Source organism: Peromyscus californicus, unplaced genomic scaffold (genome assembly GCF_007827085.1).
Source record: "Peromyscus californicus insignis strain IS unplaced genomic scaffold, ASM782708v3 Scaffold_1__1_contigs__length_55948999, whole genome shotgun sequence".
Lineage (NCBI taxonomy): Eukaryota > Metazoa > Chordata > Mammalia > Rodentia > Cricetidae > Peromyscus > Peromyscus californicus.
The window spans coordinates 52638199-52710287 of record NW_026294492.1 but is presented as its reverse complement, the minus strand read 5'-3'; the positions used below and the strand labels follow the sequence as shown (position 1 = coordinate 52710287).

The window sequence follows — 72089 nt, the reverse complement described above, 5'->3', positions numbered from 1 at the left end:
GCTTCAGTTTCAAAAGAATTAGATGGTTCTTTCTCTTTGACACTTTTCACACATCTCTACCTTTGATTACTTCCACTCCCTGCATGCAGCTACTCATGAAAGGTGTCTCAGAGCTTTTTCATTTCAACATCTAGTGGTCTCAAAATGCAACCCAGTCTTCATTTTCATACCTTCTACAATGAACTGTCACAGTCTCCACATTGGATCTTGACTCTGCCAAACAATTGGCTGCAACAGTGCTGAACTGAAAGTACACCGGAAGAATCCATGACCTTTAAATTGTGCATCTTTCCTCTTTTAAGAAAATGTGACACACGGATGATGTGTCAACATGGGGTTCTAGTTCTGGATTGACCCTGCCCCACTGGAACAGATCAGCATTAATTCTGTATGAATTTTTTTTTCTGGGACTAGGACTCTTGTTCCCTTTCCCTTTCCTATTGAAACACTTTACTAGGTGGTACAGTACCCATGCAACACCTTTTCTATATTTCCAAAGAAGAGCCTGTGCCTACTCTTTAATGTCACTAACCTCCAAGAAATTACAGCCTCTGTTCTAGCCATGACTGCCCTCTAACACCACCTAGTACTGTTTTCCTTTCCAAACACACAGGTTTCATTAATATCTGCCCTGATTGTTGCTCCTTTACTCTACTGATGTAGGAACTTAGCAGAGTCACTGTATCTGTGGCACATATTAGAATGAACAACCATTTTTTAAAAGTACTTTTACCTTAAAAAATCCTAATAGAAAGCAGGGATTGTTTTGCAGAATGGACTTTGCAGCCATCCTGTCACTATGATCACAAGATGCCTCAGGCACATCTGAGGCTCTTGTATTATTATGTATTGCACATAATACATAAAAGAGACTAGAGTCATGGATCCATGTGATGCTCACCTTCAGTAGGACATCAAGATTAAGATTACGGACTCTGGTGTGAGGAAATACTTTTTCTAACTTTCAATACACCTTTGTACAGCTGTGTAGTGGTATTTGCTAGGTCCATGACCTTGGGTATTTGGCCTAAAGGGGGTGGTGTTTCCTGCCATTGTATGTGACCTCACAAAAGGACAGGAGAGATGGTTATGGGCTTCCCACTTCCTTTTTCTTTATTAAAAATTTTTTTTTGTTTTTTTTGAGACAGGGTTTCTCTGTGCAGCTTTGTGCCTTTTCTGGAACTCACTTCGCAACCCCGGCTGGCCTCGAACTCACAGAGATCCGCCTGGCTCTGCCTCCCGAGTGCTGGGATTAAAGGCGTGCACCACCACCACCCGGCAAAGGATTTTTTTTTAAGATTTATTTATTTATTATGTATACAATGTTCTGCCTACATGCATGCTTGCAGGCCAGAAGAGGGCGCCAAATCTCATTTCAGGTGGTTGTGAGCCACCATGTGGTTGCTGGGAATTGAACTCAGGACCTCTGGAAGAACAGCCAGTGCTCTTAACCTCTCAGCCATCTCTCCAGCCCCTCTTTTTTTAAATTTTTTATCCTGGTGTGATCAGACACCTGATGGCCTGGGACCTGAACCAGGGTCCTCTGGAACATCAGTCAGTGTTCTTAACCACTAGGCCTTCTGTCTCTTCTCTTAAATTAAGGAACTCACGAACAATGGCAAGAAGCACAGCCTCACTTGGACTGTAGAGCCCAAGGTCATGGGCAAAGCAAAACAACCACACAGCTGTTTGGGGTTCAGTCCATCAGAAGAGGCTAGACCTTTCTGCTGCCACATAGGCCTTAAAATTTCATCTTGGGAGTGCCTTCTTTCTTCAACTGACCCACATTACACAGTATACCTGATATTTGGTGACCAACAATGTGGGGCAAAGAAAGAAGTGTCCAGACACTCCAATACTGGAGGTAACATATGCCAATATTAGTGGGCGAGACTCCAGCACAGGGCAGGAACTTAGAGAATTTAAATTCTCCATCTCAGCAGTGGCAACAATAAATTAGCTCCTGGGACAAAGGTTAAGTCAAGGAAGAAGAATCTTTCCAGGAGAGAAAGAGAATAGAAATGAAATTTAAAAACATACCTTCACAATAGAGAAAGGTGAAGGAAAGGAAATATGAAAAGGAAATTTCGGGATGGAAAAAGGAGAAATGTTTAATCAAGAAAAGAGGATTTTCCTGGTAGAAGAAGGGAAAATGTTGAATAAAGTCCCTATAAAGGAAAAACAAAGAAAAGAAAAAAGCCTCTTCACAGGAGAAACAGGAAAAGAAAAAAAAGGCTTTTTCTGACAATACAAAAATTTAAAGATTTCTGAAACTGAGAGCTACACTTTACCTATCACCTCCTTCAGAGACAGGCTTGGATGGCATCAATGATGCAACCTGAGCAAGCACAGCCAATCAGTGCTTAGAATTTTCTTGTTTGCTTAACTTTGGTTTAAATGCTTGTCTGTTTTTTTCCCCCTCAGAGCGGGAATAACTCAATATTAAAGGTCCCTTTGTAGAAAATGTTTTGTTTTTCCCTAATAATGGATATAACTCATCAATGGTCCCTTCAAGGGAAAAAGCAAAATTGAAAACAAGCCCAACTTTTAGTAAAAAATAATTGCAGATAGGAGATGAAGTATTAAGTCAATGCTGTTTGAATTTCCAACGGTATTAGTCATTCACTGTATGGAGGTTGTTCTCTTCTCTTGTGTATATAAGTATTGTTTGAATGAATGTTTATTTTTCATAATAAATGAACTAAAAATAAAATTCGTGATTTTAAACTATATCATTATAGGGTCTTGTCTGCTTATCATTACTGATAATTTGGCTCTTCTTACTAAGTTTCTGGAAATGCTTGATTAAATCATTTAAAAGTGTAGTACTGTAAACAGAACAGGTTGTTAGCTTATTAAATAATGTGGTTACTAAGTTAAAAATTCATAAAATATAATCTCTTACTGATAGCCTAGAAAAGTTGTTTTTCCACTAAATAAAATACAGAAAAGTTGTTTGTTCCACACTGGTAATAACTGACAAATTGCATTATCTTGTTACTTGGGATGTATTAAAAGGATCTTCTTTTCAAAATTTTATAAAAATACTCTGAAAGTATTGGCTAAAGTTACTGAAAATCCTATAGAGATTGTTTTTAATGCTTTTATAGATGGCTTATGTAAAAAAGACTATGCACATAGAAGTGGTGGTAGAATTCCTCAATTACCTTACTAAAAAAAAATACAGGCACTTGAGCAACTAATACAGGAACAGTTAGATGCTACACACAGTGAGGTGAGTATAAGTCCTTGGAATTCTCCTATATTTGTAATAAAAAGAAATCTGGAAAATGTTAACTGACTTGAGAACTTTAAACAGATTAATTCAACCCATATATCCTTTAAAGCCTTGAAATCCTTTACATTCTTCATTACGTAAAGCATGGCCTATAATAGTTGTTGATTTAAAAGATTGCTTCTTTACTATTTCTTTACAAGAACAGTACAGAGAAAAATTTTGCTTTTATGATCCTACTTATAATAATGCTCAGCCACTAAGTAATTAATTAAAAGATTCTTCCCCAGGGAATGTTAAATAATCCAACTCTATGTCAATATTTTGTAAATCAACCACTAGAAGTGGTTCGTAAACAATTTTCTCAGTCTATTATTTATCATTATATGCATGATACCTTAATTGCTACCTCTGATATTGATATCCTGGAAAAGGTGTTTGCTGAGGTACAAAGATCTTACTTCATTGGGGGTTGCAAACTGCTCCTAAAAATTCAAACAGGGGATTCTCTTAGGTATCTAGGATTTAAATGAGTAAACAAAAATTTCAGCTTCAAAAGGTATAGATTAGAAAAGAGCAATTACACAAACTTAATGATTTTCAGAAATTATTGGGAATACTTGCTGTGGGATGGTCTGTATGTCAATTTGCTCTGATTGGTCAAAAAATAAAACACTGATTGGCCAGTGGCCAGGCAGGAAGTATAGGCGGGACTAACAGAGAGGAGAATTAAGGGAACAGGAAGGGAAAGAGAGACACTGCCAGCCGCCGCCACCATGACAAACAGCATGTGAAGTTGCTGGTAAGCCACGAGCCATGTGGCAAGGTATAGATTTATAGAAATGGATTATTTAAGCTATAAGAACAGTTAGCAAGAAGCCTGCCACAGCCATACAGCTTGTAAGCAATATAAGTCTCTGTGTTTACTTGGTTGGGTCTGAGCAGCTGTGGGACTGGCGGGTGAGAGAGATTTGTCCTGACTGTGGGCCAGGCAGGAAAACTCTAGCTACAAGTGGAGTCCAACGTGGTGGCAAGAGTTTCCACCTAAAGACTGAGAAAAAAGATTCTAAAATGGAGCTAAAAACAGTTCCTAATTGTCTCTCTCAAATGAGCAGCAGCTGCCAGTTTGAGCTACTTGTGGGTTCCTGGCGTGTGTGCTCAACCTGCAGTATGGCGGGAATGAGGCCTCTGCAAGTGGCACATTAAGCTGCGTGGTGGATTTAGCCTTTGCTAGTACAAAACAAAAAAAGAGGTTTCTGGGCTACACGCTGCTTGGATAAAAGCATAAACCCACAATAGCTGCCAGAGCTGGCGGTAAACATACCACTGCCATGTTGGGAAGCTAAGGTGGGCAGAGCTGGGAGCCATAGTGCTGTTTCAGTCTTACAAATGCCGCAGTTTAAAGCAATAGATTCACAATAAGACAGATTCAGATGTAATAGTTTACCATGTGTGTAAAATATACGTAGGCTTGAAAGAGACAAAAAAAGGTGATATATACAGTTATATAAACAAATACATAGTTTAAAAAAATAAAGTCTTTAAAGAGACAGTAAAATTAATATAAAAAATAAGCCACGTAAAGATGAATATTACACAGAGAATCTTGATTGTGTTGTCTTTGGGATTTTTAACTGCAGAAAAACATTTGATTGTAAAAGCTGTTGAGTTATGCCAAAATGTATATTTTAAAGGTACCTTGATTTCAAATTTTGGATATAAGGATATGTTGCTTTGGAAGACAGTCTCTGCTTTTGTTCCCACAGAAAGCCAGAGGCTATGGATTTGTTCCAGATTAAGATACATCAGGTTTGACCAGCCAACACCCCTGAAAGGTCTCCGATGACACCAAGGACCATGTGATCCAACATGCAGAACTGTTTCAAGGCAACTTGCTCAGACCATACACCCTCACGGACTACTCCATAATCCTAAAATTTTCTTTGTGTCCCCATAAGATACAGTGCCCCCCTCCAGCAGGAAGTAGTAAGAGAAGCAATGCCCAAATTCCCAAATATACCAAGCTGGCTTTGGAGATGTGTAAAAGTTAAAACCTTCCTTTTTAAGAAAGAAAAGGGGAAGTGCTGTGGGATGGTCTGTATGTCAATTTGCTCTGATTGGTCAATAAAACACTGATTGGCCAGTGGCCAGGCAGGAAGTATAGGCGGGACTAACAGAGAGGAGAATTAAGGGAACAGGAAGGGAAAGAGAGACACTGCCAGCCACCACCACCATGACAACAGCATGTGAAGTTGCTGGTAAGCCACGAGCCATGTGGCAAGGTATAGATTTATAGAAATGGATTATTTAAGCTATAAGAACAGTTAGCAAGAAGCCTGCCACAGTCATATAGTTTGTAAGCAATATAAGTCTCTGTGTTTACTTGGTTGGGTCTGAGTAGCTGTGGGACTGGCGGGTGAGAGAGATTTGTCCTGACTGTGGGCCAGGCAGGAAAACTCTAGCTACAAATATTAATTGGTTGTGGCCTACTATTGGATTGTCTACTTAAGAATTAAGTACTTTGTTTCAAAAATTGCAAGGTAACTCAGATTTAAATAGTCCAAGGCATTTAACAATTGAGACAGAAAAGGAGCTGACCAAGGTAAAACAAAATATACAGAGTGACTACATAGATGGATTAGATATCACAATTGAGTGTATTTTGGTAATTTTACTTTCTAACCATTCCCCTACTGGCCTTACTATGCAAAGGGAAGATAATATTTTAGAATGGATTATTTTTAGGTCATAAACAGAGTAAAAAGTTAAAAACTTATAGAGAAAAGATTTCTGAATTAATTATAAAAAGAAGAAACAGACTTTATCAATGGTGAGGAATAGATCCAGCTGAGATTGTAGTACCTTACACTCATGTTGAAATTATGCAATTATGAGTAATTAAGGATGGCTGGCAAATATCCTGTAGTAATTATTTAAGAGAAATTAACAAAAAATACCCTAAAAGTAAAAGACTTCAGTTCATAAAAATAACTGAATGGGTTCTTCCCAGCATGGTGAGTCGAGTGCCTATTTCTAGGGCTCTTACATTCTGTGCTGACACAAGTAAATTAGGAATGGCTGGTTATAAAGCAGGAAACATCAGTAAAGTAATTCAAAGTCCATATGCTTCAGTTCAAAAATCAGAGATGCATGCCTTTCTAATGGTTTTATTAGTAAATCTAAATGTAATTATTGATTCTCTGTAGTCAGAAGTTTTCCTGTGTCCCATCTGGCCTATAGCATGCATTAAATGTAGCAAATCAAGTCACAGAGCAGAAAAAAACTGCCTTTCACCTCACTGCTGCCAAGACCCTGTCTAGACTGTGGAGAAGCAGGACACTGAGGAACGGATTTCCTGCTTTGCCAAGACAAGACACCTGCATGTTCCTAGGGAAAGAGTGCTGCTACTGTATCAAGGAATCTGGCCTAGTGGAAACTAATATCCAGTAACTCTAGAAACTGTCTGAAGAACTTCATCACTATGACCAGGGCCCATCTCCATTGCATTCTTTCTGGCAGTCTTCACTCTTCCCACAGCAAGCCCTGTTCACAGGGTCAGTGGTAATAATCTATTTTTTTTCTCCTATCAACTTGCTTTATCCTCTTTCTCCCAGAATGGATTCTTTAGGTTAGATGGTAGTTAATCAGATGCTTCTTCACCCATACCTCCCACTGAGCATGAGCCAACCGACTGTCTATTCCCTCTCCCCACATTGTTGAATGCTAAGAGAAAGTAGCCAGATTTAAACCAGCACCCATATACCCAAAAAGATTGGGATGTTTGGCTGGAACCTCCATTCCTGGCTATCCAAACCCCGTCCTTTCAGAAAAACCACCAAAAAGCCCAGTTCTGCATTCTTGGCAGCTGGAGGCTCCTCCCCCGAAGCTGCCTGTGGACCAATCCCAGCATTATACTTGGGCACAAATAAAAGTCATCACCCTGCACCTACAGTGTATTTAGGCTCCCTCCTTTTGGATCTGCCATGTGATTCCTCTCCTGCTCTCCTGAGATTCACCAGGGAGCTGCTTTGCTCTGCTCATTAAACCTGGATTTATTAAACTGACTTGATAAGACTTATATTACCTTAGCAGCTAAAGATATCCAATAACCATGGATCCAAAACTCATCAATGGGAATTATTTCATTGACTGCTACTGTTGCAACAGCCTGAGTAGTTCTTCATAAAGAAACTTAAATTGCTGAATTTGTTAGTGACTGGCATCAGGTTTCTACAAAACTTTGGGTTCAGCAGAATTAAACAGATGGTGACAGTGTTAGTGAAACAGCAGACACGATGCAAGTTGTGTTACTTTTAGGAGATCAGTTAGAGACTTAAAGGGAACAGATTCAGTTAAAATGTGTTGGTAATGTTAAAATTTAATTGTATTTCACCTACTGTATTAAAGTTTAATGAAAACAAGTATGATTGGGATAAGGTTAAAATGCCATTGTTCAGTCACCCTAATGTTTCTCCAATGATTTATGATTTACAACAAGAAATTAAAGAAACTTTTTCAGTTAAGCTACCTGGCATGTCTGAAATGGATGTCATGGAATGCCTTGCAGATACCATACCTTCATTAAATCCTATGAATCATTTTGATAAGTTTTGTATTCGGGCAATTGTTATACTTGTTTTTGCTATAATAATTTTAACACTTTTCAAATATATTCTGACTTATGTACATGAGACTATCTTCACTGTGCAGCTGCATAACCTTCAACGTAATTAGATCAGCTTAAACCAAAGGGGGAAATGTAGGAATTTAGCAGAGTCACTGTATTTGGGGTAATATTTGAATGAACAACCAGTTCTCAGAAGTACTTTGACCTTCAAGAATCCTTATGGAAAGCAGTGACTGTTTTGCTGAAAGGGCTTTGCAGCCATCCCCTGACTTTGTTCACAAGATGCCTCAAGTACACCTGGGCCTCTTGTATTAAGGGTATTGAACATAGTACATAATAAAGGACTAGAGTCATAGAGGCAAGTGATGCTATCCTTCATTCAGACATGTAAATTAAGATAGTCTATGACTCTTTAATTTAACTTTACTTGTTTTCACAGGATACAGGAAGAATACATGTAGACAATATGCCAAAATACTACACAAAACATCTATCATAATTACTGCTCTGTTGCTGTGAGGAAACACAATGACCAAAGTGACAGTGATAATGCAAGGCTTTTTATGTTTGGACTTGATTACACAGACAGAGTATTAGTCCATTATCATCATGAATGGCAGTATCAAGGTAGGCAAGCATGGTGCTGAGACCAATATCCTGATACAGACAGGCAAGCAAAAAGACACCTTGCTTAGGCTTTTGAAACCTCAAAGCACAGCTACAGTAACACACCTTAACAAACAAAGAAGGTAAAATACCTGGAAGGCAATGCTTGGCTTCCATTGTTACAATTTGTGATAAGACCCATGGATGGACTCAACTTGAGGCCACAGAATTCTTTCCTCTATTACTTTGTTGTATGGAGCCTACATGTCTAAGCCATAGGTACCATCTCCTCCTATATTCATGCTAACTTAATTAAAATGTTCTATTAAAGAACAGGCACAACAGTGCACATTTAAACCTTGAGAAGTGTGGGTCCAACCAGGCCTTGTGTCTGATGGAGGATGGAAGCATCATAGCAGGGAGCTGGGCTATCCTTGCCAACAAAGTATCCCTGTGGTTTGCTGCCTTCTTGCCTATTATGTCAATAGTACATTATGAAAACACAGAATTTATAGAGTAAACAGAAGTTGAATATAAAGTCTAATAATTTATGCTATCAACAACATTAAACTGATGGCAAAATGACATTATGGATGTAAAAAATTATCAAGATCGAACATATAGCACACTAAAGACATCATCTGACTTCAAATGTTCAATTGCAACTACCAACCTGCCCAAGGTTGTGCCACCATCACCACAACCCACTGGTATCTGTTCCCCCAAGACTGACTCCACCACCCAAACCCACACACCTAGTTATCCTCCCATTGACCAGCCCTCAACTGCAAGACTCATAAGCACAGGCACAACCCACACCTGTTGGAAGAACAGAAGAGTAAATGCCTGTTTAACAATACATTCAACAACAGAAAAAGGGCAATATGGCACCACCATAACCCAGTATTCAAACAACAGCAAGACCTGAACCTTCCAACCCAACTGAAGCACAAGAAAATAATCTAAAAAATAACTTTATGAAGATGATAGAGTCCCTTAAAGAGGAAATAAAAAATTCTCTTAAAGAAATCAAGGAGAAGACAAAAACATGGAAGAAATCAATAAATCCCTTAAAGAAAGTCAAGAAAATCAATCAAACAGGTAAAACTGAAATTGAAGCAATAAAGACAACACAAACCAAGGAAATTCTGGCAATGGAAAAATCTGTGTATGTGAACAAGACCTACATCACCAACAGAATACAAGAGATGGAAGAGAGAATCTCAGGTGTTGAAGATACGCTAGGGGAAATAGAATGTTAAATCCAATGAATTCCTAACACAAAACATCCAGGAAATCTGGGACTTCATGAAAAGACGAAACTTAAGAATAATAGGGATAGAAGAAAGAGAAGAATCGTAGCTCAAAGGCACAGAAAACATATTCAAGAAAATCTTAGAAGAAATCTTTTCCAACTTCAAGAAGGACATGCCTATAAAGGTACAAGAAGCTGACAGATAGGTCAGATGGTCCAAATAGGCTGGACCAAAAGAAAAAAGTTCTCTTGCAACATAATAATCAAAACACTAAACATATAGAATAAAGAAAGAATATTAAAAGCAGCAACCAGAAAAGGTGAAGTAACATATAAAGGCAGATCTCTCAGAATTACACCCTACTTCTCAAAGGAGACTCTAAAGCCAGAGGGTCCTGGACGGACATTTTGCAGACAGGAAGAGACCATGGATGCCAACATAGACTACTATTCCCAGCAAAACCTTCCATCACCATAGATGGAGAAAACAAGTATTTCATGACAAAACCAAATTTAAACAATACCTATCCATAAATCCAGCCCTACAGAAAATACTAGAAGGAAAACTCCAACCCAAGGAAGTTAGTTGCCCCCAAGAAAGCAAAGGAAATAGATAACTGCATATCAGCAAAACCCAAAGGAAGGAAACACACACACAGGGACAAACCTATGCAAATACATGCATGCATTCAATGCCACCACCACCACTACCACCACCACCACCTCCAGCACCACCACCACCACCAAAACCAAACCCAAAAAATAACAGGAATTAACAATCACTGGTGATTAATATCTCTAAATATCAATAGATTCAATTCACCCATAAAAAGACACAGGTTAACAGAATGGATATGAAAACAGGATCCATCCTTCTCCTGCACACAAGAAACACACCTCAGCTTAAAAGACAGACACTACCTCAGAGTAAAGGGCTGGGAAAAGCTTTTCTAATCAAATGGACCTAAGAAGCAAACTTGTATAGCTATCCTAATAGCTAACAAAATAGACTTCAAATCAAAAGAAATGGAGGACAGTGAGTATTCATCAAAGGAAAAATCCATCAAGATGAAGTCTTAATTCTGAATATCTATGCCCCAAAACACAAGGGGTCCACATTTGTATAAGAAATATTACTAAAGCTTAAATGACACATCAAAACCCACACATTAATAATGGGAGACTTCAACACCCCAATCTCACCAATAGACAGGTCTGCCAGACAGAAACTTAACAGAAAAACAAGGGAACTAACAGATGCTATGACTCAATTAGACTTAAGACACCTAAAGAACATTTCACCCAAACACAAAAGTATATACCTTCTCAGCAACTCATGGACCTTTCTCGAAAACTGGCCACATACAAAATCTCAACAGATAACAAAAAAATAGATCTTATTGGATCACCCTGGGTTAAAATTAGAGATCAACAACAACACAAACTACAGACAAATTTCAAACTCATGGAAACTTAATAACTCTCAACTGAATTACCAATGGGTCAAGGAAGAAAAAAAGAAATTAAAGACTTCCTAGAATTCAATGAGACTGAATCCACATCATATCCAAACTTATGAGACACTGTGAAAGCAGTGCTAAGAGCAAAGTTTATAGCACTAAGGGCCTACATAAAGAATTTGGAGAAATCTCACACTAATGACTTAAAGCACATCTAAAATTCTAGAACAAAAAGAAGTAAATTCACCCAAGAGAAGTAGATGGGAGGAAATAATCAAACCCTGGGTTGAAATCAATAAAATAGAAACAAAGAGAATAGTACAAAGATCAATGACAGAAAGTTGGTTCTTTGAGAAAATCAACAAGATGGACAAACCCTTTATCCAAACTAACTAAAACAGAGAGAAAATATCTAAATTAACAAAATTAGAAATGAAAATGGGGACATAACAGACACTGAGAAAATCCAGAGCATCTTTAAATCATACTTAAAATACCTGGACTCCACAAAATTCAAAAATCTAAAAGAAATAGACAATTTTCTGGATACGTATAACATACCAAAATTAAATCAAGACCAGATAAATAATTTAAATAGACCTATAACCCCTAAGGAAATGGAAGCAATCATTAAAAGTCTCCCAACCAGAGAAGACCAGGGCCAGATGGTTTCAGTGCAGAATTCTACCAGAATTTCAAAGAAGAGCTAATACCAACATTCCTCAAACTATTCCACAAAATAGAAACAGAAGGAACATTGCCAAATTCTTTTTATGAGATTATAGTTATCATGATATCCAAACCACACAAAGATATAACAAAAAAAGGGAATTACAGACCAATCTCTCTCATGAATAATGATGCAAAAATACTCAATAAAATACTGGCAATCTGAATCCAAGATCATATTAAAAAAATCATCCACCACAATCAAGTAAGCTTCATCTCAGGTGCAGGGATGGTCCAACATATGCAAATCTGTCAGTGTAATCCATCATATAAATAAATTGACAGAAAAGAATCACATGATTATCTCATTAGATGCTGAAAAAAAAATGACAAGATATAACACCCCTTAATAATAAAGGTCTTGGAGAGATCAGGAATACAAGGAACATTCCTAAACATAATAAAAGCAATATACAGCAAGCTGACAGCCAACGTTAAATTAAATGGACATAAACTCAAAGCAATTCCATAAAAATCAGGAACAAGACAAAGTTGTCCACTCTCTCCATATTTATTCAATATAGTATTTGAAGTTATTGGCTAGAGCAATAAGAACAAAAGGTGATTAAGGGGATACAAATTGGAAGGGAAGAAGTAGAACTTTTGCTATTTGCAGATGATATGATAGTGTACATAAGTGACCTCAAAAATACTACCAGGGAACTACTACAGCAGATAAACACCTTCAGTAACATAGCTGGATTCAAGATTAAGTAAAAAAAGAAAATCAGTAGCCCTCCTATATACAAATGATAAATGGGCTGAGAAAGAAATCAGAGAAACAACACCCTTTACAACAGCCACAAATAATATAAAATATCTTGGGGTAACTCTAACCAAACAAGTGAAAGTCCTGTATGAAAAGAACTTTAAGTCTTTGAAGAAAGAAACCGGAGAAGATATCAGAAAATGGAAAGATCTCCCATGCTCATGCATTGGTAGGATTAACATAGTAAAAATGGCAATCTTATCAAAAGAAATCTACAGATTCAATGCAATCACCATCAAAATTCCAACACAATTCTTCACAGACTTCAAAAGAACAATACTCAACTTCATAAGGAAAAAAATACCCAGGATAGCTAACGCAATCCTGTATAATAACGGAACTTCCAGATGTATCACGATCCCTCACTTCAAGCTCTACTATAGAGCTATAGTAATAAAAACAGCATGGTATTGGCATAAAAACAAACACCAAACACGTGGATCAATGGAATCAAATCGAAGACCCTGAGGTAAATCCATACACCTGGGAACACCTAATTTTGAAAGAGAAGCCAAAATTATACAATGGAAAAAAGAAAGCATCTTCAACAAATGGTGCTGGCATAACTGGATGTCAGCATGAAGAAGAATGCAAATAGATCTATTGCCCTGCAAAAAACTCAACTCCAAGTGGATCAAAGACCTCAACATAAACCCAGTTACACTGCAGCTGATAGAAGAGAAAGTGGGAAGTAGTCTTGATCGCATTGGCAGAGGAGACTACTTCCTGAATATAACACCAGTAGTACAGACACTGAGAGCAACAATGAATAGATGGGACCACGTGAAACAGAGATGCCTCTGTAAAGCAAAGGACACTTGTCAATAAGACAAAATGGCAGCCTACAGAATTGGAAAAGATCTTCACCAACCCCACACCAGAGGGCTGATCTCCAAAATATATAAAGAACTCAAGAAACTAGAGACATCAAAATACCAAATAATCCAATGAAAAAATGAGGTACAGATTTAAACAGAGAATTCTCAACAGAAGAATCTCAAATGGCTGAGATCTACTTAAAGAATTGTTCAACATACTTAGGCATCAGGGAGCTGCAAATCAAAATGACTGAGACACCATCTTATATCTGTCAAAATGGCTAAGATAAAAAACACTAATGACAGCCTATGTTGGAGAGAATGTGGAGTAAGGGGACACACTCTTCCATTGCTGCTGGTGGGAGTGCAAACTTCTATAGCCACTTTGGAAACTGGTATAGTGGTTTATTAGAAACCTGTGAATCAATTTACAAGACCCAGCTATACCAATCTTGTGCATATAATCAAAAGATGCTCAATCATACCACAAGGGCATTTGCTCAACTATATTCACAGGAGCATTATTCATAATAGCCAGAACCTGAAACAACCTAGATGCCCCTCAACTGAAATAGAGAAAATGTAGTACATTTACAAAATGGAGTATTACTCAGCTGTAAAAAAAACAATGACAGCATGAAATTTGCAGGCATATGGATAGAACTAGAAAAAAAAAATCGTGACGAGGTAACCCAGACCCAGAACAAAAACAGGCTATGTACTCACTCATAAGTGAATGCTAGCTGTAAAGTAAAGGATAACCAGGTTACAATCCACAGCCCCAGAGCAGCTAGGTAACAAGGAGGACCCAAAGAAAGGGTCAAGATTTCCTTGAGAAGGGGAAATAGAAAGAGATCTTCTGGGTAAACTGAGGGGGGTGGAGGTACAGGAATATGAGGAATCAGGTTGCGTGTGTTGGGGGTGGGATGGATGAGGAGAATAATGAAAGAGATATCTTGATGGGGGTGCATTTTGGGATTAGGGAGAAATCTCATGCCAGGTAATCTCCCAGGAATCCATAGGATGAAACCAGCTAAGACTCCTAGCAATAGTGGATAGGGTGCCTGAACTGGCCTTCTCCTGTAATCAGATTGGTGACTATCTTAATTGTCATCGGAGAGGCTTAATCAAGTAACTGATAGAAGCAAATGAAGAGATCCATGACCAAGCACTGGGCCGAGCTCCAGGACTCCTGTGGAAAAGAGAGAGGAAGGAAATTATGAGTGGTGTGTGTGTGTGTGTGTGTGTGTGTGTGTGTGTGTGTGTGTGAGAGAGAGAGAGAGAGAGAGAGAGAGAGAGAGAGAGAGAGAGAGAGAGAGAGACGACAGAGAGAGAGAGAGAGAGAGAGAGAGAGAGAGAGAGAGAGAGAGAGACAAGGTCATGATGGAGGAACCCACAGAGCCAGCTGACCTAGGCTCCTGGGAGCTCCTTGACTCTGGATAGGTAGCTAGGACCAACCCAGGCCCTCTGCATGTGTGTGACAGTTGTGTAGCTTGGTCTGCTTGTGGGGTTCCCAGCAGTGGGATTAGGACCTGTCCCTGGTGCTTGAGCTGGCTTTTGGGAGCCCATTCTTGATGCTGGGTTGCCTTGCCCAACCTTGATGCAGGGGGAGGAACTTGGTCTGCCTCAATTTGATCTGCATGTTTTGTTGACTCTCATCAGAGGCCTGCCCCTTTCTGAATGGAGACAGAGGAGGAGTGAATGGGGAGAGAGTAGAAGGGAGGTGGGAGTAGGGATTGGGAGGACAGGAGGGATGGGAAACTGGTTGGCATGTAAAATAAATGAAAAAAATAATAAAAAAAAGAAAAGCAAAAGCAAATGAAAGCTAAAAAAGAAGCATGCAATGAACATCATACATTTACTTGAGATATAGAAGGTAATTATTTTCTTATTAACCCATCAGCTTATAATAGTTTATGTAAATATTACATATATGTTATAAATATTGCCAGGTATGGTAGCTTAGGCTTTAATCCTAAATCTCAGGAGGTAGAAGCAGATGGATCTGTGAATACCAGGCCAGCTAAAACTACACTGTGTATATATATGGAGTAGAGTTGACAACAGTCTTTCCTCTAGAGAGACAAGTCTCTTGAATGTAATTTTTGAAGATTAATAGTGTATCATGTTAATTTATTTTTTTCTCATATAGATACTCATAATTGTTTGGATGCTTTTATATTGATAAAAGATTCAACTTTTAAATGTTTGAAAAAGTAAACCTGTGGTTTTAAAATTCCAGAGATTTAATACTTGGATATTTGGTTGGAGAGATGGCTCAGCTGTTAAGAGAACATGCTGCTTTTGCAGGGAACTCAAGATTAATTCCATAACCTATACCAGGCAGAAAAGCTTGACTCAAAAAAATAAAACAGACAGACAAAAAGGTACACAGACATATCTTTCTTTAAGGTTTTTTGAGATGGGCTCTCACTATGCAGCACTAGGTGGCCTAGAAAACACTATGTGCTGTTTCACAAAGAAAAAAGATATCAATAGAACATAAGAGAAAACTTATAAAGATACAATTAATATAGAGTCAATTTTGACTCACCAGTCCAGGAAACTCAGCATGCCTGATCTTACTGACACTCATGACTGGACCACCCTGGCATCTACATGCAAATATATTAATGACACAGAATTTACGCCCTGCACAGAATTAACTGCAGACCGGTCCTACATCTGAATGTTCAGTGCCCAGTGCAGAACTTCTAGAAGACACTAGTGTGACCAGGGCTCTGTGAGTTAACAACCTGCCTTCCACCAGCAGTAACGCAAGTGGCGCGTGCGGGCGCACAGCATGCTGATGTCACAATAAGGAAATATCCAGCCACAGTACCAACATCCCTGTGTTCTGTGTAGCCACAGCCGCAGCCGCCGCATATGGAAGTTACTCAGAGGCTGCAGGACTTCGGAGTTGCAGGAACAACTGGCCGCCGCATCCGCCGGTTCCCACAACCCCGGGACCCCATCCCGGCTCCTCCCCGGGTGGGGACCGCGGCCCCTCGCTCACCATGGCGGATTCCAAGCTCGCCCCGCTCTCCTCACAGCTCCCAGCAGCGGGTCACAGCGCAGCACACGGAACAAGAGAATCTCACTCAGCCTTGGTGCCGCGGAACCTGCAGCATGGAGGACCGGAAATGCCCACCCTATTCTGACTGGGAGGCCCTGATTGGCTAGTGTGTCCTGAGTGACAAGAACAGCTCCCCTAGGGACCGAGTACCGGAGGGACACAGGACACTGGTTCCCAGCCCTGACTTCCACCTCAGGCACAGAGCTGTCCCAGACCGGCTGAGATTGGCTTTGCTGCAAAACTTGGAACTGGACTGTAAGGTCGTCCCTGCACCTTTCCTGCAGTCAGTAGGCACCTCTTCGTCCCGGACACAGGATGTTAGGTCTCAAACCAGGGACAAATGGCTGAGGCGTCTAATTAACATATCCAAGCAAGACATTGTCTGCCAGATTCTCCCTGCATCCCTCAGCCCCTACCAGTTACAGGGTATGACTGGCAAGCCCCGCCCACTGCCCTGAACTTCTCCAGTTCAGAGACTAGGCTGCCCTTACCACCATAATCCAACCATCTTGGTAACCTGGCTTTTCCCCCTCTACCCTTTAGCTTCCTGACCTCTTGGTCTGTCTCTCTCCTCTCCCCTAGCTCCTCTTCTCACATTGATCATACTCATGTCTGCTCTCCCTGCACTCTGCCTTTTATCTAAAAAAATCTTTCTCCTCCAACATACGTAGTAGCAGTCATGTCCTTTCGTTTTTTATTTCTTAGAACCTCCATATTCTTATGTGAAACCTCAGGGCAGGCTATCCCTTCCTGTGGACTGTGCAAGGAAGCCACTCAGGGACCTTCTTTCTGGGCAGGTGAAAAGATATTTCGCTCCTTTCCCATCCCTGTTATGCTCCTAGGCCTGTGTCCCCAGCACCTGAAACGCTGACTACAAGAAATCCGGGCTGACTCACTGATGGAGGCTTCCGCAGGTCCTGCAATCTCAGGAGAAAGTCCCTGAACTCAGGTGTTACCCAGTAGGGCCAGTGTAACTGTCAGGTCAGGCACTTCCAACCCTACCCCCAAGCCCTTCTAGCACCATGGCAGGCTGCAGAGTAGGGTGAGGGACCCCCACCATCCACTCAGAGCGAGAAGTGTAGTACCTAGAACCTGTGCTGGGACCAGCTACCCACTGATTCAGACCTCAACTCTGTCCAGCTTCTTGGGAGTTCAGGACTCATTTCTGGGGTTTGCTATGAAATTGAAGAAGGACAGAGAAAAACCTGTCAGTTTCAGGGATAACCATACATCAGGCCAGCTGTGGAAAACGTACTATGATTTTCACTTTTGTAAAAAGGAAGTTTGATTTTAAAAGTGTACTAAAAATCTGCAACCTCTTAAACACCTATTCTGTAGAAAAGCTCTGTCAATGTAAACACAAAATTTTAGTCAACTAAACCCTACAGGATCAAAGTATTTTTACTTAATCACTCCATATTTACTAGAGAGACTCTTGATATTCTGACAACTAAATATACATATTTTACTACCTATTTTAATATGAGTCTTCAGATTTACTTTTCTCTCAATTCTACATCATTACTGAAAATTAGGTAAGCCAAATGAAGAAAAAATGTTTTCACATCATGCTCCTTTTGTTTCATTTTCTTCATCAGGGTCTTACTCTGCCACCCTTCCTGGTCTTGAACCCATTATGCAGACCAGGCTAGATTTGAGATCATAAAGATCAGTTTGCCTCTTCTGCAGAGTGCTAAGAATAAAGGGCTCTGTCACCATGCCTGACACGAATTAATTATGCACATTTAGTTATTAAATAAACAGAAGCTAGGTATGATACACAACTGACCTCTGTACTGAACACCCTGTGGCAGGAGGATCACTGTGAGATTTAGGCAAGACTGGGTTAAAAGAGAGACCCTATCTCAAAAGAGCAAATAGCAAAGCATATGCAGTCTCTGCTACCCCAGCTTTTGGGAACATTAGTGTCAGTCTTTCTCCTGGAGTCAACATGGATCTATGGCACCCTGGCCTTTACCCCCCAGTCCACTGTCCACTTTTTGATACCCTGCCTGGAATCTGTGATGGTGCTGAGGCAGCACCTAGCAGCAGTGGAAATGGCATGAAGAATCCCTGTCCAGCTTCTTTACTGGTGTGCTCCACTGCTCTGTGGAGGAATTTTATCCTGTGTCCTGCTTGCAGGCTGTCCACTGAGGATTCTTTAAAGCTATGCTAACACTTGCCTGACATGTTCAATCTGGCTCACTATATGATTTCTAGCTCAGGCAATATACTTTCTAGGGCTTCTCATTTCTACCTCACCTTGGAAAATAGTAGGCTTAGTCACATGCTAGTTTGGATTGCAGAAGTGGTTGAACAGTCATTGATAGCCCCTTAATGTATCAGAGGTTTGTAGTGGTATATTTGATCACACTGTGTACCCTGAGTTTTCATTTGTTTAACTATGTAAAGATGTGTTGCATTTGGTATGTTGTGGAATATTTTGTTTACTAGGTAAATTGTTTAAATATGTAAAGTTGTGTTGCTGATTACCCGGCCTACTTATGTCACCTGATTGGGCTAATAAAAAAATTGAATGGCCAGTAGATATGCAGAGGAAGGATAAGTGGGGCTAGTGGGCAGAGGAAAAAAGGGGGGGGGAGAAAAAGGGGAGCCAGCTAGCTAGACATGGAGGAAGCAGGAAAGCAGAATGGACAGTGTATAGATGAGGTAAATGAGTCTTGGAGCAACACATACATTAATAGAAATGGGTTAATTGAACTTAGAAAAGCTGGCTACAAACAAGCCTAAGCTAAGGCTGAGCTTTCCTAACTAATAGTAAGTCTTCACATCATGCTTTGGTGGTTGGCAGCTAAGAAAGCCTGCTACATTTGAAGCCCAATGTGTGGCCTGTATTTCCGTGTAGGTACTGAAAAAGCTAAAAAACGAAAACAAAATAAAACCTGACATGCCTTCCTCATAGCCTGGTACTTGTAGCATAAAGAGGCATAGTTCTGCCATACTGCAAGCACTTGAGCAGCCACAACATTAAGTTGGACCTGCCTGGTAAGCAAAAACACCTGCTACAGCACAGCATCAAAATCCCAGGGGTGGGGTAGTTAAATGTGTCTCCCAGTTAAATGCAGCTCTCTGCCTGGGGCTGTGGGCATAAGGATAGCTCTCATGGGCCTGAGGATAAGGCAGTGCCAGCCACCAGTGCCAGGTGCTAAATGGAGCCTGGTCAGTTAAGGTTTGGCTCATGAGATCAAAAAGACTACAGGCATGCAGTAAAGACAGGTCCAGATAGAAAAAAACCCTCTAAACAGTTTATATTGGCATAAAATGTGCTTAAGTGCATAAAAAAGAACATAAAATGGGCATAGTCACTCAAAGAACAAATAAATAGCTTATAAATAATGTCAAGTCTTTAAAGAGAGAGTAAAGTAATATAAAAGAAAAAAGCCATATAAATATGGGAAATACACAGGGATTCTGAATCCTGTACGGTGTTGTGCTGACTTTGAATTTTTTAAATGCTGATGTGTGAACGACAGCTGTTGCAAGACACTGGATTGTAAAAGAGACTGCTGAATTAAACCAGCCTAAGTATTTAAGGGATGCCTTAACTTTAAAATGGAATACAGGCAATGTATTGCATTTTAGGAGAGGTTATATTTTTGTTTCCACAGGAAATGAAAGACTGAGGATTCCTCCAAAACTAATAGAGGTCAGGTTTGATCAGAAAAGATCCCCTGAAAATATTGACCACTGACATAAAGAAATAAACCAAGAAAAAAACTACAAGGCAAGTGACATGTATGTGCACACCACACATTCCACACTAATATTAATGAAAGTATATGTATTACCTTTCAACATTTGTGTGCTTTCAGAAAAAAAGGGCCAAACACCAATAAAGACAAGTAGCCCAGGTGGCCCAGCCTCTCAGAATGCCCCTGTTACAGTTTCCTCAAAAATCTCTAGAATAACTTCAGGGCAGCTAGCTGAGGTGGTCCTACCTCACAGACCACTCCAGCAAGATGTCAGATAAGCCCTTCACTTTCCCATTACACAGAAAATGGGCAACAAATGTTAGAACTAGTTTTCCTGGGACTTGACCATTATCTCAGTATTCTCAGGGCCCCTAAAGATACTGTTACCCTCAAATAGCAAGAAACAGTCTAGAGAACACAATGCCCTCATACCCAAGAGGCTGGGTGGGTGGGTTTTCGTCATTCTGTGGGATATGGATGCTTGTCGTCATTTGGGAGAGCCATAGGAATATAGGCTAAAAAGACAACCATTAATATCAAATATTTTACATTGGTATGATTTTGGTATATTGATACAACTTTAAAATTATTTTTGTTACACTGTTTCTACTCTTGTTTTGGGTATTATGCTTATGCAACTCATGTAAAAATGTAATGTGTGGCCAGGCAGTGGTGGCACACACCTTTATCCCAGCACTGGGGAGGCAGAGCCAGGTAGATCTCTGTGAGTTCAAAGCCAGCCTGGACTACAGAATGAGTTCCAGGAAAGGTTCAAAGCTACACAGAGAAATCCTGTCTCAAAAAAAAACAAAAGAAAAAATGCAATGTGTAACTAAGAAATGCAGGTTAGTATTTAGTCATCAATAACAGTCAAACTTGTAGTCATATTATGTATGTTTTCAAGGTTAAAAAGTATATTGAAATAGACAGGTGGTGTTCAAACACTTCAAATACCTACAGAATATGGCATTGAAAATGTTTTGCAACAATGCTTTTTGTGGGAGTGAGACACATCTGCTCCTGGTAGCACCAATTTGCTTCAAAAAAAGATGATGGGCATCAATGAACTTCTGTATAGAGTTTGCTTTTAATGTGTCAAACATAGCCATTTGGACAAGACAACTGCCCTTGCCTCAATTGCTGATTGTATACCATCAAAACTGGACATGTAGGACATAAATAAAAGTGACTGTCAAACTTTGCCAAAGAAAGGTTGGACAGTACTTCAAAGATCATGCTTCATAGAAAAGTCTGCTAGAAATTCTAGACCTGTAGGCCAAAAGTGAATGTCACAAAGATGTAGGAACCCTGGGTGACTATCCAGGCGGCCAGCTGTTTCTGTCATTTCTGTAGTTTAGAAGTTTCTTGCTCTGGACTTCATCTGGGAGACTGGCTGACTGAAAATTTCACACAGGGGATCTTGAAGAAGAAGCACATGTGGCAGAAGCTGCCTGAAGGCAGAGCTGGCCAGTGGTAAGGAGCTAACTCTCGTGTTGTTTGAAGCCAAAACACCTGTGGAGTTTGCTGAAGAAAGGCTGCAACAGAAAAATCCCATACACACTCAGAGGGCTTGGGAACAAAAAGAAAAACTTAGCCAATGAGACGGTGACTTTGATGGAAACCCCTAGGTGCAGCTCTGACATGTGCTGGTGGCCGCAAAGCTACAGGCAAATGACTTTCATAAATTCATGCCCCAAAAGTTGGACACCAGATGAAGCAGGATCTTAATTAGTCTTAACAAAAAAAAACCCAAAAATCTGGAATCAGATATTGAGGAGAAAAGCTGAAAGATCAGAGAAGCCCAGCAACAGCCCCTAAAGATTTCTTACCTCTATGAATCTTCGGACTGCATGAAGCTGAGATACTGTCTCCACCCACCTTATATTCCTGTCTCCACCTCCTGATTGTGCTGGGTTTAAAGGCATGACCCTCCAAGTGCTAGGATCAAAGGCATGGGCCTCCCAAATTCTGGGATTAAACTTGTGAGCCACCACTGTCAGACTTCTATGGTTCACTAGTAGCTGTCTCTGCCCTCTGATCTGACAAAGCTTTATTTGTCACAACACAAATTATCACACAACAGCTTCCTTTTCTTTAGGTGTTATAGGTCTATTTTGATTGTTTTTCTGGTCTTGATTTATTTGTGGTATGTAGTACCTATCAAGAATATTGTCCTTTTTAAAAAAAATTTTTTCAATTATGTGGGAGTACATGTTTTTGAAGTATGACCTTGATTCTCTGGATTTTCTTGGTGTTTGCTGTTATATCCTCCTTTTCATTTCTGATTTTCTTAATTTGGATATATTCTCTATACTTTTTTGTTAGTTTAGATAAGAGTTTGTCTATCTTGTTGATTTTCTCAAAGAATCAACTCTGTGTTTCATTGATTCTTTGTATTGTTGTATTTCTCTTTTCTTGATTTCAGCCCACAATTTGTTTATTTCCTGTCATCTCCTCCTCCTGAGTGAGTTTGCTTCTTTTTGTTCTAGAGCTTTCATGTGTTCTGTTAAGTCACTAGTGTGAGATTTCTCCACTTTCTTTATGTAGGCACTTAGTGCTATGAACTTTTCTCTTAGCACTGCTCTCATCATGTCCCATAAGTTTGGATATGATATGGATTCATTTTCAATGAATGTTAGGAAGTCTAATTTCTTTATTCCTTGACCCAGAGTTAATTGAGTTGAGAGTTGCTGTTCTAGGATCACTATATTGCCCTTTCTGTTGTTGAATGCATTCTCACACTGGTGTTTATTAATCTGTTCTTCCAACTGGTGTGGGTTGACCCTGTGCCTATGTAGTCTTCTGGGGTTGCAAGGCAGGGTTGGCTACCAGAAGGATGACTAGGTGCATGAGTTTGGGTAGAGGAGCATGTCTTGGGGGAATAGAATTCAGTGGTTGTGTTGGTGGTGGTGCAGCCTGGAGGCAGGTCTGCCAAATCTGCTTACTGGCTGCTTAGGACTGTACCAGAGCAGTGGAGTTCCACTAGAGTTGGGGTAGGGCCCAGATGCCTTGCTGGTGCTGAGATGACAAAAGTCAGACATTTTGCAAGCTTTGAGATTCTGAATAAGTTATTAAAGGAACAGAAACAATGAAACTTAGATATGATGTGTATTAAATTTGTCAAGGTCAGAGATCAAGTATTTCAAAGATTGGTCAAAATGTATGCCAAATCAAAGTTTATTTAGAAATGTCTGGCTATAAAAATATTATAAATAGTTAAAAGTACTGGATTTGTGTCTTTCTGATCTTCTGGATATTCAGTAACCACATTTGGAGGTTATTCTAATGTTGTCAGAGGGATTAACAGCAAGAATATTTTCCATTTACACATCAGGGTCAAAGAGGTCCCCGTGGGCTGTGGGCCACTGATCAATGTCCTATTAAGTCTAGAAAGTCACATGTTCTCTTGTAATCAGAGGCAATGTAGAGCTCACTCAATGATTTTGAAATATTGTCTAGTCTATAAAAAATGACAGTGAATGCCAGTTTCAAATGAAGCCACAGTTGGTGAAGCAAGGCCTTTGACATATCCTCACATTATGGACAACAAGCAAAAATGGTTATAGGAACCTGAGGGCCCTCTCAATCCCATGAGACATCTGAGGATCAGTTGTACAACCTACCATGAGAGTACAGGGTGAAAAATTAATTTTAATCATCTACATGGTCTTCAGCACTCACCAGGATAGTTTAACCAAAGATTAAGATTATTTGTTAAAAACCCAAGGCATCACAGTTCCTATATATTAGATGTAAGTTTGAAGGAAATGATCCTTACACAAATATTTCACACTAATATTTTCTTTTTGATGAAAAGATGTTGCCCATATGTAAGAAATCACACTTTGGCTCTCTAAAGCAGCCCCCTCCATCCAAGGCATACCAGCCAGTTTTGTTTTAACATAAACATGAAATGATGGTAAATATATATCTTCACTATCTAGAATCCACATGGGAAGGGCATTATGCTCACTCCTGGCTGATGCAAGAGCCATGGTAGGACATGAACGCAGATTGTGGACTCTTGTGATGTCAGGAAAGTGTAATGGATTTTGGATATTTTAATCCTTTCAAGATATCAACAAGAACCACCTCTCTTCTCTACATCTGACAGTTGGGACCTTTTAGAGAGACCACTGGTAAGTTGCCCCAATACTACCACCTGACATGCCAGATATAGCTGGAAGAATCCAGGTCAGTTGTTGCTCCATTCCAGTAGACCTCTTCAGATGGGGTCAGAGGAAAATAGGGGGCAGAAATTGGCTTGACAGTTTGGCATAAAAAGACCTCAAAGAGAATGAACCAGTTGTTTTCTTAGCTAAAACCCAGAAGTGTCATTGGGACTTTTAGCAGCTTCATCCTTGCCAGAGGCCATAGGTGCCAAATGTTGTACAGTTTCCACCAAAGGACACTGCTCAGTCAGCTGTTTAAGTCTACAGTAAGTCATTATTAGCCATCCAGTGACTACCCTGGGCAATCATATCCCAGTGCAGCCCCAGGCCTTTCTCAGTGTGAGTTTTAAGAACAAAGACATGTTATGGCTTGACATATTTCACTTAACAAGAACAGTTAGATAAAAGCAGAAGTACAGGAGCCAAAAACCATGATTAGTTCATTCAGAGACTTAGAACTCTGGACTTTGGTTTTGGCTGGTAGTGCTGTTTACTTGCTGAGTTTTGCACCATGAATGGCCTTCCATCATGGAGTCAATTGTGCTAAGGTGTGGAACATATGAAGATATGTGGCTGTGTTACACTTCCCACTGGTCTTAGTAAATGAGTCCAATTGTGGACTCATCCTGCTCCAAAGAGGCGTGGTGGGTCTAAGGATGACTAATTTTAATGAACTGATGCATAGTTATCCACATAGTTTAAGATGCTGAGCCCCAATGTTCTGACCAGAATGAGAAGTAAAGAACTAGCTAGAGAGGATAGCAGAGTAGTTAGCCCGAGGTACCAAAAGAACAAAGACAGATAATAATGATCAGTTTTATGTTTTGTCTTTGAAGTTTTCCCCAGCTATAACTAGATTTTTGGCTAATTGTTCCTTATCAATTAGTAAAGAAACAACAGATTTCTCCAAAAGCCATACATAAATTCTTTATCTCATGAGAAGTAAATCAATTCCTCTCCAATTTTGTAGGAACAATTCTGCAAATAATCTAATTGTTGCTTTAATTCAGAATTGGAAACATTTAATTCCTCTAGGCCCTGATTACACTATTTAGTTTGGAAAGCATCAGAAGACACACATTTAGTCAATCCCTTAGTACATGCCCACCAAGTAGTCTCAGTGACTCAGTATATTGCTGTTATCCAGATGAATTAACCCATAAGGCAGAATAACAGGTATCAGTATAAGGGAACCTGCCCAGGACAAATCCTCTAAAGTTATTATGGGCAGCCTTCAGTCCTGATGAACTTTATTAATCAGTGGGCATACAGTCTGGTTAATTCCTATACCTATGTAATATAGGGGCCAGGTGTCTAAGAACAAGAGCAACATTAGCTGGTTTCTAGATGAGAGTAATTAACTCTGTTCTCAGTGTCCCTTCCTGTGGAATGGAGTCTGATTCCCAAGGTTTTTCTTGTTTTTCAAAGGCTAGAATCTTGTAAGGGCTTTTTCAGAAAGTCTCAGTTACAAAACCCCAATTTCTGCAATGGAAACTCTCGTATGGTTGGTAATTAAGGGGTCGAGTAAAAGCCATGCATAAAATTGTAAAGTCTGTATTCCAACATCAAAAGAGAAAGAAAACCCCTGCATCTTCCCCTTTTGCAATAGAAGCAGATGTGGAAAGTGGGCATGAAGAAGCAAAGGTCAAGATGGAATATGGGTTACTGGCCTGTAGTCATAGTACCTAATACCTTTCTTTTGTCTTTCTTCCTCAATTTCCAGTCCAGGCCTGAGAGCAGTGGGGGTTGGACGATGACTCCATACTCACAACCACAGGAGAAAATACAAGACTCAGGAGGAGATAAAGGGGCAGGGAGTAAGAAGGGCCCAGGGCCCAATCAAACTTTAATTTCAATGCACCTATAGTCCAGAGATAGGTCTTTGGTGATCAGTGTCTGTGGCTATTGCTTTCTTGACCAGGGGTGTGGTGGATCCTTGGTGTAATGACAGCTACATTCACATCCATAGGAGTGGACAGAATCTCCATGCAGGGTCCTTTCTGTGTTGGTTTCTGGGTACATTTGTCTAAACAGTTGACCCAGATTGTATCATTGGACCCAAACCAGAGAAAACTGATGGTGGACTCATAGATTCTGTGAGTCACTTTGGTAGTCAATGAATACCCATGATGGAGAACTGGAAGGCCTGTAGTGACTTGAGAAAGGAAGGGTGACATATATTTACTCACTGCTGGTCTCTGAGCCTGGGAAGCATGAAAGAGGTCTTACAAACATACTTTCATAGGCAGTGAATCCTTTCCTATATGGAGGCCAGGATGCCAAGCATAGCAAGGGAAGTAGGCCTATCCACATTTTGCTGGACTCTAATGAGAGTTTTGTTAGAGTCTTTGTAACAACCTGTTTACTTTTTCTACATGCCCAGAACTCTGAGGTCTATATGCCCATTTTAATTTTTAATAACTGCTGCTTGAATGTTCTATGTTGTTTTTCAATTATATCCTGACATTTAGATGTATAAGGAATGTCTATACTGTGATTAATACTCCATATTTACACTTGTTAAATTTTTTTTTTTTTGGTTTTTCGAGACAGGGTTTCTCTGTGTAGCTTTGCGCCTTTCCTGGGACTCACTTGGTAGCCCAGGCTGGCCTTGAACTCACAGAGATCCTCCTGGCTCTGCCTCCCGAGTGCTGGGATTAAAGGCGTGCGCCACCACTGCCCAGCTTATTTACTTCTTTATTATATCCTGACCACACTTTCCCCTCCTTCATCTTCTCTCAGTATCTCCAAAATCCACCCCGCTTATGACATCCACTCTTTCCATTTCTCTATTGAAAAGGCAAGGCCTCCAATAGATATGAATTACTCATAGCGTATCAAGCACCTCCTTTCCTATTAAGGCTACATTAGGCAATATGGTAGGAGTAAGGGGGGCAAAAAGAAAACTACTGAGTCAGAAAAAGCCCATGTTCCCACTTTCAAGAGTCCCACAAGAAGACCAAGGTACACCACTGTAACATATAGGCAATGGGCCTAGGTCATTCCAATTCAGGCTCCCTGTTTAGAAGTTCAGTTTTTTTGGGTCCCTACATAACTAGGTTAGTTGATTTAGTGGGTTTTTTGTGATTACCTTGAATCCTTTGCTCCTACTACCCTACCTCCCCCTCCTCTCAAGATTTCCCAAGCTCTACCTAATATTTTCCTTTGGGTCTCTGCATCTCTTTTCATCAGCTACTACCTGAAGCCTTTCTGATGACAATTGATTTGATACTAATCTATGTGTAGAGCAGAATATCATTAGGAATAATTTCATTGACTTTTTTGTGCCAGTCAAGTTTGATTCTACTCTAGATGTCTAGGCTTTTCAGCCTCAGGTTCTGGCCCTCCAGGCAGTGTCAGCATATGGATCTCAAGCTGGAGCAGTCATTCCTTTGTCACTCCCACAATTTCTCTGTGACATTTGCCCCAGCATATCTTGTAGGCAGGACAAATTGTAGGTTGAAGGTGTTTGTGGCTGGGTTGGTGTTCCAGTCCCTCTACTGGAAGTCTTCCCTGGTCACAGGAGATAGTCAGTTCAGCTTCCATATAACCCTTTGCTCAGAATCTTCTCTAGGGCCACCATCATAGTTTCTTGGGAGTTTTTATTGCACTAGGTTTCTAGCTCATTTCAGAAATGGTCCCTGACACTAGTTGTCTCATCCAGAGCTCTCTCTCTCTCTCTCTCTCTCTCTCTCTCTCTCTCTCTCTCTCTCTCTCTCTCTCTCTCCATCCACTCCCTCCTCATTCCTTCTGTTTCCATTCCCAACCCATTCCAGTCCATTCCACCCACACACCAGCAATGATTATTCTATTTCCTCTTCACAGTGGTATTCATGCCACCACACCTTGTGACCTCCTTGTATCTTAGCTTTTCTGGGTCTCTGGATTATAGCATTGTTGTCTTTATGGCTAATATTCACTTACAAGTGAGTACATACTTGTATCTCTTTCTGGGTCTTGGTTCACTCTCTCAGAATGATCTTCTCTCCTTCCATCCATTTGCCAGAAAATTTCCTAATCTCACTTTTTGTGACAGCTGAGTAATACTGCATTGTATAAATGTACCACAGTTTCTTTACTCATTCTTCCATTGAGGACCATCTAGGTTCTTTCCAGTTTTTGGCTATTATGAATAAAGCTGCTATAAACAAGTTGAGTCATTGTGCTTGTGGAAGAATGGAGTGTTCATGGAGTATATGCCCAGAGTGGTATAGCTGGGTCTTGAAATAGATTGATTCCCAATATTCTGAGAACCTGCCATATTGATTTAAACAGAGGCTGTAAAAGTTTACACTCTGACCAGCAATGGAGGAATGTTCCCTTGCTCCACATCCTCTCCAGCATAAGCTGTTATTTGTGTTTTTGATTTTATCCATCTGATAGGTGTAAGATTAAATCTCAGAGTCATTTTAATTTGCATTTCTCTAATGGCTAAGGGTGTTGAATATTTCTTTAAGTGCCTCTCAGCCATTTGAGATTCCTGTGTTGACAACCGTCTGTTTATATCTGTACCCAAATTTTTCATTAGATTACTTGGATTTTTTGATGTCTAGTTTTTTGAGTTCTTGATATATTTCTTAAATCAGCTCTATTTGGATATGTAGTTGGTGAAGATCTTTTCCTATTTTGTAGGCTTCTCTTTTGTCCTTGTGGTAATTTGAATGTAATTGGTCTCAATAATCTCATACGGAGTGGCATGATTACAAGATGTAGCTTTGGTAGAGTGTTTATGATCTTGTTGGAGGAAGTATGTCACTATATGGTTGGGCTTTGAGGCTTCCTAAACTGAGGAAACTGCCAAGTGTCTCAGTCCATTTCCTGTTGCCTGAAAGATGTAGGACTCTCAGATACAGTTACATTACTACATCTGACTGCACACTGACATGTCCCCCATCATGATGATAATAGATTGAATCTCTGAAACTCTAAAAAATCCACTACAGTTGAATGTTGCCTTCCTAAGAGTTGGTCATGGTGTCTTTTCACAGCAATAAAACCCTAAATAAGACAGTCTTTTTAATTGTGACTTTTGCCTTACAGGAGTTTTTTGGTTTCATGAGCTCCAATTTATTGTTGATCTTAGTGCCTTTGTGATTGGTGTTCTGCCCAGGAAGTCATCTCCTGTGCCAATGCATTCAAGGCTATTCTCCACTTTCTTTTCTATCCAGTTAGGTGTATCTGGTTTTATGTTGATGCCTTTTATCCACTTGGTATTTAGTTTTGTACAGGGTGATATGTATCTGTTTGCATTCTTTTACATGCCAACTTCCAGTTAGAACAACACCATTTGCTGGAGATGCTTTCATTTTTCCATTTTATAATTTGGGCTTCTTTGTCAAAAATCAAGTAAGTGTCCATAGGCCTGTGGATTTTTGTCTGTGTCTTCACTTTGATTCAATTGGTCAACCTGTCAGTTTTTATGCCAAAACCATCCAATTTTTATTAGTATAGCTCTGTAGTACATCTTGAAACCAGGGATGATGATTGTTCCTAAAGTTCTTTTATTGTTGAGGATTGTTTTAGCTATCCTGGTTTTCTGATGAAGTTGATTTTTGTTCTTTCCAGGTCTGTAATAAAATGTGTTGGAATTCTGATGGTGATTGTGTAGAGTCTGTAGATTGCTTTTGGTAAGATGGCCATTTTTTACTGTGTTAATCCTACCTATTCATGTGTATAGTAGATATTTAATCTTCTGACATATCCAAGTTCCTTATTCAAGGATTAGAAGTTTGTAATATACAGGTCTTTCATTTGCTTGGTTAGAGTTTCAGCAAGACAGTTTATATTGTTTGTGGCTGTTTTCTGTGGGATGTTCTGTATGGCAAATGTGTTGCTCTGATTGGTTGGTAAATAAAACACTGATTGGCCAGTAGTCAGGCAGGAGGAAGTATAGGTGGGAAAAGGAGGAGAATAAAGCTGGGAAGTGGAAGGCTGAGTCAGAGACACTGTCAGCCACCAGGATGAGAAACAGCACGTGAAGATGCTGGTAAGCCATGAGCCACATGGCAAGGTATAGATTTATAGAAATGGATTAATTTAAGCTGTAAGAACAGTTAGCAAGAAGCCTGCCATGACCATACAGTTTGTAAGCAATATAAGTCTCTGTGTTTACTTGGTTGGGTCTGAGTGGCTGTGGAACTGGCAGGTGAGAGAGATTTGTCCTGACTGTGGGCCAGGCAGGAAAACTCTAGCTACAAATGGCGCCCAACGTGTTGGCAAGAGTTTCCACCTAAAACCTGAGAAAAGATTCTAAAACGGAGCTAAAAACAGCTTCCTAATTGTCTCTGTCAAATGAGTGGCAGCTGCCAGTTTGAGCTACTTGTGGGTTCCTGGCGTGTGTGCTCAACCTGCCATGTGGCAGGAATGAGGCCTCTGCAATTGGCACATTAAGCTGTGTAGTGGATTTACCTTTGCTAGTACAAAACAAAAAAAGAGGTTTCTGGGCTACACGCTGCTTGGATAAAAGCATAGACCCACGATAGCTCCCAGAGCTGGCGATAAACATACCACCACCATGTTGGGAAGCTGAGGTGGGCAGAGCCAGCAGCCATAGCATTGTTTCAGTCTTACAAATGCTGCAGTTTAAAGCAATAGATTCACAATAAGACAGATTCAGATGTAATAGTTTACAATGTGTGTAAAGATACGTAGGCTTGAAAGAGACAAAAAAGGTGATATATACAGTTATATAAACAAATACATAGTTTTAAAAAATAAAGTCTTTAAAGAGACAGTAAAATTAATATAAAAATAAGCCACATAAAGATGAATATTACACAGAGAATCTTGATTGTGTTGTCTTTGGGATTTTTAACTGCAGAAAAACATTTGATTGTAAAAGCTGGTGAGTTATTCCAATATGTATATTTTAATGATACCTTGACTTCAAGATTTGAATATAAGGATATGTTGCTTTGGAAGAGAGTCTCTGCTTTTGTTCCCACAGAAAGCCAAAGGCTATTGATTTGTTCCAGATTAAGATACATCAGGTTTGACCAGACAAGACCCCCTGAAAGGTCTCTGATGACACCATGGCCCAGATGATCCAACATCCAGAACGGTTTGAAGGCAACTGGCTCAGACAATACAGCCTCATGAACTATTCCATAATCCTAAAATTTTCTTTGTGTCCCCATAAGATACAGCGCCCCCATCCAGCAGGAAGTGGTAAGAGAAGCTATGCCCAAATTCCCAAATTATATGTAATTTTACTTTGTTAAGGTTAAAACCTTCCTTTTTGAAAAAAAAAGAAAAGAAAAGAAAAGTGGAAGTGCTGTGGGATGTCCTGTATGTCAAATGTGTTGCTCTGATTGTTTGGTAAATAAAACACTGATTGGCCAGTAGTCAGGCAGGAGGAAGTATAGGTGGGACAAGGAGGAGAATAAAGCTGGGAAGTGGAAGGCTGAGTCAGAGACACTGCCAACTGCCAGGATGAGAAACAGCACATGAAGATGCTGGTAAGCTATGAGCCATGTGGCAAGGTATAGATTTATAGAAATGGATTAATTTAAGCTGTAAGAACAATTAGCAAGAAGCCTGCCACGGCCATACAGTTTGTAAGCAATATAAGTCTCTGTGTTTACTTGGTTGGGTCTGAGTGGCTGTGGAACTGGCAGGTGAGAGAGATTTGTCCTGACTGTGGGCCAGGCAGGAAAACTCTAGCCACAGCTATTGTGAATGGTGTTGTTTCCATGATTTCTTTCTCAGTCTGATTAACATATATGTTATAGGAAGGTTAATGATTTTTTGAATTAATTTTTTATCCAGCCACTTCATTGAAGGTGTTGTAGAAGTTTCCTGGTAGAATGTTTGGGGTTGGTTATGTATACTGCCATGTCATCTGCAAAGACTGATACTTTTATTTCTTACTCTGAAATTTGTATCTACTTGGTCTTCTTTCATTTTTCTATTGTACTAGATAAAATTTCAAATACTATATTAAATAGATCTGGAGAGATTGGACAGCTTTATCTTGTTCCTGATTTTAGTTGTATTGTTTTAAATTTTTCTCCAATTTATTTGAAGTTGGCCATAGGCTTATTATATATTGCATTTCTTATGTTTAGGTATGTCACTTGTATCCTTGTCTCTCCAAGACTTTAATCATGAAGGGGTATCAGAAATTTTCAGATATCTTCCTGCATCTGATGATATGATCATGTGGTTTCTCTCTTTCAGCCTGTTTATAAGGTGGATTACATTGACAGATTCTCATATGTTGAACTATCCCTGCATCTCTGGGATTAACCAGACTTGACCATGGTGGATGATCTTTCTGATGTGATCTTGATTTGCAAGTATTTTATTGAGTATTTTGGTATCAAAGTTCATGAGTGAGATGGGTCTTTAATTCTTTTTATTTTTGAGTCTTTTTGTGGTTTAGGCATCAGTGTGACTGTGGCCTCACAACATGAATTTGGCAATGTTCATTTTGTTTCTATTTTGTGGAATAACTTGATGAGTATTGGTATTAGCTCTTCTTTGAAGGTCTGGTAGAATTATGCACTAAAACCATCTGGACCTTGGGGATTTTTGGTTGGAAGACAGAGACTTTAATGACTGCTTCAATTTCCTTAGGGATTATAGTTCTACTTGATCTTGATTTCACTTTGGTAAGCGGTATCTATTTCTTTTAGATTTTCCAGTTCATGGAGTAGAAGTGTTAGAAATATGACCTAATGATTCTTTGAATTTCTTCAGTGCCTGTTGTTATACCCTTTTCATTTTTGATTTTGTTAATTTGGTTATTCTCTTGGTGCATTTTAATTTGGAAAAGGGTTTGTCTAGTTGATTTTCTCCAAAAACCAACTCTTTGTTTCACTGATTCTTTGTATTGTACACTTGTTTCTATTTTGTTGATTTCAGCCTTGCATTTGATTAGTTCCTTCCATCTCCAAATTCACTTGCTTCTTTTTTTTCTAGCATTTTCAGGTGTCTGTTAAGTATCTAGTATGAGAACTCTCAATTTTTTATGAATACACTAAGTGCTATTAACTTTTTCTTTGCACCACTTTCATTGTATTCCATAAATTTGGGTTGTTCATTCATTTTCATTGAATTCTTAGAAGTCTTTGAGTTCTTTATTTTTTCCTTGAGGCAGTTGTAACTCAGTAGGGAATTGTTCAGTTTCCACAAGTTTTCAGGTTTTCTGTTGCTTCTGTTGTGGAAGTCCAACATTGATCCATGGTGATCTGGTAAAGATACAGGGTTTATTTCAGTTTTCTTCTATTTATTGAGACTTGCATTGGGGTTGAGTGTATACTCAACATCATTGAAGGTTCCATGGGGTACTGAGAAAAAGCTATATTCCTTTTTTTTTGGGTAAACTCTTCTGTAGATATCTGTTAGGTCCATCAGAGTCATAATGTCTTTTTTTCCATGATTTTTCTGTTCAGTTACTGTCTGGATGACCTGTCCATTTGTGTGAGTGGGAGATTGAATTCTACTACTTGTGTGTGGGGTCTGATGCATGGTTTATGTTTTAGTAATGTTTCTATTACAAATATTAGTGGCCTTGCTTTTGAGGTATTGATGATCAGAATTGAGATATCATCTTTGTGGATTTTTTCTTTGATGAGTTTAAAGTGTCTCTCCCCAACTATTTTGATTAATTTTATTTGGAAGTCTATTTCATTACATATTAGAATGGCTACAGCAGCCTTCTTCTTAGGCACAGTTGTATTGAATATCTTTTTATAATGCTTTATTCTGATTTAATGTCCATCTTTAGTGGTGAGGTATGTTTCCTGTATGCAGCAAAATGATGGATCCTAGTTTTTCAGTCACTCTGATAGCCTTTGTCTTTTAATTTGGAATTGAGTCCACTGAAACTGATGAATATTAATGAGTAGTGATTGTTCATTTTTGTCAGTCATTTTGATGTTGGTAGGGGTAGAGATTGTGTGTGTGTGTGTGTGTGTGTGTGTGTGTCCCTTTTTTGCATTTGATGTTGTACAATCATTTATTTCCTGTGTTTTTTTTGGTGTCATTCACCTCCTTGTTTTGGAGATTTCTTTCTGGTACCTTCCATAGAGCTGAATTTGTGGAGATAGTTTTAATTTTGTTTGTCATGGAATATCTTGCTTTCTCCATCTATGGTGATTGAACTTTTTACTGGGTACAGTAGTCTGGGTTGGCATATGTGGTCTCTTAGAGCCTGCAAGATATCTGTCTTGGCCCTCTATATTTAGAGTCTCTGTTGAGAAGTCAGGTATAATTTTAAAACGTCTGCCCTTATATGTTACTTGGCCCTTTTCCCTTGCAGTTTTTAATGTTCTTTATTTTGGACATTTACTGTCTTGATTATTATGTGGCAGGGGGACTTTGTCTTTTTTGTGTTCTGGAAGCTTCAAGTATATGTATAGGCATCTCTTCTTTTAGGTTCAATTTTTTTTTCTATGATTTTGTTGAAAATATTTTTTTTTTGACTTTGACCTAGAATTCTTATTCTTTTCTTCCCATTATTCTTTGTGCAAATGTTACCGCTCTTGAGGAAAAGGTATCCTGACTTTTCGAGAAATCAGGCTATACATGCAAGTGTTACAGCTCTAGAAGGAAAGGTATCCTGTATGTCCAGAATTCAGGCTATACCTGAAGCTGTGAAGAGAAGGTATCCTGGATATCTACAGCTCTAGAGGGAAAGGTATCCTGATTTGTCAGGAAGTCAGGCTATAACTGTGAAGGTTGGTATGCTTCAGCTGTGAGAAGAAAGGTTTCCTGAATTGTTGGGAAGTCAGGCTATACTTACAGCTGTGAAGGGAGGTATTATGGATACCTACATCTGTGAGGAAAAAGGTATCCTGACTTGTGGGAAGTCAGATTATATCAGGGTGTGTTTCTTTCACTGGCTCTTGCGTCAGGGTCAGGGTGTTAGAGTTTATGCACAGATGCTGGTTGGTTTCCTGCTCAGGGATTCGTTTGTTTTTCTGCTCAGGAATAAGTCAGTTTCATGTTTAGTTGATCAGGTATAGATTTGACACTGGTTTCAGGGCCACACTGTTTCTTTCACTAGCCCTTTTGACCCTTTTAGCTCTAATTTCAGAGCCAGGGTGTATTTCTTTCACTGGCTCTGGTTGCAGGGCCAAAGTGTTTCTTTGGTCCTGATTTCAGGGCTAAAGTGTTTCTTTTACTGGCTTGGATTTCAGGGTCAGGGTGTGTTTCGCTCACTGACTTCAGTGCAGTACCTTCGTGAGTTTCTTTGTCTGGCCCTTTTACCCTACACAAAGGTTTGGTCTTTTCATAGTGTTCCAGGTTTCCTTGATATTTTGTGTAAAGAACACTTTATATTTAACATTTTCTTTCACCGATGTATCAATTTCTTCTATGGTATCTTCTATGCCTGAGATTCTCTTTTCTATTTCTTGTATTCTGCTGCATCTGTAGTTACCGTTCACATCCCTAGATTATCCATCTCCGGGATCCCCTAATTTTGTGCTTTCTTAATTGCTTTTATTTTCATTTTCAGGTCATCAAATTTTATTTATTTCCTTATTTTATTTGTATTTCCCTGGATTTCTTTAAGTGATTTTTTCATTTCCCCTTGAAGTTCCTCTATCATCTTCATGAGATTGGATTGAAGGTCATATTCTTTTGCTTCAGCTGTGCTGGAATAACCAGGGCATGCTGTAGTAGGATAGCTGGGCTCTGGTGGTGATGTATTGCCTTGGCTAATTTTGATTGTGTTCTTACCCTACCTCTACTAATCTGGGTTTGGGGTCATTGCAGGTTTAGGTGCTGATAATGACTTTATCATTGCTAGACGGATATTTTTTGTTAGTTTACCACTTGGTTTCTATTTCCTCTCTGGTGTTTTTCCCTGAGTGTCCTGGGGTTCTGGTGATAAGTTCACCTGGGTATCTTCACTGAGGTTATTGCATCCTGCATGACCTCCATGATTTTGGGTCCAGTGTTGCCTGTGATGTTCCAAGTACCAGTGTGTCTTCTGAGGTCCTTAGCAAGTTGTGGCTTCCAATAAAGTGGAAGTATCCTGCCAAAATTGTGGACTAGGATATGGAGCACAGTTGGGGGCTGTTTGGCTGGCTTTAGAGGGTATTGGCTTGAAGTAGGTTTTGACTTACATGGGGTTCCTAGTACTAGCATGGCCTTCAGTAAAGCACAAGTCTCCTCCCAGAGTTCCAGCCAGAAAATGAAGCCTGGGGAAGAGGATGCAGTCTGAGGCTCTTTGGCAGGCTGTAAGGAGTGTTATCTGGTAATGGCTGGTATATTATCTGGCATTCCTAGTGCCTGCGTGGCCTCTGGTAAACAGAAGTATTCTGATAGAGTTGTGGCCAGGATATTGAGCACAGGGAAGGTGGTTCTTGGCAGCTGTTAAGTGGGTTTTATGGAGTATTAGTGAGTGGTGGGCAGTGTTTCACCAGGGGTCCCATGTATAGGTCTGGCCTCTGGGAAAGCACAAGCCTTCTTCCAGTGTTTCAGGCTGGAATATGGGGCCTAGGAGGAGTGCAGGTGTTTTGAAATCAATAAATTCTATTCCATTGCAAATTTTATAGTAAGAACTCCCATAACAGCAAAAGTTTGTATAAGTGAAGGTCATACTGCAGAATTTTGTGAGGATAGAGGTATAGTCCAAAGAAATTACAACATGCATAAATGAAAACATGCATGTAGGGCAACTGAGGTTCAAGAGCAAAGGGAGTGACAGCCATATGCCATAATTCATTACTATTTTTAACTCTTGGATTAACTCAAGCTATGTAACTCTGACAGTGTAAAACGATATAAGCAGTGCCGTCCGGCACAATTTCTCACTTCTCTAAGTGGTATGGGCACTGTACATAAAGTATATTAGCAGTAGTGGGTAGGTGCTGAAGTTCCTGTTCTAGAGAGGAAAAAAATAAGGCAGGCTCATGTATCAGCTGGCTTATTTCTTTCTGTAATAAAAACAGGGAGGCCAGAGTATGCATAAGAATAAGTAACAAAGAAAGGATGCCTGAGAGTTTTAATCAAATGTTTCTGTTCCTGTAGTAATAAGAAACAAAACAGGCAGTGAAGATAATATTAAAGCAGTTTCTATGCTGGAAATATTCCTACAACATAAACAAAATCTGAAACAATATTTTCAGGTTTACAAAATAATTGTAAAATACATGAATCAAAACAGCAAGTTCTACCTGTTGAGCTCAGCAAAAACAAGTATTAATAAATTGACGAATATCTTGTCTATGAATCCTTCCTAATCCATTAGATGAGCCATACATAAAATAAGTTTATGCCTGTGGAATGAGAGAAATTGGATAATTTTTATAATTACAAATTCAGGTCATATGAGAAAACCTCTCTCTTGCCAGCTGGATAATGATTTTCTATCTTTCCACAGTAATCTGCACATGATTTAAAAGTCCATACAATTCTTTAATGCACTTAAACACTGATTTTTCTTCAAGGGTTATATAGTACAGCAACATTCAAGTCTGTAAAATTTTTTGACATTGGATACTGTGCTGGTTCAGTAATTGAGCAAGAGAAGCAAGGAAAGCTGATATGGTATCAATAAGTCCATTTCAAAGTTTTCTCCTCTGTGCTGTAATACCTGTATGAGCCAACTTAGTGAGGAAAATAAGTACATTTAAAGGGAGCCAATGAGCCACAGGATCCACAAATGCCTCTTATAGTCTGGATTCAAATACTTGCATGCTGTGGGATGGTCTATATGTCAAATTACTCTGATTGGTCAATAAATAAAACACCGATTGTCCAGTGGCTAGGCAGGAAATATAGGCGGGGCTAACAGAGGAGAAAAGAAAGAACAGGAAGGCGGAAGGAGACACTGCCAGCCACCACAATGACAAACAGCATGTGAAGATGCTGGTAAGCCATGAGCCACGTGGCAAGGTATAGATTTATAGAAATGGATTAATTTAAGCTGTAAGAACAGTTATCAAGATGTCTGGTATGGCCATACAGTTTGTAAGCAATATAAGTCTCTGTGTTTACTTGGTCGGGTCTGAGCAGCTGTGGGACTGGTGGGTGAGAGAGATTTGTCCTGACTGTGGGCCAGGCAGGAAAACTCTAGCTACACCTGTAGTTCTTACTTTTCCTCTAGACGTAATATGTGAGGACCAACCAAAGATGTCTCTCCTTTTGTAGTTTCAAATAGACTAGTTAGTGCATCATTAGGTACTCTTAAAGGAGCACATAGCCAATTAATACCCCTAACAATTCCTAAAGTCATTAAGTGTTTTTAAGTTGTCTTGTCTAAAGAATTTTTGTGTTTGTGTGGTTTAACAGCTGTTCTAGGAACTGGTTTTCCTAAATATTACAGTGTCTGATCATTGTTGCATTTTGGTGCAATAATAAGTCCAGTTTTATTTTAGTCTGTTTTCTGGCCTATTATATGTCATGTCATAAATGAATCGGAGCTGTTCTTCTTTGGAGCAGGCAGACAGGACATAAGGATAAGGGAATGCCTGCCTCTTAGGCTTTAACACATTTCTTATGTAGTATTGACACATATTAGAGGAGTTTGTCATGTTTTGAGACAATTCAGTCCATTGATATTGGAGCAGAGGCATTGTATGTTTGAGTGAGGGAACACAAAGGCAAAATGCATGTTATCAGAATGAATAAGTATACTTTAAAAGCGACATTTTAAATCCAAAATTACTGAAGGTCAATCTTTAGGAATATCTGTAATCCTGAGTAAACCTGCCATTAGCCAATTAGTATTTTCTGGGCTTAGAGTGTATATCCATTCATTCCAACGGTTTATCTCTTGTGCTATAATATCTGTGGGTAACAATTCAGTGGGGTAAATAAGTACTTTTGAAGCAGCAAAGGATCCACAGGATACACAAATACCTCTTTGGTCTGGATTGAAATAGCTGTAGTTAATTTTTGCCTCTATAGATACTATGTGAGTATATTCCAATTCCATCTCTCCTACTAGTGTTTAAATGGGTTGGTTAGTGCATAATTATGTGTTAAACCTTTTGATTTTGCTGAAGTTGCATAGGAAATACCAACCATACCTCATGAGGCCAGAAAGGAATTTGCAAGTGAAGTCAACTTTATCATAGGCTCTTCTAAATATTCACCAAAATGGAGAGAATTCAAGATTAGATTGATCAGTAAATTACTCACTCCATGCTTCAGGGTCAATTTCAGAATATGGAGGATATGTATGTAAAGGAGGCTGTAGCAGTAATGGGAACTGGGAGAATGGAGCTGATAAATAAGGACGATTAAAGTCTCATACAAGAGCCAACTTTATTCATTGCCTGAGATAATTTATACTCTGCAGGTTAAGAAAGGTTACATGAGTGAAGTTCTCCTGAGTTAAAGTTGTATACAATGATAGAGCAAGCCACATGGGACAAAAACATGTTTTTCCGTTCAGGCATAGAAAGGACAGGTCAAACATTTAATTGAGCAACACCACCAAGCAATAATGAGTAACCAAAAGATCAATCACATCTTTCTGCACAAAAACACATTTCAAGAACAATTTCTGAAGAAACTTAGGTCACAAGACTTTTGTTTCATTTTCTTGGAGTGTTAACGTCAGTATTCAGAATTCTCAAATGACTCCTTTCCAAGACCATGTCTGATAATAAATATAATTAATTTTATTTTATTTTAGAAAAAATATAACATATACATGAAGAAAGTTCTTTTAAAAATATGGAGTCTCACACACACACACACACACACACACACACACACACACACACACACACACACCAACACATAATTGACTTTGTACCATTTACATACCTGGTGCCCTAGGAAGCCAGAAGAATGCATCCTATCTCCAGGACAAGGCTTTATAAGCAGTTCTGAGCCATCTGATGTGGGTGATTGGAACCAAATTGGGTACCCAACTGCAGCTTTACAACTGAGTCAAATTCTTAACATGCCAATATGTTATTATATTGTAGAAGATGAAGTTGTGCCATTATTGTTTCTGTCTTCTATCACTGGGAGGTGATGAACTTTCCTATATGATCACTGAAGGATTGAATGCTTTCTATCCTTCTGTGAATAGACTCTGACCATCGTTTTTTATTGTAATTGTAAACGCAGTTCTCTTAATATGAATGAAGACAACAAAAGATTTTATTGTGTAGAGATGTGCTGTGGGATGTTCTGTATGGCAAATGTGTTGCTCTGATTGGTCAATAAATAAAACACTGATTGGCCAGTGGCTAGGCAGGAAGTATAGGCGGGACAAGGAGGAGAATAAAGCTGGGAATGGAAGGCTGAGTCAGACACTGCCAGTCACCACGATGAGAAACAGCATGTGAAGTTGTCGGTAAGCCACGAGCCACGTGGCAAAGTATAGATTTATAGAAATGGATTAATTTAAGCTGTAAGAACAGTTAGCAAGAAGCCTGCCACGGTCATACAGTTTGTAACCAATATAAGTCTCTGTGTTTACTTGGTTGGGTCTGAGTAGCTGTGGGACTGGCAGGTGAGAGAGATTTGTCCTGACTGTGGGCCAGACAGGAAAACTCTAGCTACAGAGATGAGTCCAAGTTATGTTAGGGAAAATTCCATAATGTGATATATTCTTTTAAACATAATTTATTTTTACTTTATATTCATCAGTGTTTTGTTTGGATCTAAGTCTGTGTGAGGGTATTGTATACCTTGAAAGAGGCCTACAGACAGTTGTGAACTCCCATGTTGGTGCTGGGAATTGAAACTGTGTCCTCTGGAAGAATAGCCAGTGTTTCATTGCTGAGCCATCTGTCCACAACCCTAATTCTGGATTTTTGAGACAGCATGCCTTAGAATTTTGGCAATGAAACACCATGACCAAAAAGCATAATGGGGAGGAAAGGGTTTATTTGGCCTAAACTTCCATATTGCTGTTTATCACTGAGGGAAGTCAGGACAGAAACCTGAATGAGGCAGGAACTTGGAGGTTATGCAGACGCCATGCAGTGTGGCTTCTTAACCCTATGGCTTGCTCAGCCTGCTTTCTTATACAACCTAGTATATTTCCCCATCAATCATTAATAAAGAATATGCCTTAGAGCCAGATATTATGGAGTTTTCTCGATTGAGTTCCCTTGTTTGATAACTGTAGCTTGTTTGTGAAGCTGACATAGGACTAGCCAGTGTAACTGACCACTTTTCAACTTGACACACAAACATGGCACTATTATGCCACAACCTTTCCTTTCTTATTCATTCACAATATACTTCATTAGAAACATAATAACTTTACTAAAAGTCCCACAATCTTTATAAATTCATACAAATTAAGTTTCTTTTTAAAAATAAGCAATGTAACTAAGAATTGAAAATCTGTTTAAAAATTCAAAGCCTTTCAAATATGGCTCATGGAAAAATCAAAATTAAATTAAATATGGTCTCTATGCAAGAGGAAGAAGCAAGGCAGTCAAAACCTGAAAAAAGCAAAAACAAAGTCTGACTGTATAAATTAACTCAACCTCTAGTGACTGGGATCCATGCAGAATCTTCAGGGATTCTCCAAAGGGCTTGGGTCACTTCTTTGGCTCTGCACTCTTCAGTACACATAATTTCTAGGCCCTACTGGTTCCACTTTACCACTGCTGATGGTCTTGGTGGACACAGCATGGTACTGGCATCTCCAAAATGATGGATTCTGTGCCTGGTGTTCAAAGCTTTACCTGATTTATAAGGTTCTAGGGATTTTTCTCTAGGAAAATCTAGAAAAGATGTATCCTTTCATGTCTGTGAAGATGGCTTTATATATAAATGTTCGACCACATTAATAGACCTTCTTTCCTGTGTGATTTCTTTCATGTTGTTTAAGAACACTGAAATATTATGTAAAGGCTTTACCACATTGAATACATTCATAGGTTATCTCCACCATTAATTCTTTCGGGAGTGTGAAGATGACTGTTATAAGTGAAAGCTTTACAATATTAATTATGTTCACAGCCTTTCTCTCCAGTATGATTCTTTATGATTGTGAAGAAGTTTTTCACAGCAAATTCTTTATCACATTGATTACATCCATATGGTTTCTATCCAGGATGAATTCTTTCATGGCTATGAAGATGAATTTTCTATGCAAATGCTTTTACAACATTGATTACATTCAGAGGTTTCTCTCCAATATAACTTCTTTAAGGACTGTGAAGATGATTTACATGTAAAGGCTTTACTACATCGATTACATTCATAGGATTTCTGTCCAGTATGACTTCTTTCATGACCGTGAAAATCACTTTTACATGTAAAGGCTTTACCACATTAATTAGATTCATAGGGTTTCTCTCCAACATGAATTCTTTCATGTCTATGAAGAGAACTATTCCATGCAAATCCTTTACCACATTGATTACATTCATAGAGTTTCTCTCCAGTATGTTTTCTTTCATGATAGTAAAGATGATTTTTATGTGCAAATGCTTTGCCACATTGATTACATTCATAGGGTTTCTCTCCACTATGAATTCTTTCATGACTGTGAAGATGACTTTTACGTGTGAAGGCTTTGTCACACTGATTGCATTCATAGGGTTTCTCTCCACTATGAATTCTTTCATGACTGTGAAGATCACTTTTCCTTGCAAATGTTTTACCACATTGATTACATTTATAGGGTTTCTCTCCAACATGAATTCTTTCATGACTGCGAAGATGACTTTTACGTATAAAAGCTTTGCCGCATTGATTACATTCATAGGGTTTCTCTCCATTATGAATTTTTTCATGACTGTGAAGATGACTTTTACATGCAAATGTTTTACCACATTGATTACATTCATAGGGTTTCTCTCCAGTATGATTTCTTTCATGATAGTAAAGATGACTCTTCTGTGCAAATGTTTTACCACACTGATTACACTCATAGGGTTTCTCTCCATTATGAATTCTTTCATGACTGTGAAGATCACTTTTACGTGTAAAGGCTTTACCACAATGATTACAGTCATAGGGTTTCTCTCCAGTATGAATTCTTTCATGTCTGTGAAGAAGACTTTTCCATGCAAATGCTTTTCCACATTGATTACATTCATAGGGTTTCTCTCCACTATGAATTCTTTCATGACTGTGAAGATGACTTTTACTTGCAAAGACTTTACCACATTGATTACATTCATAGGGTTTCTCTCCAGTATGACATCTTTCATGACTGCGAAGATGACTTTTACGCATAAAAGTTTTACCACATTGATTGCATTCATGGGTTTTCTTTCTTGTATGACTTCTTTCATGACTGTTAAAAGCATTTTTACATGTAAAGGATTTACCACATAGATTACATTCATAGGGTTTCCCTCCAGTATGAGTTCTTTCATGACTAAGATGAATTTTTTGTGCAAATGCTTTACCACATTGATAAAATTCACAGGATTTCTCTCCAGTATCACTTCTTTCATGTTGTTTAAGAATACTGGGATATGTAAAAGCTTTATCACATTGTTTATATTCATACTGTTTCATTATAGTATTTGTTCTAGGTAATTGAAGGTATGTATGACATACAAAGGCTTTATCAGTTTGATTATATTCATAGGGTTTAATTTTCAAATGTGTTCCTTGCTGTAACTGTAATGGGCAATCAGACCTAAATGTTTTATCATGTTGTTTACATTCATAGGATTCCTCTTCTTTATGGGTTCTTTTGCATGTTTCAAGATACCTGTGATGGTTTAACCCTTTAGCACATGAGTTACATTTATCAGTTCCTTTTACCATATGAGTTTTTACACTTCTTTGAAGAGAACTGGAAGAACCCCGAGCTTTATCACACTGACTGCATTTGTAACAATTTCCTATAGTGGGAATCATATTACATGTGCAACATGAACCAGTACAGACAGAAGAATTTCCAAATTCTTTGTACTCATAAACCTTTTCTTCAGTGTAAGAATGTTGGTGCATTCCCAGGGATGTTGGAATTCCAATAAGTTCTACACTTGACTCACAATCACACTGTCTACTCATAGTGGTAACTACTACATATCTTCTGATTTTTCTGGGTGAGAGAGAGGTACTTATCTTCTTTCCAGATCCCTTATGCTCACATGGCTTATATCCAGAGTGACAGATAATATACCTGTTAAAGGAACAATAACAAAGGGTTTTCACACTGCATTCACACAGTTTAACATTTTGTTCCTCATAGAGATGTAGTACAGTGATTAAGTGCTGTGGAATGGTCTGTATGTCAAATGTGTTGCTCTGATTGGTCAATAAATGAAACACTGATTGGCCAGTAGCCAGGCAGGAAGTATAGGCAGGACTAATAGAGAGGAGAATTGAGAGAACAGGAAGGTGGAGGGAGTCACTGCCAGCCTCCTCCATGACAAGCAGCATGTGAAGATGCCGGTAAGCCATGAGCCACATCGCAAAGTATAGATTTATAGAAATGGATTAATTTAAGATGTAAGAACTAGACAGCTAGAAGCCTGAGCCATTAGGCCAAACAGTTTAAATAACATAAGCATCTGTGTGTTTATTTTATAAGTGGGCTGTCGGACTGCTGGGGTATGGCAGGACCCAGAGAGAAAATTCTCCAGCTACAATTAAGGATTCTCCACCATGACAACATTTTTGCATCTCATAAACTGACCTTTTAACTAAACTATGGTAACTCTCTACAAGTATAAGAGTAACACAAGCTTAACTAAGGGACAATTTGCTTATGAATATTTTTGGACATACACTAATACTCTAGTCAATGTGAATGCCTTTCCATTAGTTAAATGGAATGAAACTAAATGGAGGCATGGATCTCATGGAATTATGATTGATATGGTAACATTTGTTAAGGCATTGTTTCTTTGTCTTCTCTTTTACAGGAACATATTGCAAGCACAGGTCAGCTATCTGAAATTGAGGTACATGATATTATAAGAATTTAATAATCATCACAAAGCAGTAATTATTTATACTGTTGGTTTTCATTAAATACCAGAGCACTTCAAAAGTTCTTCAGAGGCATTGTATCACCTTGTACATGAAAGGTATCACTTTGTACATGAAAATTACCTTCCATGTCTTCTAGAACTTTGACAATGTTCTCCAATATTCTGGTCTTCCCATTTGTAGCCTAAAATACAGAACCAGAAATGAATGATATATTACTGGAAATCATGCAAAATTTGAGTTATATATATTATATTCAGTGAACCTTAGAACCATGCCTAATTTATGTACCACATTCTTCTTCTTTCACAGTAGAGATCACAGTGGAATAAAAATACCTAGAAAGGCTTGTACCCTTAAGTTAAAAACTGAAGGAAAACTCACATTCTTACCTATAGCAATGAGGTTATCACAGGTTTCCAGCATCACATCTCTGTAGAGACTCTTCTGGGAAGGATCCAGCAAAGCCCACTCTTCCCCACTAAAGTTCACTTGCACATCCTCATAGGTCACTGTATCCTAAAAATCACATACACATATGAAACAGAAATGGTAAGACTGAATGCTCTAAAATGTATACTTCACCGGGAATATACTTACATAATTATGTGTGCTTGACAAATTTATTTCATATCACAGAATTTCAAATGCAATCAGCAAACCATTTTAGAGGGAATTAGAGAAAGAGGACTACGAATCTCATGTTTAAGTCCTCTGAACAGCATATGGTATTGCAAGAGAAATGCTGACATATATAGAGAGACATTCAAACAAAGTGATAGTATTGAGTAAACAACAGCAAACTTGTTTCAAAATTACTGACATCAAAAAGGATGGACAAGATGGACATGGTGGTGCAAACTCAGGAGGCAGAGAAGTGAATCTCTGATTTTCAGGCCAGCCTGGTCTATGTAGAGATTTCTAGGACAGTCAAAGCTATATAGTGAGACCCTGTGTCAAAAAAAACACAAAACATTGAACTCAAGGGGCTTACTCTAAATTCCACCAATGAATTAAACATACATTCCAGAAATGTATTTGGCTATCAGAAAACTGGATGCCTCATTTAATCTCTAAGGCTAATATATTCCTATGGAATAATGTATTTTTATAAAGCTTCTGACAGACATATCAAAATAATTCTCAAAAACCTTGTGAAGGAAAGGCTGATGTTAAACAATAAAAGAAAACAAACAAAAAATCCCAGTAGAATATAAATATGGATCAACAGTTAAGATCAACTTTTGCTTTTGCAGAGGACCTGCAGAAATCCCTAGGACTCATTTGTGGTTCCCAATACTTGGAACTCAATTTCAAGAGAATCCAGGGCTCTCTGACTTCAGTGAACACAAGCCACAAAGTTACACCTGCATATATGTAGGAAAAAAATCATGCACACATTTCGAAAATTAAAATATATTAAAACAAGTAAAAAGATATGTTACACATTTGCAGTGTAGTGATTCAGGAGATCTGTATTAATGTCATGAATGCATACCATTCTGCTGAAAGAAAATGATATCTTCTGCCAAAGTTTAAAATTTAAAAAGTGGGTAAAGCTCAGCACAAGATCAAATGCTTCATATATACTAAAACCTAATTCTCTCAGCCAAAAATATAAAATAAATACATCAGGGCAGAAAAATGTCATATCAAGGAAAAGCATTTGCTTCTATATTACCTTATGTTATTCAAGGATGGAGTGTGTTTTGTTGGAAATGGAGTGGCTGCATGAGAATGACCAAGGCTGCTCAGTTTCAACAACAGAAAGTAGACAAGTGTGGTTGGAGTATAAACACTCAACACCCATCCCCAGAGACTATCATACTCATGGAAAGCCCCTGATCCTAGAGATACCATTTGCATCCTAATGAAAACCAGAAATCTCACACAAAGTCTCAAATATATCTTCAAAATTGGGAGATTGAAATCAACCTACCATTTTGACACAGTCCATGATAGGCTCACATTCAACCCACAATGTAAAATGCCTTTTATTCTAGCCACAAAGATCCCTATATTCTGTAATACTACCCAAAATGTTAGAATATACAAAGTTTCTTCTGACACTGAAGACACTTTCTAGAATGTGTTACCTTGTGAAATCATAAAAGAAATTAGATTTTCTACTTAAGAATTAAGTACTTTATTTTAAATTTTGCAAGGTGACTCAGATTTAAATAGTGCAAGGCATTTAACAGTTAAGGCAGAAAAGGAGCTGACCCAAGTAAGACAAAACATACAGAGTGCCTATATAGATGGATTAGATTTCACAACTGAGCATATTTTGGTAATTTTCCCTTCTACCCATTCCCCTACTGGGCTTATTATGTAAAGGGAAGATAGTGTTTTAGAATGGATATTTTTAGCTCATAAACAGAGTAAAAAGTTAAAAACCTATAGAGAAAAGATTTCTGAATTAATTATAAAAAGAAGACTTCATCAATTGTGAGGAATGGACCCAGCTGAGATTGTAGTACCTTATACTTATGTTGAAATTATGCAATTATGAGTAATTAATGATGACTGGCAAATATCCCGAAGTAATTATTTAGGAGAAATTAACAATAAATATCCCAAAAGTAAAAGACTTCAGTTCATAAAAATAACTGAATGGCCGGGCGGTGGTGGTGCACGCCTTTAATCCCAGCACACGGGAGGCAGAGCCAGGTGGATCTCTGTGAGTTCGAGGCCAGCCTGGACTACCAAGTCAGTTCCAGGAAAGGCGCAAAGCTACACAGAGAAACCCTGTCTCGAAAAACCAAAAAGAAAAAAAAAATAACTGAATGGGTTTTTCCCAGCATGGTGAGTCGAGTGCCTATTTCTAGGGCTCTTACATTCTGTGCTGACACAAGTAAAGTAGGAATGGCTGATTATAAAGCAGGAAACATCAGTAAAGTAATTCAAAGTCCATATGCTTCAGTTCAAAAATCAGAGTTGTGTGCCATTCTAATGATTTTATTACTTTAATAAATCTCTTCATATAATTATTGATTCTCTGTAGTCAGAAGTTTTCCTGTGTCCCACCCAGTCCCACAGTCAGGACGAAAGTCTTTCACCCACATCCTGCAGCTGCTTGGTCACAAATAAACACACAGAGGCTTATATTATTTACACACTGTATGGCCTATGGATCAGGCTTCTTGTTAGGTAGCTGTTATAACTTAATCCATTTCTACTAATCTGTATGTTGCCAAAATGGCCATGGTGTTACCGGTTTGCTGGTATCTTGTTGCTCCTTGGGCAGTTGGCTGGCATCTCTCCACTCTCCTTTCTTGTCTCTCTCCAGTTCGAATGTACTGCCTAACCTTATTCTGCCTCACCATTGTCCAAACAGCTTTATCAATCACTCAGAGCAACATATATTCACAGTGTACAGAAAGACATCCCACAGTAATTCTCAATATGCAGAAGGGGTTGTATTACATATTGAAACTGCTGAACTTATTCCTGATAATTCAAAATTAACTTTATTATTTATACAACTACAACAAGCAATCTGAGAAAGGAACTGCCCACTTTATTATTACCCATATTTGGTCTCATACTGGATTGCCTGGGCCATTAGCAAAAGGAAATGAAAAAATTGATCAACTATTAATAGGAAATGTATTAGAGGTTCAGAATTTTATTTAAAAAATCGTGTTCATAGTAAAGGCTTGAAGGATAAATTTTCCATAACCTGGTGACAAGCTAAAGAGATTATAAAAACTGTCCCAATTGTTCTTTGCATAACCAAATTCCTTTACCTGCAGGAAGTAATCTTAAGGGTGCTCAAAGAAATGAAATTTAGCAAATGAATGTATTTCATTTAGCAGAATTTGAAAAATTAAAATATGTTCATCATACTATTGATACATGCTCTGGATTTCAAAGGGCATCTGACTTAAGTTCTGAAAAGGGTGATTCTGTATTTACACATTTATAGGAGACAATGGTTGTAATGGATATACCAATACAAACTAAAACTGACAATGCTCCTGCTTATGTTTCCAATGAAATGAAACATTTTTTTTGCATATTATAACATAAAACATATTACAGGAATATCATATAATCCTATAGGACAATCAGCTATTGAAAGATTTAACTGCACTCTAAAAGAGATGCTTATAAAACAAAAGGGGGATATGAGGACTCCCTGAAGTAAATTACATGATGCTTTACTAACTAAATTTTTTAAATGCTAATGAGACAGGGACAACAGATGCTGAAAAGCATTGGACCATAGAAAAACAATGCTTAAGTAAGTCGGCTTGTGTCCTACAATGATGCCTTGACAGCTATATGGAAAATGGGGAAGGTGTTATGATGGGGCCTGAGGTTATGCTTATGTTTCTACAAGATACAAGAAGTTATGAATACCATCAAAGTTGACAAAAGTTCTAAAAACCTTTTGAATGTTACAACTTTGTTCCTTGCTACATGATCTGTGGTAACCGCTGAGGTAACAGGGACTGATCATGCTTACTGAGCCTATTTTCCCAATTCTCCAATTAACAGAGGAGTAAGTTAGGGAGATATGGATACTCCTGATGTGGTTAATGAATCCTATTGGCTACCTGGTTCTTATGACCACAGAGGAGCTGCTAAACCTGAGGAAGAGGGTAAGGAGATTACAAACTATACTGTGAGGATGCAAGGAATTCCTATTTGTATGGGTAATGGGATTCACCGCCTAAATATAACTTTTCAATTTTGGCTATCTTTAGTTAATCACAGTACTGCCCAGAATTTTCATGATAAATTTTACATGTTTCATGCATCTGCTTTTAGAGGACAGGAGATTAATGCTGCCAGTTCCATAAATCTACCATCTTGTGAGAAGTGGGTTACCAATAAGGATTCTGACTGGATACATTAGCAACAATGTAAAGGTAAGAAACCTTGAGTGCTTATTAATATCTCCCATAGATAGACATATCATTGATTGGAGCCTTTATGGCTTCCCTTGAGGAAAATATTCTCATTCAGAGTTAAGATGACAGAGGTATAGTTTGAATGGAATTGTGGAAATTAGTTCTACCGTCAAGTAACCTATCCAATGACATTAGCAACAATGACATGGAGGTGGAATGTCAGGCTCCATGTTACAATTTGGCAATTCAGTTCAGACTAATTTGTGGAAATTGCCAAGTGCCTTACACCTTCTTAAACTTTGGAAAGTTAAATGTTTATGATGGTAAGTATACTTTATCTTTTAGATTGAATCAAAGTCACACCTTAGTAGCATGTGTACCATTACCTTATATATTATTGAAAGAGCTACGCAATGGTACCTTAACAACTATAGTATCACTATATACAACTATAGAATATAACTATTTATAAATATATAGTATAAATATAGTATTGTATTTTGAATGTTTTACTCTCCATACCTGTATTAATGTTAGCATGTTATTGAATGTCACTTCTGAAAGTTTATATGTTCTTAGAGCAAGGCCAGCAATCTGGTTACCAGTGAAGTTTTCAAGGCTATGGCAAGACTCACCTGTGCTGATTCTAGTCCAAGAACTCCCAGAGAGAATGTTAAAAGAACATGTCTGACGACTGGACTGATTATTGCTATAGTTATGAGTGTTGGTGATCTCCTACTTGGGTCTCACTACTCCCATTGTATACCCTGCCCCTTCAAAAAGCCCACCAACCAGCAGATCCTCTTCTCAGAAAGCCAGCCAAGGGTCATCTCTTCCCCTGGGGGCTGCTCAAGACCATGCCTGCAGGACACTTAAAACCTGGTAGTCATATTTGCCACATGAATCCACTCTGAGATGATTTTTCACTCTTTCATTCTCCCCATCCCCCAATAAACCTCTTACACTAACTCTGTTGTCCCAGGCATGTTTTCTTAGTGGCATACTTTGAAAGGGCCCACCAAAAAGTACCCACTTTGCCTTTTTACTCTCTAAGCTCTCCTGGCATTTGGTCTGGCTATGCTGGGATTCTAGCCACAACAGATCCATTCTCTTTGTATGTTCCTGTCTACTATCCCACTCTAAACTGCATAAATGTTCCATCCTTACATTTGCTACAATGTGGGAGCCAGAGATGCAGAGGCTGGCTGCTTCGTGCCTAGCACATGCCTGTTCTCCCTTACAATGTTTGATGAGCTGGCCCTCAGTGAGAGACATGCCAGCTCCTGGCAGCATGCCTATTTCCTCTAAAAAGATGGATGGCTGTAAAAGAACTTCCCTTGGGTGCTTGCATTAAATGTAGCAAATCCAGTTACAGAGCAGAAAAAAAGCTTCCGTTCACCTCAACTGCTGCCAAGACCCTGTCCAGACTGTGGAGAAGCAGGACACTGAGGGATGATTTCCATGCTTTGCCAAGACAAGACACCTGCATGTTCCTGGGGAAAGAGTGCTGCTACTGTATCAAGGAATCTGGCCTGGTGGAAAGTAATATCGAGTCACTCCACAAACTGTCTGAAGAACTTCATCACTATGACCAGGGCCCATCTCCATTGCATTCTTTCTGGCAGTCTTCACTCTTCCCACAGCTAGCCCTGTTCATAGGGCCAGTGGTAATAAACTTATTTTTTTTTTCTCCTAGCAATGTGCCTTCTCTTCCTCCCAGAAGGGATTCCTGAGGTCTCAGGTGGTGATTAACCAGATACTTCTTCACCCATACCTCCCACATTGTCCCATGCCAACAGAAAGTACCCATATTTGAACTGGTGACTCTATACCCCAAAAGATCGGGATGTTTGGCTGGAACCTGCATTCCTGGCTATCCAAACCCTGGCCCTTCATAAAAACCACCAAAAGACCAGTTCTGCATACTTGGCAGCTGGAGGCTCCTCCTCTGAACCAGCATAAAGTGGGATTGGGCACAAATCCAGCTTGTAGAAGAAACGTCATCACCCAGCACCTACAGGGTATTTAAGCTCCCTCCTTTTAGACTGGCCATGTGATTCCTCTCCTGCCCTCCTCAGAGTTACCCAGGAGTTGCTTTGCTCTGTTCATTAAACCTGGATTTATTAAATTAGCCTGATCAGACTTCTTATACCGGCGGCAGAGGATATCCAATAACCATGGATCCAAAACTCATCAATGGGAATTATTTCATTGACTGCTACTGTTGCAACAGCCTGAGTAATCCTTCATAAAGAAACTTAAATTGCTGAATTTGTTAGCGACTGGCATCAGATTTCTACAAAACTTTGGGTTCAGCAGAATTAAACAGATGGTGACAGTGTTAGTGAAATAGCAGACTTGATGCAAGCTGTGTTACTTTTAGGATATTAGTTAGAGACTTAAAGGGAACAGATTCAGTTAAAATGTGTTGGTAATGTTAAAATTTAATTGTATTTCACCTACTGTATTAAAGTTTAATGAAAACAAGCATGATTGGGATAAGGTTAAAATGCCATTGTTCAGTCACCCTAATGGCTCACAAATGTTTTATGATTTACAACAAGAAATAAATGAAACCTTTTCAGTTAAGTTACCTGGCATGTCTGGAATGGATGTCATGGAATGCCTTGCAGATACCATACCTTCATTAAATCCTATGAATCATTTTGATAAGTTTTGTATTCGGGCAATTGTTATACTTGTTTTTGCTATAATAATTTTAACATTTTTCAAATATATTCTGACTTATGTACATGAGACTATCTTCACTGTGCAGCTGCATAACCTTCAACATAATTAGAGTAGCTTAAACAAAAGGGGAGAAATATAGGAATTTAGCAGAGTCACTGAATTTGGGGTAATATTTGAATGAACAACCAGTTCTCAGAAGTACTTTGACCTTCAAGAATCCTTATGGAAAGCATTGACTGTTTTGCTGAAAGGGCTTTGCAGCCATCCCCTGACTTTGGTCAATAGATGCCTCAAGCACACCTGGGCTTCTTATATTATCAAGTATTACACATAATACAGAACTAGAGTCATAGAGGCAAGTGATGCTCTCCTTCAGTCAGACATGTAAATTAAGATTAGGGACCTTGTATGAGGAAATACTTTGTCTAACTTTCAGTAAATATACCTTTGTATGGCTGTTTGGGTTCAGTCTATCAGAAGAGACTGGACCTTCTTGCTGCCACACAGGTCTTAAAATTTCAGCTTGGGAGTATCTTCTTTCTTCAACCAACATGGGCTACATGGTGTACTCTGACACTCTATATATCTGCTTAAGTGATAAGTAATAACCAAGCCACAGACTAAATGTTTGGTCAAGACAGTCTGTGAGTCTTTAATTTAGCTATATTTGTTTTCACAGGATACAGGAAGAATACATGTAGACAATATGCCAAAATACTACACAAAACATCTATCATAATTATTGCTCTGTTGCTGTGAGGAAACACAATGACGAAAGTGACAGTGATAATGCAAGGCTTTTTATGTTAGGACTTGATTACACAGACAGAGGATTAGTCCATTATCATCATGAATGGCAGCATCAAGGTAGACAAGCATGGGGCTGAGACCAATATCCTGATACAGACAGGCAAGCAGAAAGAACCCATGCTTAGGCTTTTGAAACCTCAAAGCATAGCTATAGTGACACACTTTAACAAACAAAGAAGGTAAAATACCAGGAAGACAATACTTGGCTTCCACAGTTACAATTTGTGATAAGACCCCTCAACTTGAGGCCACAGAATTCTTTCCTCTATTACTTTGTTGTATGGAGCCTACATGTCTAAGCCATAGGTACCATCTTCTCCAATATTCATGCTAACCTAATTAAAATGTTCTATTAAAGAACAGGCACAACAGGGCACATTTAAACCTTGAGAAGTGTGGGTCCCACCAGGCCTTGTGTCTGATGGAGGATGGATGTGTCATAGCAGGGAGCTGGGCCATCTCGTCAACCAAGTATCCCTGTGGTTTGCTGCCTTCTTGCCTATTACGTCAATAGTACATTATGAAAACAGTATTTATAGAGTAAACAGAAGTTGAATATAAAGCCTAATAATTTATGCTATCAACAACATTAAACTGATGGCAAAATGACATTATGAATGTAAAAAATGATCAAGATCGAACATATAGCACACTAAAGACATCATCTGACTTCAAATGTTCAAGTGCAACTACCATAAAGATTGTACTGTCTGGGAAAGAATAAAGAGATAACAGAACTTTAGAGCAAACAGACTAAGAACACAACTGAAATACAGTCACTGTTGACGAGTGAGACCAGGGTACCCAGTATGGCCTTACTAACACAGGTGACTGGAACACTGTGTCATTTATATGCAAATGTATTAGTAACACAGATTGTAAGATCTGTGCAAAATTAATTCCAGTAGGATCCTACCACTGCATGTTAAGTGGGAAGGACATAACTTCAGGAAGCCCCAAGAGAAACTAGGGCTTTGTGAGAAAGCAAGTTGCCTTCCATGGTGACAATAAAATCAGGAGAGTTGTGCTCATGGCATGGTGAGGTCAAAAATAAGCATTTTTATTCTCAAGGGCTCCTGTTCCTCATGCTTTGAGGGAAGGCATGACAGAAACTCAAGCAGACCAGGAACCTGGAAGCAGGAGCTGATGCAGAGGCCATAGAAGGTGCTGCTTACTAACCTGTTCACCATGGCTTGCTCAGCTTGCTTTCTTATAGAAACCAGGACCACCAGCCCATCGGGGGCTCATCCACAATGGGCTGGGCACTTCCCAATCAGTTACTAATTAAGGAAATGCCCTAAGGCTTGCCTGCATCTAGATCTTATAGAAGTATTCCCTTAATTGAGGCTCCCTCCTCTCAGATGACTCTAGCTTGTGTCAAGTTGACATAAAACTATCAAGCACTCCGATGATTTACATTAATGGGATTAAATGGGAACACAGATGAGTGATGTGTCAAGTTGGGGAGAACAGAAAGGAGCTGCCAGAGCCTAAGTTCTACTGGATTGAACTACTGGGGCAAGAGGAATGTAAATACATTCTGCTGTTAGTACTTCTGTTTGACTAGGAAGTCTTTACCCCAACTCTTCAGGAGACTTTTAAACAATATATCAAGCTGACTAGGTGACACATGCCTGTTATCTCAGCATCCAGACTAGCATGGGCTGCACAGGGAGGTGCAGGAGATCAGGGACAGCAAAGCAGAATTCTGTCTCAAGCAAGATGTTTCTCTGAGGTGCTAGGATGGGATCCAGAGCTTTCACATGCTTGGCTAGGTATTTTAAACCCTGACCTACATCCAAAACCCTTCTTCCATGCATGGTGACTTAAGTGTTGCACACATGTGGAAGTCAGAGAATAACTTGTCAGAGTCATTTTTTTTCCATCAGGTGGGTCCTGGGGATTGAACTCAGGCTCAGAAGCAAGCACCTTAATCACTTGCAGGTTTTCTACTTTCATAGGTTATGACATCTTCTGTGGTTTTGCTGTCAGGGACAAAGTCTGCTCATGTAGTTCTGATTGGTCTGGATTTCTATGCAAACTCTAACAAAAATTTGCTTCCTTCCTTCTGCCTCTGTCCTCTGAGTCCTGATATTACACTGTGCCCCACCACACACAGCTTGTTTTGTTTGGGGTGGAAATAGTCTCAAGTAGCTCAGGTTGGCCTCAAGTTCAGTAAATAGCTGAGGGTCATCTTCCATTTTCATCTCTACCAATCTACATTCTCCAGGTAGTGATATTTAAATAGCAAACAATGAGGCTGGGTACAGTGACATGCACTTTTAATATTAGCACCAGGGAGCCACAGGCAAACCTGCTCTACATAGTAAGTTCCAGGTACGTGAGCATGAATTAGTAAGATCATTCCAGGAAGAAAAAAACAGCGCTGATAATAATTTTTAGGTTTGATTGTTTCTCAAATATTTAATGACATTTCTTTATAGTGCATCTGTGCCTTTGTGCACACAGATTATAATGTGGGTGAGTGAGTTACCACGTTGGGTACCAAGTTGCTGTTACAATCATTACCTGGCTGTCCCCCCAAAAGACCACAATGCCTATGGGTCAGTAAAGGGCAGGGAGAAGAACTCCTCCAGAGATGGTCTCAGGGAACAGCATGTGCTTTACTGCATGTAAGCAACTACTTATATAGTGGAAGCCTATCAACTCTGATTGGTTAGCACATTACATTCGATTGAAACATGAATGCTCATACAACCCACCTGGGTTTCTATGCAGAAGAGGCACATAAAAGAGACATGGACCTTGCAGATATGTCAGCAATCCAGGTATTGGCTACCCATGCAAGTTTATAATTCAATGTACTGACTTCAGGGAATATTCAGGAGCATGATGGGCCATGCTTGTTACTTAGACGCACAGTGTATGAGGTAGGCTAACTACCAGGACATGTCTGCATTTTGTCCTACAATTTCCCCCTCTAAATCATTTCATTTTCCTGAGTGCAGAGCCTCAAGATCAACAAGCAGGATATGCCAACAGTGCCACTGACAACTAAGCTGGTGACTATTCCCTCAGCTCCCTTTAAATATCTATTCTGTATTGCCTAAAAAAGATCTTGAAGCATGGGGTTAGGAATTTGATAATCTATCTAATCTTAAATTCCGTAAGTTTCCTAGCAAGAACTTATGAGAACCTATGAAAATGCTAACTTTACAAACTAGGCAAGCTAGGGCATGACAGAAAAACGGAATTCATTTGCCAACTCTTTCTCAGCCTCATGAGCTGCTCTTGGTATTTCCAGTAGTATTTCATCAAAATAAAACTGTGTAATACTTAATTTTGCACCAACCAATTTATTTAAAGCTATACAATGAGACAGCATTGAAGAAGCCTTGCACATTATCTTAATAGGAATGAAAGAACTAGAGCTATTTGGATCCTGACTAAAAACGGCTACTCATTTCTACCTGAATGTGGAAAATGGAAGGTGGAGTCACATGCTAATGGTGATTATATAATGCCCGGACAATTACTGATAGCTCATGGATGGGTCAGAGTTGCAAATGATACCTTTGTTACAACTGTTTACAATTGTACACAATTGAAAAAAAAGACTAGAATGCAGAAGTGGCTAAAGATGCCTTTCCCTTCTGAGTTTACCCTGCTGGGGCAAAGTATCTTCACATTCCAGCACACTGAGCATCTGGTAATTTCAAAGCACAAGCTCCTGTTTATTTGCATCATCTTACTTATGAACATGAAGACAGCCACGACAGTTATGACCAAGAATTCTATAGTGACTCTTGCTCTTTTTGAGCTTATCAAATATCTTTGAGTGAGTACTATTTGACTGCCAGGTTTATGTCATTAAAAAAGTAAAGTTAAGTAAAAACCATCTTCCAAGGGTACTGGCTCATCAGCATCAGAAATATGCAGTGTCTGCAGAGAAAACTCAGCTGTCAAGACTGTGCTACTTCGCAGATGACCTGAGCCTGGTTCCCAACACCCAGGATGGTTATATCACAAGCCTTTAGCTCCAACAAATCTGACCCTTCTTCTTGTGTCAGAGAGAAGCTGGCAAGTATATACATTCATGCAGGCACACACAATAAAACACACAAAGATTGATTAACAGAAATTGAAATAAAACCTATGGTGAAAGCTCCAGATCATGTTAAAAAGAAGCATGAGGAAGGCTCCAGCAGCCACCAAGCAGGTTAGATTCTGTTCCCCCAAGATCCACTCTACCGCCCAAACCCATGCACTTTGGTCATCCTCCTATGGCCAGCCGTCCCCTACAACCCCAGTAGACAACATAGGCTAGGCACAACCTACGCAAGATGGAAGAACAGGTTAGTGACTGGCCTCCCCTAGCTGAACTGCCCCACCAACCATACCCTAAACCCCAAGGCACATCCCGTATCTCTCCCCCTCCCATCTCAGTATCAGCAAGGCAATAGGGCCCTACCTCCAAATCTGGTGGAACTCCACTCCTCTGGTGCTGTCCCAACCAGTCAGTAAGCAGGTGAGAAAACTGCTTCCAGGCTGCACCACCATCGCCACAACCCAATGGATTCAGTTCCCCCAAGACCCACTCCACCACCCAAACCCACAAACCTGTTCATCATCTCAGGGGCCAGCTCTCACCTGCAACCCCAGCAGACTCATAAGCACAAGCACAACCCACACCAGTGGAAGAACAGATGAGTTAATGCCAGTTTAAGAATACATTCAACAACAGAAAGGGCAATATGACACTACCAGAACACAGAGATCCTAAAACAGCAAGACCTGAACATTCCAACACAACTGAAGCACAAGAAAATGACCTAAAAATAACTTTATGAAGATGATAGAGTCCCTTAAAGAGGAAATGAAAATTCTCTTAAGGAAATGGAGGAAAAGAAAAACAAAAAAATTAAAAGAAATCAATAAATCTCTTAAAGAAAGACAAGAAAGTCAACCAAAGAGGTAAATGAAATAGATCAAGACATGAATATTGAAATTGAAGCAATAAAGAAAACACAAACTAAGTGAATTCTGGAAATGGAAAATCTGGGTACGTGAACAGGAACTACAGACGCAAGTATCACCAACAGAATACGAGAAATGGAAGAGAGAATTTCAGGTGTTGAAGATACACTAGGGGAAATAGATTCTTCAGTCAAAGTAAATGTTAAATCCAATAAATTCCTAACACAAAACAGCCAGGAAATCTGGGAAACCATGAAAAGACCAAACCTAAGAATAATAGGGATAGAAGAAAAAGAAGAATCCTAGCTCACAGGCACAGAAAACATATTCAAGAAAATCTTAGAAGAAAACTTTTCCAACTTCAAGAAGGACATGCCTATAAAGGTACAAGAAGCTGACAGAATGCCAAACAGGCTGGACCAAAAAAAAAAAAATCCTCTTGCCACATAATAATCAAAACACTAAACATATAGAATAAAGAAAGAATATTAAAAGCTGCTATGGAAAAAGGTCAAGTAACATATAAAGGCAAACCTAACAGAATTACATCCTACTTTTCAATGGAGATTCTAAAAGCCAGAAAGTCCTGGACAGACATTTTGCAGACGGGAAGAGACCATGGATGCAAACCCAGACTACCATACCCAGCAAAACTTTCCATCACCATAGATGGAGAAAACAAGGTATTTCATTACAGAACCAAGATTTAAACAATACCTATCAATAAATCCAGCTCTATAGAAAGTAGTAGGACAATTCCAACCCAAGGAAATTAGCTGCACCCATGAAAACACAGGGAATAGATAACTGCATACCAGCAAAACCCAAAGAAAGAAACACACACAGGGATAAATGTGTGCAAATGCATGCATGCACGCAATACCACCACCACCACCACCACCACCACCACCACCACCACCACCACCAAAACCAAACCCCCAAAATAACAGGAATTAACAATCACTGGAGATTAATATCTCTAAACATAAATGGACTCAATTCACCCATAAAAATACACAGGCTAACAGAATGGATATGAAAACAGGATCCATTCTTCTACTGCACACAAGAAACTCAACTCAACTTCAAAGACAGACATTAACTCAGAACAAAGGATTGGGAAAGATTTTCCAATCAAACGGACATAAGAAGCAACCTAATAGCTAACAAAATAGACTTCAAACTAAAATTAATCCAAAGAAATGGAGAAGGACACTGCATATTCATCAAAGGAAAAATCCATCAAGATGAAGTCTTAATTCTGAATATCTATGCCCCAAAACACAAGGGGATCCACATTACTAAAGTTTAAATCACACAACAAACCTCACACATTAATAGTGGAAGACTTACACACCCCACTTCTCAGCAATGGACAGGTCTGCCAGACAGAAACTTAAAAAAAAACAAGGGAACTTGCTATGACTCAAATGGACTTAATAGACAACTAAAGAACATTTCACCCAAACACAAAAGAATATAATTGTAATAAACCCCTGTATCTTATCAGATCACCCTGGATTAAAGTTAGAGATCAACAACAACACAAACTACAGACAAATTTCAAACTCATGGAAACTGAACAACTCTTAACTAATTACCACTGGGTCAAGGAAGAAATAAAGAAAGAAATTAAAGACTTCCTAGAATTCAATGAGACTGAATCCACATCATATCCAAACTTATGAGACACTGTGAAAGCAGTGCTAAGAGCAAAGTTTATAGCACTAAGTGCCTACATAAAGAATTTGGAGCAATCTCACACTGGTGACTTAACAGCACACCTGAAAGATCTAGAACAAAAAGAAGCAAATTCACCCAAGAGAAGTAGATGGGAGGAAATAAACAAACCCTGGGCTGAAATAAATAAAATAGAAACAAAGAGAACAGTATAAAGATCAATGACAGAAAGTTGGTTCTTTGAGAAAATCAACAAGGTAGACAAACCCTTTATCCAAACTAACTAAAACAGAGAGAAAATATCCAAATTAACAAAACTGGAAATGAAAATGGGGACATAAAAGACACTGAGAAAATCCAGAGCATCTTTAAGTCATACTTAAAATACCTGGACTCCACAAAATTCAAAAATCTAAAAGAAATAGACAATTTTTTGGATACATATAACATACCAAAATTAAATCAAGACCAGATAAACAATCTAAATAGACCTATAACCCCTAAGGGAATGGAAGTAATCATTAAAAGTCTCCCAACCCCAAAAGCCCAGGAACAGATGGTTCCAGTGCAGAATGCTACCAGAATTTCAAAGAGGAGCTAATACCAATACTCAAATTGTTTCACACAATAGAAAAGAAGAAACATTACCAAACTCTTTCAATGAGGCTATAGTTACCCTGATACCCAAACCACACAAAGATGCAACAAAGAAAAAGAATTACAGACCAATCTCCCTCATTAACATTGATGCAAACATACTCAATAAAATACTGGCTAACTGAGTTCAAGAACATATAAAAATATCATCCATCATGATCAAGTAAGCTTCATCTCAGAGATGCAGAGATGGTTCAACATATGAAAATCTGTCAGTGTAATCCACCATATAAATAGATTGAAAAGAAAGAGCCACATGATCATCTCATTAGATGCTGAAAAAGCCTTTGACAAGATCCAACATCCCTTCACAATAAAGGTCTTGGAGAGATCAGGAATACAAGGAACATTCCTAAACATAATAAAAAGCAATATACAGCAAGTTGATAACCAACATCAAATTAAATGGAGAGAAATTCAAAGCGATTCCCTAAAAATTATGAATAAGACAAGGCTGTCCACTCTCTCCCTATCTATTGACTATTATATTCGAAGTTCTAGCTAGAGCAATAAGACAACAAAAGGAGATCAAATGGATACAAATTGGAAGGGAAGAACTAAAACTTTTGCTATTTGCAGATGATATGATAGTATATATAAGTGATCCCCAAAATTCTACTAGGGAACTACTACAGCAGATAAACACCTTCAGTAATGTGGCTGGATTCAAGATTAAGTTAAAAAAATCAGTAGCCCTTCTATATAAAAATGATAAACTGGCTGATAAAGAAATCAGAGAAACAACATCCCTAGCAATAGTCACACATATAAAATTTAAGGGGTAACTCTAATCTAACAAGTGAAAAACCTGTATGACAAGGACTTTTAGTCTTTGAAGAAAGAAAGTGAAGAAGATATCAGAAAATGGAAAGAACTTCCATGCTCATGCATTGGTAGAATGAACATAGCAAAAATGGCAATCTTACCAAAAGCAATCTACAGATTCAATGCAATCCCAATCAAAATCCCAACACAATTCTTCATAGACTTCAAAAAAAACAATACCCAACTTCATATGGAAAAACAAAAAACCCAGGATAGCTAATGCAATCCTGTATAATAAAGGAACTTCTGGAGGTATCACCATCTCTGACTTCAAGGTCTACTATAGAGTTACAATAATAAAAACAGCATGGTATTGGCATAAAAACAGACACATGGGTCAATGGAATTGAACTGACGACCCTGAGGTAAATCCATACAGCTGTGAACACCTGATTTTGAAAAAGAAACCAAAATTATATAATGGAAAAAAGAAAGCATCTTCAACAAATGGTGCTGGCATAACTGGATGTCAACATGTAGAAGAATGTAAATAAATCTATTGCCTGCACAAAACTCAATTGCAAGTGGATCAAAGACCTCAACATAAATCCAATTACACTGAAGTTGACAGAAGAGAAAGTGGGAACCAGTCTTGAATGCAGTGGCAGAGGAGACACCTTCCTGAATATAACACCAGTAGCACAGACACTGAGAGCAACAATTAATAGACGGGACCTCTTGAAACTGAGAAGCTTCTGTAAGGCAGAGAACACTGTCAATAAGACAATAAGTCAGCCTACAAAATGGGAAAAAATATTCACCAACCCCATACCAGACAGAAGGCTGATCTGAAAAATATATAAAGAACTCAAGAAACTAGACAACAAAATACCAAATAATCCAAAGAAAAATGAGGTACAGATTTAAACAGAGAATTCTCAACAGAAGACTCTCAAATGACCAAGATATACTTAAAGAATTATTCAATATACTTAAGCATCGGGGAGCTGCAAATAAAAATGATTCTAAGATACCATTTTAAATCTGTCAAAATGGCTAAGATCAAAACCACTAATGACAGTCTATGTTGGAGAGAATGTGGAGTAAGGGGAAATTTTCTTCACTGCTGGTAGTAGCCACTATGGAAATCGGTATGGCAGTTTCTCTGAAAACTGGGAATCAATCTACCTCATGACAAAGGTATACCAATCTTGGGCATATACCCAAAGAATGTTCAATACATGTTCATAGCTGTGTTAAAAGTCCAACCCTGGAAACAACCTAGATGCCCCTCAACCAAAGAATGGATAAAGAAAATGTAGTACATTTACACAATGGAGTATTACTCAGCAGTAAAATACAATGGCAGCATGAAACTTGCAGGCAAATGGATGGAACTAGAAAAAAATCATCCTGAGTGAGGTAACCCAGATCCAGAACAAAAACAGGGCATTTACTCACTCAGAAGTGGATACTAGCTGTAAAGTAAAGGGATAACCAGGTTACAATCCATAGCCCCAAAGCAGTTAGGTAACAAGGAGGGCCCAAAGAGAGATGCATGGATTTCCCTGGGAAGGGGAAACAGAAGACATTTTCTGGGTAAACTGAGGGGGGAGGAGGTATGGGAACATGAGGTAGGTTAGGGGTGAGATAGATGGAGAGAATAATGAAAGAGTTATCTTGATGGGGGGCATTTTGGGATTAGGGAGAAATCTCATGCCAGGTAATCTCCCAGGAATCCACAAGGATGACCCCAGCTAAGACTCCTAGCAACAGTGAATAGGGTGCCTGAACTGGCCTTCTCCTGTAATCAGATTGGTGACTATCTTAATTGTCATCAGAGAGCCTTTAGCCAGTAAATGATGGAAGCAAATTCAGAGATCCAGAGCCAATCACTGAGCGGAGCTCCAGGAGTCCTGTGGAAGAGAGGAAGGATATTATGAGGGGTGTGTGTGTGTGTGTGTGTGTGTGTGTGTGTGTGTGTGTGTGTGTGTGTTTTGTCAAGGTCATGATGGAGGAACCCACAGAGCCAGCTGACCTGGGCTCCTGGGAGCTCCTTTACTCTGGATAGGCAGCTAGGAAGCCTGCATGGGACCAGCCTAGGCCCTCTGCATGTGTGTGATAGTTGTAGAGCTTGGTCTGTTTGTAGGGTTCCTAGCAGTGGGATTAGGACCTGTCCCTGGTGCTTGAGCTGGCTTTGGGAGCCCATTCCTGATGCTGGGTTGCCTTGCCCAACCTTCATGTAGGGGGAAGAACTTGGTCCTGCCTCAATTTGATTTGCCATGTTTTGTTGACTCCCATAGAGGCCTGCCCCTTTCTGCATGGAGACAGAGAAGGAGTGGATGTGGGGAGAGTAGAAGGGAGGTGGGGATAGGGAACGGGAGGATAGGAAGGATGGGAAACTGGTTGGTACGATAATAAATGAAAAAAATAATAAAAAAAGAAAAAGCAAATGAAAGCTAAAAAAGAAGCATGCAATGAACATGATACATTTACTTGAGATCTAGAAGGTAATTAATTACTTTATTAACCCATCTATGGTGATATTTTATTTGTATTAAAATGTTATTTGTAGGTTAATAAATAAAGTTGCCTGGGGGTCAGAGCTATTAGCAAGCCATAGGAAAGCAGGGCAGTGGTGGTGTACTCTTGTAATCTCAGCACTTGGTAGGCAGAGCTGGGTAAGTCTCTGTGTGTTCAGGGATACAGCCATTATTGGATACACATGCCTTTAATCAATACCAATCATGGAAAACCTGGAGGCCTATACAGACAGGCCGTGAGGAGGCAGTCATGTGGTTGGGTTTACAACCAATGAGAAGGCAGGACAGGAACTCTATATAAAGACTTTAACACAGGGGTAGCTCTGGTTTGGAGAGGTAGGACCACCGCAGGAGGAAGGGTAAGGTTTTAGCTCTTAGCTCTGACCTCTTGGCTTTCTTCTTTGCATTGGTTCTGTGCTTCTTATTTAATAAGAAGGTTGGTTACATCTACATTTGGCGTCCAATGTGACAAGAATCCATTAAAAACCGCTTGGCTTGGTGGCAGGTCCGGTTTCCGGCCTGGGTGGCTCCGACTGCCTAGCTCGGGCCCCGGCCTGACTGACCTGCAGCTGGAGCTACTTGCAACTGCTACAAACAACTCAGGCCTGCCCTGCCGAATAGGGCCCCTGCCTGTAAAGCCAAGGCTTGACTCCGCTCAAGTGGCTACGCTTTCTCTCTCTCTCTCTCTCTCTCTCTCTCTCTCTCTCTCTCTCTCTCTCTCTCTCTCTAGATTCACACCTCGAAAACCAGGTGGCTGTTTTGAAATTCCCTGGAATTCTACTGTTCTACCCAGACTTGGTAAGTCAATTAACATATCTATTTAAAAGAGAATTTTTTTTCTACATTTTGATCTTTTAATGGGTTTTGGGTCTGGGATAATTTTCATTGATTAGGGGGGTTGGTTACAAGTTGTTGTCAAGGGTTAGAAAAAAGGCTAAGCAAAGGAGATTAGATTTAAGGTTCTTGTTTAAAAAAAAAGAGAAAGAAAGAAGAAGAAAAAGACAATTACTAGTTTTAAATACTTTACATTGGATTGGGTTGGTTTATATTGTATACAAATTATATATATTGAAATTGATATTGTTAGAAAATGCTTTATGTATATTTCTAATTGTACTGTTCATTTAACAATGTAATGCAATTTTCTGATCCTTGAATGTTATTATTACCAACTATTAGGATATAAAGAAATGAAGGTTAGTAGTTAGACATTACAATAGAACTTGTAGTCATATTAGATATGTTTTAAAAAGTGAGCAGATATATTTTAGACAGGTCATCTTCAAACCCTTCAGAGATCTACAGAATATGGCATTTAAAATGTTTTAATAACTTAGAAAATTTTTCTTTTTTGAGACATGTTGGCTCCTGGCAGTACCAATCTACTTCAGAGAAAATATGGGCATTGAAGAAACTGCATATGGAGTTAACTTTCATTGTGGCAAAAGTTAGCCACTGGACAACAAAGTATCCTCGAATCAACAGGACAAAATGGACAGACAGGACATGAAACAAAGGACTACTGATTCTTGCCAAAACAAGTGTGGTTATGGCTTTATCAAAAGGCATCTTCTGAGGCCAGGACAATATGGCACCATCCCTGAAGTGGCCTTCGCAATTCGGAAAAGGTACAGTGCCCTTTCCTTCGAAGGCAGTTGAACAGGCAGTGGGCCGATGGCTTCTGATGTGCAATGGAACAGCAGCTGAAACAGTTATTCTTGAAGAGTAACTAAGCTCACGCCTCTCAATAGTAAACTGGCATTTGATAGAGGGATGTGGAGAAGAACAGGATGCTGAGATGAAGCCATATATACACAGCCAAGAAGAATGGACAGCTGAATTAAAAAACCATCAACAATTTCCAGAATTTAAAATCCTGAATCATGACATGACACTAGTGGAATTCAGGTGTTTCTGGTACATGGACTGCTCTCACCCAATGTGAGGTTGAACTGTTGACCTTGTGTACATCCTACTTCACAAATGAGTCTGTCAAATACACTAAGCCTATAGGCTGAAGATGATGCTCCAACACTGCGGAGAAACCTCAGATGATTGTCCAGGCAGCTGGCTGTTTCTGTCAACTCACAATTTTTTGGAAGTTGCTTGCATATACTTCCCGTTTTTATTTTTGTTAGCTAATATTATTTCCTTCTTGGGTCTCTGAGGGAGTTGAAGATTAGTTAGTTATAGTTGAAGGTTAGTTAGTTATAGTTGAAGATTAATTAGGATAGAAAGTGAATTAGATACATTTTGGACTTACCAAAATAGGATAGATAATGAAATTATTTTCTCTGAATTTGTCAAATACAAATGGACTAGACATTGTTTAGGTATTTATTACTTGTATATATGTATATAGTTATTGTACTTTTGTATATAGTTTTTCTTTTGTTAGTTATAACCTTTTTTTTCTTTTTATTAAAATAGAAAAGGGGAAATATGGTGATATTTTATTTGTATTAAAATGTTATTTGTAGGTTAATAAATAAAGTTGCCTGGGGGTCAGAGCTATTAGCAAGCCATAGGAAAGCAGGGCAGTGGTGGTGTACTCTTGTAATCTCAGCACTTGGTAGGCAGAGCTGGGTAAGTCTCTGTGTGTTCAGGGATACAGCCATTATTGGATACACATGCCTTTAATCAATACCAATCATGGAAAACCTGGAGGCCTATACAGACAGGCCGTGAGGAGGCAGTCATGTGGTTGGGTTTACAACCAATGAGAAGGCAGAACAGGAACTCTATATAAAGACTTTAACACAGGGGTAGCTCTGGTTTGGAGAGGTAGGACCACCACAGGAGGAAGGGTAAGGTTTTAGCTCTTAGCTCTGACCTCTTGGCTTTCTTCTTTGCATTGGTTCTGTGTTTCTTATTTAATAAGAAGGTTGGTTACATCTACACCCATCAGCTTATAATAGTTTATGTAAATGTTACATATATATATATGGAGTAGAGTTGACAACAGTCTTTGCTCTAGGGAGACAAGTCTCTTAAATGTAATTTTTGAAGATTAATAGTGTATCATGTTAATTTATTTTTTCTTATATAGATATTCATAATTGTTTGAATGCTTTTATATTGATAAAAGATTCAACTTTTAAATGTTTGAAAAAGTAAACCTGTGGTTTTAAAATTCCAGAGATTTAATACTTGGATTTTTGGTTGGAGAGATGGCTCAGCTGTTAAGAGAACATGCTGCTTTTGCAGGGAACTCAAGATCAATTCCATAACCTATACCAGGCAGAAAAGCTTGACTCAAAAAAATAAAACAGACAGACAAAAAGGTACACAGACATATCTTTCTTTAAGGTTTTTTGAGATGGGCTCTCACTATGCAGCACTAGGTGGCCTAGAAAACACTATGTGCTGTTTCACAAAGAATAAAGATATCAATAGAACATAAGAGAAAACTTATAAAGATACAATTAATAGAGTCAATTTTGACTCACCAGGCCAGGAAACTCAGCATGCCTGATCTTACTGACACTCATGACTGGACCACCCTGGCATCTACATGCAAATATATTAATGACACAGAATTTACGCCCTGCACAGAATTAACTGCAGACCGGTCCTACACCTGAATGTTCAGTGCCCAGTGCAGAACTTCTAGAAGACACTAGAGTGACCAGCGCTCTGTGAGTTAACAACCTGCCTTCCACCAGCAGTAACACAAGTGGCGCATGAGGGCGCACAGCATGCTGATGTCACAATAAGAAAATATCCAGCTACAGTACCCACATCCCTGTGTTCTGTGTAGCCACAGCCGCAGCCGCCGCATATGGAAGTTACTCAGAGGCTGCAGGATTTCGGAGTTGCAGGAACAGCAGGGAACTCAGACCTCACGGGCCGCCGCGTCCGCCGGTTCCCACAGCCCCGGGACCCCACCCCGGCTCCTCCCCGGATGGGGAGGGCGGCCCTCGCTCACCATGGCGGATTCCAAGCTCGCCCCGCTCTCCTCACAGCTCCCGGCAGCGGGTCACAGCGCAGCACACGGAACAAGAGAGTGTCCCTCAGCCCTGGAGCCGCCGAGCCAGAAGAATTACGGACCGGAAATGCCCACCCTATTCTGACTGGGAGGCCCTGATTGGCTAGTGTGTCCTGAGTGACAGGAACAGCTCCCCTAGGGACAGAGTGCGGGAAGGACACAGCACAGTGATTCCCAGCCCTGGCTTCCACCTCAGGCACAGAGCTGTCCCAGACCGGCTGAGATTGGCTTTGCTGCAAAACTTGGAACTGGACTGTAAGGTCGTCCCTGCACCTTTCCTGCAGTCAGTAGGCACTTCTTCGTCCCGGACACAGGATGTTAGGTCTCAAACCAGGGACAAAGGGCTGAGGCGCCTAATTAACATATCCAAGCAAGACATTGACAGATTCTCCCTGCATCCCTCAGCCCCTACCAGTTACAGGGTATGACTGGCAAGCCCCGCCCACTGCCCTGAACTTCTCCAGTTCAGAGACTAGGCTGCCCTTACCACCATAATCCAACCATCTTGGTAACCTGGCTTTTTCCCCTCTACCCTTTAGCTTCCTGACCTCTTGGTCTGTCTCTCTCCTCTCCCCTAGCTCCTCTTCTCACATTGATCATACTCATGTCTGCTCTGGACTCTCCCAAATGTCCCTGCCTCTCCCTGCACTCTGCCTTTTATCTAAAAAAAAAAAACTTTCTCCTCCAACATACGTAGTAGCAGTCATGTCCTTTCGTTTTTTATTTCTTAGAACCTCCATATTCTTATGTGAAACCTCAGGGCAGGCTATCCCTTCCTGTGGACTGTGCAAGGAAGCCACTCAGGGACCTTCTTTCTGGGCAGGTGAAAAGATATTTCGCTCCTTTCCCATCCCTGTTATGCTCCTAGGCCTGTGTCCCCAGCACCTGAAACGCTGACTACAAGAAATCCGGGCTGACTCACTGATGGAGGCTTCCGCAGGTCCTGCAATCTCAGGAGAAAGTCCCTGAACTCAGGTGTTACCCAGAGTAACTGTCAGGTCAGGCACCTCCAACCCTACCCCCAAGCCCTTCTAACACCATGGCAGCCTGCAGAGTCGGGTGAGGGACCCCCACCTCCCACCCAGAGTGAGAAGTGTAGTACCTAGAACCTGTGCTGGGACCAGCTACCTACTGAGTCAGACCTTAACCCTGTCCAGCTTCTTGGGAGTTCAGGACTCATTTCTGGGGCACTAGTCAGGTTTGCTATGAAACTGAGAAAGGACAAAGAAGACCTGTCAGTTTCAGGGACAACCATACATCAGGCCAGCTGTGGAAAACGTACTATGATTTTCACTTTTGTAAAAAGAAAGTTTGATTTTTAAAAAATGTAGTAAAAATCTGCAATCTCAAACACCTATTCTGTAGAAAACACCTATTCAATGTAAATATTTTAGTCAACTAAACCCTACAGTATCAAAGTATTTTTACTTAATTACTTTATATTTACTATAGAGCATAGGTGTCTACGCATACGTGGACAAATGCCCATTTTCCATATGAAAGAATATGGGTTACATCCATTTGCCATAACTCACAAGGTCGTAGGCCTCGTGGATTAACCCCCATTGGGAGAGAGTTTGTATTAGTAGGACAAATATTACAATACACACAATGGATCTGGCAGCTTCGAGCAGAATTTGAAATTGAAAGCGGAGCGCCATGGCATTTTGATGGTGTAAGGCATGACTTTTTTAAGCAGCTTCCGTGGAGTAGGCTATCACTTCTGTTAGAGAGTCAGCCATATGATTCCCATCATGGATGGGACCTGGAAGCATCATATGTGCATGAACATGACCAATAAAGGAAAGATGAGTCCTAGACTGAATTAATTCCTGCAATTTTGAAAGCAAGTTTAAAATTGTAGAGCAATTAGAAGTGAGGGGGAGCAGTCTCTATATGTGGGAATAGTGTAACTATATATTGGGAATCTTCTGTCCTTGAGTCTCTCAAAGGCAGCAATTACTGCTATCAATTCCACTTTTTGAGCAGAGGTTTCCTGTGTAAGGAAAGTCTCTTTAGAACCATCAATAATTAGTGCAGCTCGGCCTGAAGCAGAGCCATCAGTGAATACTAACGCTGCCTGAGGACGCAATGGATCTGATTTAGTTCTACATGGAAAAATTACAGGATGCAAGCCTATGAAATTTAATAGATAATGGCCAGGCAGTTCACTGAAAAGGTGCCAGTGTATTCTATTAGAGCTACCTGCCCATCTACAGACTCACAGCTGTATAAGGGAGGATTATCATGTGGACATCCTGTCCAAACAGTTCTTTACTTTGCTTCCTTCCTTTAGTCAATAGAGAGGCAACTAGAAAAGTATAAGCTGTTACAATTTTTCTGTGAGTTACAGGTAAGTGTAACCATTCTAAAGGCCCTTCTTGCCACAAGCAGGCCGTGGGCATATAAACAGTAGGCAAAATAATCAGACTCCATGGTTTATTGTAATCTATATGAAGGAGTCTTTTAGAGTTAAGTCCTTTTTCTATCAGAGCCAAGGAGGTTTTCGCTTCAGGCATTAACTTTCGTGGTGATCTTGGGTTAGGGTTACCGTGAAGGATGTCATTTAAGGGTTTAAATACCACTGTGGGTAGATCCAAATAACCATGTACCCAGGAAATACCCCCAAGCAATTTTTGAAAATCATTTAATGTTCTTAAACAGTCCATTCTTAATTGAAAAGGTTGTGGAGAGACAAAGTCCTTGTGCATGACGTCCCAAATGTGAGAAAGGAGGCTAAATTTGTATTTTTTCAGGGGCCACTTGGAGCACATATAAAGTCAATTGTTGGACCAGAAATTGTAGTGCCTCCTGCAAATATGCTCTATCAGCATGAGAAATTAATATCGTCCATATAATGAATAAGATAAACATCAGAATACATTTTACGAACTTGCAAAAGCACTGTATCCACAAATTTTGGACACAAGGTTGAGCTAATTTTGCTTCCTTGGGGTAAGGTTTTCCCCTGGTACCTCTGATAAGGTCTGTGAAAATTTGGACAAAACGCTGACAATCTTCAGGATGGAGAGGTATGCTAAAGGAACAATTTTGTAGACCTATGACGATTATATTTTGATTTTTAGGGATGGCCATAGGGGATGGCAAGCCAGGCTGTAAGGCCCCCATCGGCTCCATGATTTCATTTAATTTTCTAAGATCTTGTAACAGCCACCATTTGCCTGATTTTTTTTCTTAATAATAAATATGGGGATGTTCCACAAGCTGGTGGACGGTTCTAAATGCCCCTTTTCAAGCTGCTCCTTTATTAGACAGGTAGCAGCTTCAATTTTTCCAATACTTAAGGGCCACTGTTCAACCCAGATGGGAGTGTTGGACCTCCACTTAATGGGGTCGGCAGTTAGGAGAACAGTGGCCCCCATAGTAAATTTTTATATCCTATGCCATGTCTGTCATTCTTTATTTCTGGAATAATAGGCTCAACTCTACCTTGGGCCTGTTTACCCAGGCCCTTTTCGGGGTTATAACCCATTTGTAGCATTTAAGCTGAAACTATTTCATTAGCAGAGATTAACACACCTATCTGTTGTAATGTGTCTCTTTTCCATAGCGTGATAGGTATGGAGGGAACAAAATATGGACAGAATGTGCCATAATTTTCTCCATCTGACCATCTTAATATTCCTGAGCTTCTGGCAACATTATTTGATTGACCTAGGCCTACTAAAGATGAAGGGGTAACAGCCATTTCCCAGGTATTTGGCCAATCTTTTCCAGAAATGCAAGAAATGTCTGCACCTGTGTCTAAAAGATCAGTTATCTTTTTTCCCTGTACCTTAAGAGTTTTTGTTCATATGGAATTTTTAATTTCCTGAATCCAGAAGACCATATCACTAGAACGG

The 72089-nt window shown here is 39.3% G+C and overlaps 2 protein-coding genes across 4 annotated transcripts in view; both read right to left on the bottom strand.

Annotated features, from left to right (window-relative positions):
* Positions 1-16646, bottom strand: part of LOC128115867 (zinc finger protein 883-like) — a 25474-nt gene extending 8828 nt beyond the window's left edge. Inside the window, exon 1 of one of the 3 annotated variants that reach the window (XM_052747000.1) lies at positions 16516-16646. In XM_052747000.1, the coding sequence (XP_052602960.1) occupies positions 16516-16518 (3 nt within the window). In that variant the 5' untranslated portion in view covers positions 16519-16646. Of the gene's footprint in view, positions 1-16053; positions 16298-16341; positions 16449-16515 lie in introns of those variants that run through there. The other 2 variants (XM_052746999.1, XM_052746998.1) reach the window with 2 other exon arrangements.
* Positions 16647-39666: 23020 nt separating this feature from the next.
* On the bottom strand, positions 39667-68116 carry LOC128115862 (zinc finger protein 883-like). Its single transcript, XM_052746990.1, has 4 exons — positions 67976-68116; positions 45688-45814; positions 45419-45479; positions 39667-44483 (listed from the first exon to the last, which is right to left on the bottom strand). Exons 1-4 carry the CDS (start codon positions 67979-67981, stop codon positions 42671-42673), a joined length of 2007 nt encoding a protein of 668 aa, XP_052602950.1. The 5' UTR covers positions 67982-68116; the 3' UTR covers positions 39667-42670.
* Positions 68117-72089: the final 3973 nt, after the last annotated feature.

Bases quoted from the DNA above. Each gene is read 5' to 3' on its own strand.
- LOC128115862 (XM_052746990.1), bottom strand. The intron at 45,480-45,687 runs GTAAGAATGTGA...TCTGTATTTTAG, and splicing joins TGATAACCTCATTGCTATAG to GCTACAAATGGGAAGACCAG. The intron at 44,484-45,418 runs GTAATTTTCATG...TTCCTTTAACAG, and splicing joins AGTTCTAGAAGACATGGAAG to GTATATTATCTGTCACTCTG.